At 38.4% G+C, this 51,018-nt stretch overlaps 4 protein-coding genes across 8 annotated transcripts; 3 read left to right on the top strand and 1 right to left on the bottom strand.

The window, feature by feature from the left end:
• Positions 1 to 11,502: 11,502 nt before the first annotated feature.
• LOC135597372 (cysteine synthase) lies at positions 11,503 to 14,430 on the top strand. Its single transcript, XM_065090226.1, has 10 exons — positions 11,503 to 11,841; positions 11,917 to 12,026; positions 12,092 to 12,149; positions 12,264 to 12,527; positions 12,590 to 12,727; positions 12,817 to 12,868; positions 12,969 to 13,048; positions 13,191 to 13,250; positions 13,381 to 13,461; positions 14,038 to 14,430. Exons 1-10 carry the CDS (start codon positions 11,803 to 11,805, stop codon positions 14,128 to 14,130), a joined length of 975 nt encoding a protein of 324 aa, XP_064946298.1. The 5' UTR covers positions 11,503 to 11,802; the 3' UTR covers positions 14,131 to 14,430.
• Positions 14,431 to 14,990: 560 nt separating this feature from the next.
• Positions 14,991 to 17,672, bottom strand: LOC135597371 (COBRA-like protein 7). The gene has a single exon (XM_065090225.1). The coding sequence runs from the start codon at positions 17,438 to 17,440 to the stop codon at positions 15,410 to 15,412; it is 2,031 nt and encodes a 676-aa protein (XP_064946297.1). The 5' UTR covers positions 17,441 to 17,672; the 3' UTR covers positions 14,991 to 15,409.
• Positions 17,673 to 20,655: 2,983 nt separating this feature from the next.
• LOC135597370 (probable histone-arginine methyltransferase CARM1) lies at positions 20,656 to 39,320 on the top strand. The gene is made up of 15 exons (XM_065090224.1): positions 20,656 to 21,043; positions 21,149 to 21,217; positions 23,021 to 23,129; positions 24,953 to 25,096; positions 25,287 to 25,390; positions 25,464 to 25,562; positions 25,671 to 25,740; positions 28,211 to 28,307; positions 30,496 to 30,550; positions 32,706 to 32,789; positions 35,646 to 35,723; positions 36,234 to 36,337; positions 37,726 to 37,898; positions 37,994 to 38,148; positions 38,867 to 39,320. Exons 1-15 carry the CDS (start codon positions 20,846 to 20,848, stop codon positions 38,978 to 38,980), a joined length of 1,653 nt encoding a protein of 550 aa, XP_064946296.1. The 5' UTR covers positions 20,656 to 20,845; the 3' UTR covers positions 38,981 to 39,320.
• Positions 39,321 to 39,906: 586 nt separating this feature from the next.
• Positions 39,907 to 50,480, top strand: LOC103971566 (serine/arginine-rich-splicing factor SR34). 5 transcript variants are annotated; one of them, XR_670702.3, is made up of 15 exons: positions 39,907 to 40,061; positions 40,375 to 40,466; positions 43,503 to 43,568; positions 43,779 to 43,853; positions 43,933 to 44,041; positions 44,134 to 44,180; positions 44,257 to 44,314; positions 47,038 to 47,087; positions 47,288 to 47,344; positions 47,430 to 47,533; positions 47,611 to 47,715; positions 49,257 to 49,345; positions 49,441 to 49,955; positions 50,021 to 50,098; positions 50,186 to 50,480. XR_670702.3 is itself a non-coding variant. In XM_009385624.3 (14 exons), the coding sequence occupies exons 2-14, from the start codon at positions 40,380 to 40,382 to the stop codon at positions 50,198 to 50,200; spliced, it is 885 nt and encodes a 294-aa protein (XP_009383899.1). In that variant the 5' UTR covers positions 39,907 to 40,061; positions 40,375 to 40,379; the 3' UTR covers positions 50,201 to 50,480. The 5 variants fall into 5 exon arrangements, 2 of the variants coding, with proteins under 2 accessions (XP_009383899.1, XP_009383900.2); XR_010481232.1 differs by lacking the exon at positions 50,186 to 50,480 and having other exon boundaries at positions 49,441 to 49,591; positions 49,922 to 49,955; positions 50,021 to 50,096; XR_670701.3 differs by having other exon boundaries at positions 49,257 to 49,955.
• The last annotated feature ends 538 nt before the right edge of the window (positions 50,481 to 51,018 follow it).

The following is a 51,018-nucleotide window of genomic DNA, read 5'->3' as shown; positions in this document are numbered from 1 at the left end:
AAAAAGCAGCATCACGAGAAGCCATAGCTTCTTTAAATGTTTTAGGATCATCTTCCACTTGTAAAACAAGAGGAATTATTTTTAATACTCTCTCATTAGTTCCTTCTACAAGGTAAAAAGAAATACTTTGAGAATTAATCTCATCCGATCTTAATGTTTTTGCTTTTCGTGCACGAGTGCTTCTCCTTAATTCATAAGATTGCTCTCCAACCTCTTGTGAACTTGATTGATGTCCATTCAAAGGAATTTTAGGTTGCTCACTAACCTTTTAAGATTTCTTCACTAGTGACTCTTCACTAGTTGGAGGATGAACATTATTACTAGAAGTCAATAAATGTTCAAAGAACTCCACATCTCGAGATTCTATTATGATATTAGACTCCAAATTAAGAAGTCTATATGCTTTACTATTTGAGGCATTGCCTATAAATGCACATTTGATTCCTCTATGTCCCAATTTTGTCCTTTGAGGATCATTATTCTTACAATATGCAAGACACCCCCACACTTTAAAATAACCAATGTTAGGTTGTCTTCCTTTCCATAACTCATATGGAGAGATCTTATTCTTTTTAGAGGGAATTCTATTTAAGATATAACATACAGCCAATAAAGCTTCTCCCCACAAATTATAAGATAATTTAGCATGTAACAACATAGCATTAATCATCTCTAGATAAGTTCTATTTTTTCTTTCTGCTAATCCATTTTGCTCAGGTGTTCTAGGTGCTGAACATTCATGAATTATGCCATGTTGTTCACAAAACAAGTTATATTCATTAGGAAAGTATTCTCCTCCTCTATCACTTCTTCAAGCTTTAATTTTCTTCCCCAGTTGATTTTCAACTTCTGCTTTATATGCCTTAAAAGCATTAAAAGCATCATTTTTATGTTTCGATAAGTACACATATGTGAATCTAGACATATCATCTATAAAAGTAATAAAATATCTATTACCTCCTCTCGTTAATATGCCATTTAATTCACATATATCATAATGTATTAAATCTAACAAATTAGTATATCTTTCAACACTTTTGAAGGGTTTTTTCATCATCTTTGATTTAACACAAATTTCACATTTATTAAGATCATCAAAATGATAATCTATTAAGCCACACTTAACCATTCTTCTATTCATGCTAATTCCAATATGTGTTAATCTATCATGCCATAATGAATAAGAATCAACAATATAAATAGAAGCAACATCTTTATTAACTTTAGAATCATTATCAACAATAGATAATTTGACCATTTCCTCAGCGGAATAGCATTTTCCAACAAAAGTTCCATTACGGGATAGAATTAACTTCCCAGATTCAAATACAGATTTAATTCTAGGTTTGCCAAGGAGATTCTCACTCACTAAATTTCTACTCATATCCGGTACATGAAGAACATTAGTAAGAGTGCTTTCTTACCTGAAGTGAAAGTGAGTTCCACATTTCCCTTGTCAATCAACTTAGAACGAACTTCATTTCCCATTTGAATATCTTGCCCTTCTGTGACTTCTTTGTAAGTCTTGAAGAGTCCCTTATCATAGCAAACATGGATGGTAGAATAACATGCAGATTTTATAAGAAATAAACTATCAAGATATGGACTTCTATCTTAATATGCTCCCATTATTTTACTAACGAGTCACGCGACACCCTCAGCACGTAAAACGGAAGTCTCCGCAAACTTCTAGTGGGGATCAGGATCCAATCAGCATCTTAGTGTAACCTCGAGGGACTCGACCAATCACACTAAGCCTAAAAGGTAGGCAACTCTTGCCGATCACAACTCCTTATGATTCCCGTCTTGTTCGGCCTCCGAATCACCATGGCCTCGAGGGACTCGACCAACCATGATGCTCGGTTAAGTCAACACCTTCGTTACAAGATGAGTCTGATTTGATGATATACCCTCGAGGGACTCGACCAAGCATACCATGCCCTCAGGTCACCGATGACATCTCTATGTCGTAAGCAAGATAGCGAATCGCGATATAGGTGAGTCTCGAGGGACTCGACCAACTCAACCTACACCGGGAATCGGTTCCTACTTATAACGATGGAAGGCCACGTGGGTCAATCTAATTGCCTCACGTTTACCGACTTAATATTATCGAGAGATGTTTCTATGATTTGGTCTCCTAATATGACATGTCACACATATACATATTTAATATATATCTACATCGCATGCAAATATATATACATATCTAGTATGTGTATAAGCAATCACACCAGATGATCATGGACCACAACCTAATATGATTAGGCCCGAGCCAGTAGGCCTAATCACTCACATCAAGATCTATGTGTGCAACGGTGCATCTCCATGCCCTGTGATCGTCCATCTCGTCCTCGTCGGTTCCGTCGACATCTTGATGCATCTTCATGCATCACGATCGTCCGTCTCGTGGGTCCCGCTATCGCATCCACGCTCCCGTTGTGCCTCCTCATGTGATTACAACTTAATCATAGGCACGCATGCCCGACAATAAACGAGAAATATAATGGAGGCACGCAGACCTCAATAATAATAATCACAAGTACACACATCACACGGTCCATGATCATCCGTCCACACATCATACATCACATGTATAAATAATCATCATCATGTAGGACTACTAGATAATAATAAAAATAATAATCAACTAAATCTTTTAATTAATTAATATTTTCTATATTTACATATAGGTCCTCCAATTTACATATAAATCCTTATTGATAAATTTTCAAAAATGAGGGATATTACACTCTCCCCTCCTTAAAAGAAAATTTAGTCATCTAAATTGATCATAGCTCCGATGAAAAGATGAGGATTATGATATCTTCATTTCCTCCTCCTACTCTTAAATAGTTTCATCAATACAATACAATTACACAATTATCCACGAGTGACCGAAATATTCTCCTTCTTGATCCTCAATAGATGGTAACCCGATATTCGAACAATCTTTGAAAATACCTGTGCACCCTGCAGTTAAACAAACAAGTCGTCACTTTAGAGAATACTCGTTTTTTGATGATCACCTGATTCAACTGTCTATAATCAATACAAAGCCTCAATGTTCCCTCTATCTTTTTAACTAACACCGGAGCACCCCATGATGAAATATTAAGCCAAATAAAATCCTTATTTAATAGTCCTTGTAGTTGTTTTTCTAATTCCACTTACTCAAATGATATCATTGTGTAGAGAGGCTTAGATATTGGGATTATCCCAAGGACCAAATCAAAAGCAAAGTCACGTTTTGGAGGTAATTCGGGCAATTCATCCTGGGATACATTAGGCAAGGAGATAAATCATGTCCAATACTCTCAAAATAAAAGATCGGCTAATCAAGCATGCAAAAAGTGATCATTTGTTATATATCAATCCATACTGGTATGATAGGAAGATAGCCAATTCATACCAAGTATAATATCAAAATTCCTAAATCTCTAGGAGAACTAAATCAACAAAAAGTTCCAAGTTCTCCAATAAAAATCAGACAAGAGGACCAGATTCAAGTTCATTATCAAAGAATCTCTAATGATCGTATTTATACATAGCACATAATGCAGTGGTCTAGGTTGAATACCCAAATGATAAGCAAAATATTACGAATCAAATAGTAGATAGGACCCATGGTCAAACAAATATTTACATTCTTTCATAAATATGCATAATACCTTCGATCACTAATTCAGAAGTTTTAGAATCATATTCAGTGATAGCATACACTCTGACATGGGCTGATGATTTATGAGGCAGTGACTCTTTCTTCTTATTCATGGGGCAGTCTTTTATTTTATGATCCAACTTTCCACAAGCAAAATAGACTCCAGTCACCCGAAAACACAAACTTGTTTCATAATTTAACTTGTAATTCACACGTGATTGAGTCTTTTGTTGTGACTTCCCATTTCAAATCCAAATGTCTTGACCCTCTTGTTATTACTTTCTAATTCATTTCCAATCATATTTTTATTGGTAAACTTGTCCTTATCATTCTTGATTCCTAAAATGCATCAAAGAAAATTTCCACCAATCACTATAGTTCACTAGACCTTAATATATTTTGCACATCAACATATCAAATATTTCAGTGATCCTCAAACCATGCTCTGATACCACCTCTGTCACGCCCCTCAAATAATATCGATGATTTTAAAAATTTTTCAACACAAATCCATCCAGGATCCAAACTAACGTTTGAGGACACTGAAAAACATTCTATCAAATTCACATCTATAAAACCTATGCAGTTTATAATCATATATCACATCACTCGATAATTCACATTTATGGCAACCCAAGCCAACTTGACAAACACGAACAACATTTATAAATCCACAAGCTAAATAAATTATACAATCAGAACTCCACCCATTCACCACAAATGCATATCATCATAAATTAGACTTAACATTCCGAAATTTCAAATAAGAGAGATCTTCTAACACTTTTACATAGTATATCCATTTCGATTCATCGACAACATTTCATTTCATACAAAATATGCTTATACAACAATAACATAATAACCAACAAGACTTGCCCATACTTCTGAATAGCTCTCCACTGCCTCAGCCCAATTCAAACATCTCAAAGAGTGACAAGCTGACCTGAAAGATTTATATAATAACGGAGTGAGCTAAAAACAGCTCAGCAAGTAACAAAGCATATATAGCATGAGAAGGGACAATTTCAAACAAACAAGATATCACAATGCAAGACAGAATCCAAGAGATTCAAGGATATCATCTCATTAGATACAGAATCGCAAATGTCATTTCATTCATAACATATTTGGTTCATAACAAATGAAGCATAGAGTAATTGGAGCATACCAATAGCATATGAAATGTTCCGGAGCATATCAGTGACAAATGAAACATTAGGAGCATAACAATAGCAAATGAAATATTTCGGAGCATATCAAAGGCATATGAAATGTTTCGGAGCATATCAATGACAAATGAAACATTTCGGAATATATCAATGGTATGTGAAGCATTTTGAAGTATATCAATGGCATAGGAAACATTTTGGAGCATATCAATAACGAATGAAACATTTCGGAGCTTATCAATAGCGTATGAAATGTTTCGAAGTATATCAATGACAAAAGGGACATTTCGGAACATATCAATGGCATATAGACCATTTCGGAGCATATCAATAACGAATATGAAACAGAAGCTCAAACGTCGAATTTGACGTTGCATTCATATCATTCGTATCCAAAGCACGTATAGAAACACATAACCAAAGCTCTGGATACCATATCAAACATACAGAATGTGAAGTGAGACCATAACATAATATGGTACATCCATTTCTGAATGACCACCAAACATAATCTAGAGCATCGCAGGCTCTAAGCACATACCCTTTACCATTTCTAGCAAAGGTCCAAATAATCCCACAAACACCAGAGTACAAAAGGGTATTGTGAATAATAAATTGGGACATATCGGAAGCACATGCGGAACAACGAAATGTACATGTGCCTTTATGAAACATTACGATACAAACATGAAGTTTACATAACAGATTTAGGTATCAAAATACATGTAGGACAAGAGCATACAAGAATTCAAAGCAGTAATATAAAGCTCAATTGAATAAGAAAGCTAAAGAATATCAATTTCCAAAGGAATGAAACCAGAATATACGAAATCGACCAAAGCTCGATTTCTGGCAGAATTCAAGAGGCACATTGAACAAATGATTCAAACTATCAATCGTGCTCCAATATACTCAAGAAAGCTATCAAAAGAAAGGTTTATGAGTCTATATTCTGATCAAATAATTTTTGTCCAAATCAGAGGTCAATACATGAAGTTATAATCATAACAAGGTAGAAAGGTCATAATCTCAAAAGTTGCACAGATTCGGATCGATATGTCTAAACAAGAGATATATCAAATGCAAGGCTAGAACAATTCAAAGTTCCTCATATTTAAATCAAATATAGAGATAAAATTACAGTAAGAAAAGATCAGGACACTTGCAATAGGAAAGATTAGAACAATAACAGGAGAAACGATCGGGAAACTTGCCTTTTGAAGGTTTTGGTCCAAAAATTTGAAGAAGGTGTACGCTCGAATCCTTTTTTCTACTTTTCCTCCGTCCCCTCCCTGTTTCGTTTTGTGCACTCGTTTTCTTTCTTTCTTCGCAACTACACCACGTGCCGAATATCGAGACACAATCACCTGCTCTCTCTTACTCTCATTCCTTCTTTTTCTTTCCCAAACGCAACTGCCACAACCACCGCCGCTGCCGCTGCCACAGTCGCAGCCCCTTCCACCGCACTGCCTTCTTCCTCCCCTTCTTTTGCAGACACAGCTGCTGCATACGCAGTCTCTGTCGCTGCGACCGCAATCCCGTCCGCAGCCCTTTTTTCCCCCTTTCCTTTCTTTTCTTTCCCAGCTGCAACTGCCGTAGTCGCAATCGCAGCCATGGCCACAGCCACCACAATCGTAGCCTCTTCTTCCTCCCCTTCTTTTGCAGACATAACTGCTGCATACGCAGTCGCTGCCGCTGCGGCCGTTATCCCGTCCGCAGCCCCTTTTTCCCCCCTTTCCTTTCTTTTCTTTCCCAGCTGCAACTACCGCAGTCACAGTCGCAGCCATGGCCGTAGCCACCACAACCGCAACCTCTTCTTCCTCCCCTGCTCTATTTCCTTTCCTTCTCTTCCAGCTGCAGCTGCCACTGCCACAACTGCCTCCCCTTCTCCTCTTCCTCTCTTCTTCCCTTTTCCTTTCTCTTCTTCTTCCTTTCCTTCTCTTCTTTCCCAGCTGCAGTCGCAGCCTCAGCCACGGCCACAACCTCTTCTTCCTCCCCTGCTCATCTTCCTCTCCTTCTTCTCTTCCAACTGCAGCTGCCATCGCCGCAGCCGCAGCCCCTTCTTCCCCTTCTCTTTTTCTTCTCCTTCCCTTCTTCCTTCCTCTTCCTCTTTCCCTGCCACAGCCGCAGCCGCAGCTACTTCTTTCCCTTCTCCTCTTCCTCTCCTTCCCTTCCTCTCCTTCTCTTCCAGCTGCAGCTGCCACTGCCGCAGCCACAGCTCCTCCTTTCGCTTCTCTTCTTCTCCTCTTCTTCCCTCATCCTCCCCGGCGTCATACACACACCCTCTCTTCTGTTTCCTCTGCAGGAAACAGATGTATCACAACCTCTTCTTCTTCTCTTCCTCTTCTTCTTCTTCTCCTCTTCGAATGCCCCACACCTCTCCTCTGTTTCCACCTGCGAAAACAAAGGTGCTGCAGCCCTAGCTGCTGCCACCTCTCGCTCCTCTCCCTCTTCCCTCTCTTTTCCCTCTTCTTCTCCTTCTTCCTTCTCCTTCCTTTCTTTTCCTTCTCTTCCAGCTGCCACTACCGCAGCCACAGCTCCTCCTTTCCCTTCTCTTCTTCTCCTCTTCTTCCTCCCTCCTCCTCCCTAAGGGTATTGTCATAATTTGGATAGAAGACAGAAACTGGAATTTCTCAAATTCACAGGGGCAAAACTATCTTTTTGCCCAAAACCCTAATTCCCTCTTACTGCTGCCGTCGCTGCCACCCTACTGGCGACGGCCTGTGCGGCAGGGCGAGGGCGCTGCCCTCGCCTGCAGGCGGCGCTGCCGCTATAGGTGCGCAGGCACCGCCGCCCCCGCGGGCGGTTCTACCGGTGGGGCAACGCCCGCAGGCGGTGCTGTCCCGTCGGGCGGCCGCCCCTCTTTGGGGGGGGCGGGGGGGGTTTCGCCCGCGGGAGCAACGGTGGCAAGCGCCGCTGCCCTGCGGCGCCTCACCCCGCGGGAGAAGCGGCCGCAGGCGCCTCTGCCTGCGGGTTGCTAGCCCCGCCGGACGCAAGCCTGCTGCAAGCAGGCCGCCGGCCGGCTGCTGCAGACGCAGCCCCTGTGCTGCCCGCCTTCGGCTGCGTTGCACGTACGCAGATCGAGGGCACCAACTGTTGCTGCCCTTCCTTGTTTTTGCGTCAACGATTTTGACGTCAAAATTCTTCCTAAACATAACACACGTAGTTCAAAACCAATCATTCGTACGAACAACCTGGCTCTGATACCACTATTGGGAAATCTTGAGGCGACATCATATGCGCAGCGGAAGAACAAGAAAACAAAATCCCCGATTCCCAAAGAGATGTTCGTCGTCGTGTGAAGATTGGTGCGCAAAATCCACGAAACTTAAAACTGTGTATAGAGTATATTATGTTACCTAGGGAGATCGTATATCCCTGTTTCCTTACAGATCCTTAGGAGAGGGTGAAGGAGGTCAAGCGTCCTCCTCTCTAGCGGTGATCCACACAATAGGGTTGCGACGACGCTCCTCAAAACTCCAGGCCTGCTCTGAGGTGGAGAGGGAGAGGAGAATATAAAAGGCAAGCAAAGGCTCTAACCTATGAGGCTCTGAATCCCTTCTATTTATAGAGGTCCCCTGTCAAACCCTAATGGGTCCTCCCCTAGTGGGTATTGGATCTGCATCCAATAAGACAAGGGCTCCGTCGGATATATCATATCCGAACCTCTACTCATCGCAATGCCTACCTTATGTGTGTGACCCTCTAGGCCCAATATCGAGCTGGCCGTGAGTTATACCCGTCAGAACTCCTTCTAACTCAGTGAATTATTATCTCTGTAATAATTCACTTGATTCATCGACTACGGACGTAATAGGCCACTACGCCGTAGTCCCCAGACGATACAGGGAAATCCAATCCATTGGACCTGTCTGTCCTCAGTTACCGTGTACCTATAGTCCTTCATCTATCTAATATCCCAGAGACCGTATATCGAGCATGGTGCTGTCAGACCTATACGGTTTCTACTCGAGTCTCGCTCTAATCGGATTCTCCCGGAGAACTCTTTCTCTCTCAACCCGAATGACCCTGCCCAGGGATTTGTCTGAGCAAGAACACATGGGATATTCCTCTCATGACGCCGAGAGTGGATGATCCTCTATCGACACTCAATAGCCCTCGTAAGGTCGACTACCACTCCCAATGACCAGCTGTACTAGATCTGGGACAGTCAAACCTATAAGTTTGGTATCAAAGAGTGGAGCACTCATACAGGACATCCTTGGTGTCTCAAGTCTAAGGACCAGATACACCAATAGGACTACGGAATCGTTGTCTGACAATAAGGCATCATCAACCATCCAACATTCCGTAAGCGAATTAATCAGTGAACTCATTCTCCAATGAGCACCTGTACTGTATCCCTAGTGTCCCTACATGAGCAGCTATGAGACCAACTGCATCCATCATATGGACGGGTATACAACACACCAGTCTGTCCGGTTATCACGATGTCCCTCTTGAGTAACCTATGACCGGGATTATTTAGGATATGTGTTTAAAGGTGAATCGATCTCATTATCGTGATCTCATCACGATCCGATTCCCATTGTGCAAATCCAAGGACATCACAATATATATATATATATATATATATATATATATATATATATATATATATATATATATATATATATATATATATATATATATGCATTTATGCAATAGTTATAAAGTGATATACGCCAAAATATAATAAGCAAAAAGATTCGGTATCAAGTCACACGTGCCATCACTCACATGATTGGCTTGCTGGGCACCTATGACTAGCATTCATCGGTGTCATCGTCGGTTGGATCAGGAATTGGTTGAAGATTTGGATCAAGCACATAGAAGATCTTCAAAGCAGTCAACATGAACTTCATCTTGTCTTGCTAACTGGTAAAATTCGTTCCATCAAAACGATCCAAACGAATAAAATCTTGATTCAATAATTTGATGGTATTTATAGCCTCCATAGTGAATTTGTATAAACTCACAAATTATGTTTTTAGATTGTTGAGAAAAAGATACGACAAAGAAGAAGATAAAAAACACTATAGAAACAAATAACAAACACAAAATCAAGAATACTTTAGGAAAGATATTTAGGCTTGAAACGTATATAAACACTTTCCTAAAAATGATATTTGCACCCTCCTCTCAATAAGATTGCTATAATACAAATAGTTTTAGTGGATATGACAAGCCTTAAAAAGATCTGTATTGAGCAAACAATAAAGAATCTTCATAGAGGAATTAGAGAATGTCTAACTCAATCACTTGGAGAGTAAAGAAGAAGAGCATGAAAGAATTGTATTTGTAATTTACCCTCAAATACCTATTTATAGATAATTTCTCAAAAGACACATTCTTTGAAAATTAACTATTTTCTCAAAAGATATAACCTTTGAAAATTAACTATTTTCTCAAAAGACACCACATTTGAAAAATAACTACCAAAAAATAAAAGAAAACACCTTTTCAAATAAATCTTTTGAAAAAAAATTCTTTTTTTCTTTTTAATTTGAACAATTTATAATAGTCACTCGGTTCGACGTTGATAAGCGACACTCTTGTTGTCACCTTTTGTTGATGGCGGATCGCAAGGGAGTTATATAAGTCAACCGTCCATATACATAAGGCATATGAGAAGAATGTACAAAAGAGCTGTTTATCAATCGTGATCACCCTCAGTCTCCCAAATATAAGAGCCGGATCCCTAGTACTTTAGAACTGAAGGTTCATTATCTAACAAAAAAAATATTAATTTGATCGTCGAAAGGATAAGGGATCAAGTTAAAAAATCTCTCTCAATAACCCGAGGAGATCAGTTTTGGATCTACATCAGCCACCTCGCTCTCAACAATGATATTCTCCTTCCATTGTCACGAGGGTTGGATTGGATGACTCAGTTCTTTTTGTATTAGATCGAGCTGTGACAATCCTAAGTTGACTACAACAACAATAGGAATGATGAATCATCAACAACAACAATACGAGGCAACAACAATAGGAATGATGAATCATTATTCTTTTGATATTATAAAATAATAAGTTTCAATTTTAGTCAGAAGGGGAACACTAAAAAAAAATTCATGTGACAGAACATAGGGAAAGGGAAGACGGCAAGTTACTCAAATCCTATCTTGAACTCTCTCTCGTACACTTTTCTATTCTCTCAATCATTAGAGCTCGCGTAGCTCTTGTTTCTCCCATCAATATCTTTTAACTTGAGAATCAAGAAACAATCATAAAAATCTCTCACATGGATGATTTTTCTGATACTAAAATCGACTCGTTCCTTTCTTTGTCGGACAAACGATCAACATATTATCTCATCAACCTTGAGTCTGTATCAATTGGACGAATGATGAGATCAAATATATACATTAATGCATGTTTAATTTGCTACAATGTATTTATTACAAGTGAAATCTAAAGAGAAATAGAAGTGTTGATTTTTAGTCTGACTCAAAAAGTTGTGCCCGCCGGTAATAACATTGTGAATGATGATGCCAAAAGACAGCTGTTGTCTCCCAATAATATATATTGTCGCCACAAGGAAAAAATGCGTTCCCATACATCCCAGCGCAGCGGATATTTGGTCAACCCGTTGACATTGACCCGCGCTATTTCCCGCCGGCTGCACGCAAACGCCTGCTTCCATCGAGGACGAAGCGGGAACAGCGTTCGCTGTGGGAGCACACGTAGCTGACTCGGCGTGAGGAAAACGCCTGCTTCCGCCGACGACAAAGCGGGAACGGCGTTCGCTGTGGGAGCACACGTAGCTGACTCGGCGTCGGGTTACGGCCCACGTATCTGTCGCATAGAAGTGGCATCATCATACATAGGGATTCCCTGCCATTAAAAGGGACAGGCGGAGGCGGCTCTTATCCATCCCAATCTCCGCCTCTCCTGTCGCGGTTCCCCTTCTCGGCTTCTCCTCGTCTTGTAGAAATTTGGGTGCTTGTTGATCTGATTCGAGCGATGGGCGAAGCTGGAGGCATCGCGAAGGACGTCACCGAAGTAAGCTCTGGGATTCTCTTCCTGCCTTCTCTTGTTGTTGGGTGTTGATTTGATGAATCGCATCGGAACGCATAGTTGATCGGCAAGACTCCGTTGGTCTACCTCAACAAAGTCACCGATGGCTGCGTGGCTCGCGTTGCTGCCAAATTGGAGAGCATGGAGCCCTGCTCCAGTGTCAAGGACAGGTATTAACAAGCTCATCGTCTTTGTGATTATCTCGTTTCCTGTAACCGGCAATCTTTTCGCGCAGAATTGGGTATAGTATGATATCTGATGCAGAGGAGCGTGGGGTTATCCAACCCGGCAAGGTTAGAATCAATCTGAGACATCATTGCCTTTGTCATCTAACCTGCCGAGAGATTGAGACAAAAGCTAACACAATATACCTTCTGTCATTTGCTTTCCATGGTTGTCTTTGTCAGAGCATCCTGATTGAACCTACCAGTGGAAACACCGGAATAGGGCTGGCATTCATGGCGGCTGCCAAGGGCTACAAGCTTGTGCTAACCATGCCAGCCTCCATGAGCCTCGAGAGGAGGATCATTCTCAAAGCTTTTGGTGCCGAGTTAGTCCTCACTGATCCCAGCTCGGGCATGAAGGGAGCTGTCAAGAAGGCAGAAGAGTTGGCCGCCAAGACACCAAATTCTTACATCCTCCAACAGTTTGAGAATCCAGCAAACCCGAAGGTATTCTTCTACAGATTCTGCCCATGTAGGCTGACATTGATGCACATTTCATGCTCTTGCAGATTCATTACGAGACAACTGGACCTGAGATATGGAAAGGAACAGGCGGTAAGATTGATGCTCTGGTGTCTGGTATCGGAACTGGGGGTACGATCACTGGAGCTGGGAGGTATCTCAAAGAGAAAAATCCTGATATCAAGGTCAGTTGCAGTATCAACAGGTTCATGACCACAGGCCACTAAGAGTTCACTAATTTTGGATTGGTATGTTGTGTTCTTCATTGTTCCAGCTATATGGTGTAGAACCAGTTGAGAGCGCGGTTTTATGTGGAGGGAAACCTGGTGATTTATTTATTCTCTTGTTTGTTCTTTTGTACTTTCTTGGTAACCTGCTGAAACTTTGATCCATTTGTGTCTGATAAGAACTGGATTTGTGGCACAGGACCACATAAAATTCAGGGACTTGGAGCTGGCTTTATTCCTGATGTGCTAGATGTGCATCTGATTGATGAAGTTATACAAGTAAGCCTATTTTTTTTTTCTTTCTTTTTTTAGATTTTCTCAGATAGTTAAGTTATATTAGTCAGGCTGGTTGATGACTCACTATGATCACTTGTTAAAAGACAGTTCTAATTTGTGATCATCTACTTGTGTGATTGATTAGGTTTCAAGTGATGAGGCCATTGAGACAGCAAAGCTTCTTGCTCTCAAAGAAGGGCTGCTGGTGAGTCTTGCCAAATGGTTGGTGTTTATGTCAATACTTGTTCTGCTATGAACATGAATTCTGTGTGATGCTTCTTTGTTTGGTCAACCTTTTCAATGCAAATTTGACTCTCATTGTGTGCTCATTGTAGGTTGGAATCTCTTCTGGGGCTGCTGCTGTTGCTGCTGTTAAGCTTGCACAGAGACCAGAGAATGAGGGGAAGCTGATTGTTGTGAGTGTCGAATTCTTTCCTCTCTTTGTGTGTTCTTTGTTCTTGTTTCACCATATACAAGAAAATAAGTCTTGCGCTTTAATTCATTTAAACGATCTGTATCCGCATGACGAATAGCAATTTCTCAATTTTCTTCGCTTCTGGGAGTATTTGAATCAGAAGTTTAGTGATTGCAGCTTTGATGCATTTCCTTTTAGTGCTTTTAGAATTCATTTCATTGTTTCCGCAACTTTGTCTCAATTTATTTCACTGTGGTAAAAAGAAAAAAGGTAATATGATCCTAATAAATGTATTGGCCACTTGTTCCACAGCAAATGCAAGTTTAACATTGGATTGCCATTTTAACATTGTATCCATCTTTCGGCACATCATATCCATCTTTCGGTCGATAAGCATGTGCAATTTTAACATTGGATTGCCATTTGTTGCAGTTCCTTTCCATCTCACTAATATCTTAGATTTCTCAACTTTTGTTTTTTTTCTCTTGATTCCTTCAAATTTATGAGACTTAAAATTTCATCGTCGTCTTCGATCATGAGGATTCAAGTTGCTGATTAACCATCGCTGCTGGTGCAGGTTGTCTTCCCAAGTTTCGGAGAGCGTTATCTTTCCTCTGTGCTTTTCCAATCGATCAAAAAAGAAGCTGAATGCATGGTTGTGGAGCCCTGAGAATTATGTTTTCTTTATGTTGGGAAGTAAAATCTTCGCACGAATAAGTGTTTGATTGCCGAGTGTGGCAATGATGGCTTTCTTGGATTGAAAAACTTGCTATCTCATTGTTCATGTCCTTCGTCTCATACTACAACCATTTCAGCTATCAATTCTCAGGCGGGACCGAGTAGTGTGCCAGCCTGAAGTTGATTTAGATGCATCAAATAAACTGCAGATTCCCTTTAACTAGTTGGATTTGCAAGGCACGTTTGAATCCTACCAAGACATTCATTCAATGGTATTGTTCTTCTGGTTTTAGGTTCCTTCGTTACTCCTCAAAAGTGTCAGTGCTGTAGAACAAATGTTTGCATGTCGATTTCAAATTTGGTGCATAATAGTTGGAGTTATTATGCCAAGAATTTGTAATGCATACCCAATATTTATTGGTCCGATAATTTGATCATGGTAAATCAGATGATACAAATATGAAAATCCAAAAAATGAGATAAGCCGATCAAAAATACATTTGAGTTTTCTTAATAAGCTTTGTAATGTTAGAACGCAAAGCTTGCTGGAGCCCATGTTCGATCGCCATTAGCTCAAAAAGATTAAGTAGTCTTCGTCTACACATAAATAAGCACTAGCTAGCATCAATCCTCAGTAGAAAATATCAGTATAAATCTTAATTCTACCACACTATACATTTTGTTACTTCGCAATTCTTTTTAGCTCTGCCATGGCATGTTGTTGCTCGCTTCTATCGTATTAGATCTTAGAATCATGGCTCCCACTCATCATGTTAAATGCATAAAGAAACTATCATTCGAGCTCAAGATATTACAAGTGGTTAGCATGATCTCACGTTTGCATCAATGACAAGAAGAAAAAAAAATGATCATCTTTTATACTTTCCGGTAAAATCTTTCTTCATATTTCCTTAACACCCGGCTAATATCAGCCAATTCATCACACGCCATCTAATAAAGCTACATAATGAAAATACAAATTACATACAAATTACACTGAAGATCCATACTTCATTTTAACGAAGGAAGATAACATAATCAGAAGAGTAGTAGCATACATGAATGAATCTGCAGAAGCTTAATCTACTCTTCTTGGTTAGCTAAGGAGAAACATCACTGTGAACAAAACTCCAGCTCTTGTATAGGTTTGTATCGATGCCTGTTGATGACAATCCTCTTGACTCAAAAGCACCAAACACGCAGTTTGGTGCGATGCCGTCGTTCATATTTTACTGAAAGAACCAAAGAATGGGCATCGGCAGGTCCCCAAGCTACAGCCCCCAGAGCATGAGAGCCGAAGCAAACAGGAGCAGGGCCAGTCTCAGTACACCAACTCCACCGCTCCTCGACGCCCAATTCGCAGGAATCAGATCTGGTATCGAGCATTCCTCCCCGTTGAAGTACACTTTCGAGGGGTAGCCACCACCCCCGATGATATCGATCCCGGGCGTCTTCGTCTTTGTGAACGAGATCACGGACTGCTGCTTTCCGGGCACCCTGGGATCGGTGTCTGGGTTCGTGCCGTTCACTTCCCCGTTGAGGTAGTTCAGCCCAGGGAGGCCCTGCATGAAGATCGTGTTGTCCCCCATGGCCGTCCCGTTGAATGAGTACATCTGTTCGTATCCCCGATAGGCCGTGTCCATCTTCACGGCCAGGAACCAGTCGGCGAACTGGTCCTCGCGCCAGTTGAACAGCGTCACCCGGGCGCTCCACCCCTTGTCGTAGTTGGTGAGAACGTGCCAGTTGATGCTCACGCCACAGTTGTCGCCGCAGGGCAGCGGGGAAGGAACGCTGTAGTGCTTGATGTCCGCCCAGGCGACGGCCTTGGCGGTCCGGTTGTCGAACGGCACGAGGAGGGCCTCCGGCGGAAGGAGCATCGCCTGCGCCTTGGCGTTGCAGGTCCGGCCACGGTTGCTGGCGGGGCAGCCGCAGGCGCAGGTCTTGCAGGGGATGACAGAGTCGTTGTAGAAGGCGGAGAACGAGACGCAGCACTTGGGGCTGGCGCCCTTGGGGCGAGAGATGTTGCAGACCACCTGCCAGCTGGCGAGCGCGAGGCTGTCCGAAGAGAGACCGCTCGGATCGGGGAAGGCGGTGGGGCTGACGCGGATGGGCTGGCCGCACTGGAAGTCCGGGTTGAGGGTGCCGGAGATGTTCCAGTTGATCGGGGGAAAGAGGACGGAGCGGTTAAGGTCGGGAGGCATCTTGTACACCTGGATCTGGAAGGCGGAGACGGCCTGATCCGGGTCCATCTCCGGCGGCAGGATGGTGCCATTGCGGCAGCAATGGGGGATGCGGCCAAGGTCGGTGTCGTTGTAGCGCCACGGGGTGAGGTCGACGATGGTAGGGTTGCGCTTGCAGCTGAGCACCTTGGAGAAGTCCAGGCTCTGGTAGTACTGGCCCTGCTTGCCGAAGATGCAGTCGGAGGAGTCGACGACGGAGGGGTAGGCGCCTTTCATGGAGGAGATGAACTCGCCGCGCGCCCACTCCCAGGAGAGCTGCCAGTGATCGAGGCGACCGAGGGGGCTGTGGTTCTCGAGGGTGACGAGGGCGAGGTAGCTGCTGCCGTAGGACTGGAGCACGTCGTAGAAGATGGTGAGGTCTCCGGAGCGGCGCGGGAGGAAGCCGGTGGCGTTGGTTACTTCGGGGACGTAGTCGGGATCGGGGACGCAGCAGGTGTCAACGAGGTTCGAATCGTTGTAGGCGGTGGGCCGCGGGCAGCTGTAGGAGGGGTCGTCGAGAGCGAGGAACTGCGGGAGCGGCACGGCGGGGGGCGGCGAGCCGAAGAGGGTACCGACGAGGGTTATCTTGGCCTCGATCTGCGACCGATCGTTGGCAGTCTCGATTGCGGTCTTCAGGTCGGTGTTAGGATAGCCGGAGAAGCCGGTGGCCTTGGCGTCAAGGGTGGTGTTGTAGGGGAAGACGGAGCCGTTGGTGAGGACGCCTCCGCCAACGGAGACGATCAGCTCGCGGTGGCGGAAGGGGATGAGGAGGGTCCATGAGAGGAGGTCGGCGGCGCCGTGGTTGAGGACAGTGGCGGTGGCACTGAAGGCGTAGGGCTGGTCCGCCGGGTCGGAGGTGAATGGGTGGATCTTCTCCCGGCGCTCGAGGACGTAGGAGAGATAGATGCCGTTGCAGAAGGAATCCGGCGAGGGCGCGGGGGCTGGGGACGGGACCGGTACGGAAGCCGGAGCCGGGGGCGTCGCGGCCCCCGCCGCCGGAGTTCTTTGCGACCGGGAGCCGCCCACGGAAAGCGAGATCACAACCAGAAGAAGCGCAAAAGAGAGACGAGAACACCAACCCATCTGTCACACCTCTCTTTCTTTTCCTACTACGGCCACTTCGAGTCACACACGCACCTGCACTCCTGTATCTAAACTTCTCTGCAAGGGAGAAAGAGATGAACGAGGCAGGAGAGAGAGAGGGAAGAAAGGAAGAAGAAGGCTGTGAGAGTCGGAAGGCAGAAGGAAAGCGGAAGGGCGGAGACAGCTGTAGGTGGTGGGGATGGCTTTGTGGAACGGGGGCTCTTTTGCCAACCAGATCTAGTATTAATATAAATGGAAAGAGAAGAGCAGCAGGCAGGCATAGGAACGGGTAGAAGGATTTGGAAACGGGGACGGCAAAAGGGCAAAACTAAGCCTGATAAGATACGTGATTTCTTTTGATTTTGCATTCAATTTTGGAATTCATCTGAATCCTCCGTCTCTTTTATTAACATTTTGGATCCATGGTTAATCATTGGATTCAATATTATATACAATCAAATTCATTAAAATTAATTGATATTTTAGGATTTTATGGTCAGATGAACAGCAGAACTTATCTTCCAATCTGAACACCACTTTAAGCTTCGAAGAAACATATTCAAATTTGTATTCAATAATTTGCACCGAGTAGAGCCGTCCTCCTTCACTCGCAAGTTGGGTGGGTAATCCCAAAATAATAGAAAACCTATGTATCCGTTGAGAAAGACGTGTCCGCGTTGCTTGATTCAAACTTCGGACAGGAAATAACAAGTGCGGTCGTTGTGGGCCCGGATATGCTCACACCCGTTGTCGGTGGGGCCCGTCATCACATGTTACGTTCTTTTTGAATCCACTGGACCATTATTTCTCTAGCTTTGAATTCTTCGCCCGGTTTTCGTACCTGCCCCCACGTTTGTGGGACGGAGGGTCCCAAGCTGCCTCGTGGCAGTATCGACGAAGAGTCGCGGACGTGGGTAGGAAACGTGTGGCTCGTCCCTGAATTGACATCGAAAAGGAGGGCACGTTATCATCTCCATGATTCGCGACGTATACTTAAAAGTCTCCCAACGCGGCAGGCTATATATTCTAATAAGATTGAGAGCGTATGGAGGTTCTAATGAAAAAGATCGATAATTGTGAGTCTGACCGTTGGCTTTGTAGCGTTCATTTCAATATGTGGTCTACCATGATTAATATGAGTGGACATGTGCCATACCCCCTTGATTCAGCTCATAACCAGTAATAGGTGAGATATATCTATAATTTGAAATGTTTTCATGATGAAATTTTGAATAAAAGTTTAAGCATATATCTTTGTAAGTACATCGATAATAGTTATTTTATAGGCTAATTATATATTACATAAAATAAAAAATTTATATTGAGAGTTCTATAGTTTTGAAAGTGAAAAAAAAATCGATTTTTCTTAACAGCTGTATTGATGAAAATTGATAGAAAACACACCACTAATATCACGAATTTAATTGACATGAAAGTGATTGTGTAAAATGATAATTTCAATATCTCTTTTGTTTTCAAGGATGAGTGGCTTGGTCAATATGTTATTAGTCATGGGAGAGCAGCTATATAGGGTTGGAGACCATTCGGCTGAAGATTATCTCCGTGGAGGAGGTGATGACAAGGACGACGAAAGTGAAGGCTTTCATGAAGAGGGGAGACCCACTCGCCTGCCACTTGGACTCTCACTATGTAGTTGAGATGCTTAAGGTGTGGTCATCGTTCTGGTTAGTTCCTAACGTAATGAGAGTAACCGCCATTAGGATGCTCAGAGCATCGTCATCGTCCTGCCTAGTTCTTAGTGTAGCAAGAGTAAACGCCGTGGGATGCTCATGGCATGGTCATCATTATCATTGTCACTAAAGTCATCCTCCTTATAATCACGAGAGCCAACATAAGAGGAAGAGGCCTAGCACTTGCTAACAAAAGCGAGAGAGCTTTTGTAGCAATTTAATGTCATGCATTGCCTTCCACGATAGCACGAGCTAGTCCACTTAGAAGAGGACGAAGGTGTTGAACTCCAGTGCGTAAGGTGGTGAGCCATGGGAGCAACATTGTGTAAGGGGACAAGCAAAGGGAAGTCCAAAGGAGGAGAAATATGGGTTAGCTGTTGATCCAAATCTCGATGCCAAACCAACCATAGTTGACAAGTGCACGGAGGAGGATGACAAGGGTGTTGCAAACGTTGAAGGTAGCGTAAGCAAGTACCGGGAACGAGATGTCACAGTGAGTGCTGGGCTGCATAGCTACGAGGAGGGGCTCGGGAAGGATTACTTTGGTGGTGACGATGATGACAACCATGCCTTGAACATCCCAAAAGTGATCGCTCTTGCTACATCAGGAACCAAGTGGGATGACAATCACACCCTAAGTATCCCAACTATAGTCGCTCTCGCTATACCAGGAGTTAAGCGGGATAACAACCACACCCTAAGCATCTTAGTTGTGGTCGCTTTCGTTATACTACGAGCATAGTGGGATGACAACTACGCCTTGAGCATCCCGATGACATAGTAAGAGACGGACCAAGTGACAGGACAATTAGGCTTGCCCCTCATCATGAGAGCCTTTGCATTCGTTGATCTCGATGTCACCTCGTCCATGGAGGTCATCTTCAATCGGGTGATCCCTAACCCTATTCGATTCATTTTCATGATTGACGACACACTCATCAAGTTGTTCACTATGAGAAATAGAAAAAACATTCAAGTTATCTTTTTGCTTATTACTTTCATACTAATTTAGCACTTGATGTCACATATTATATTTTTCGTTAATGTAATTGATAATATTAGGATAAACAGGATTATTTATTTTATTTTTATAATTTAACTATAGGGATCCTAATGTAAATACTTTTAAGAATAAGGATTACGATGCTAATATAATTCAAATATAGAGGATAATATGTAATTATCTCGTATTTCATCCATATAAAATAACCATGGTATGATCAAAATAAATATAAGAATGAAATTACACTTATAGCTTTAATCTTATGAAATTATGTTTCATTACAAGATTAATATATTAATTATACTATCTCTATTGAGGTATCTGATCAGTTAGTATATTATTATATGAGTAATACGTCTCAAATTCGAATTCATCTGTTATTATATATAAAAAAAATATTTTATTAAAAAATATAATCGGAATACAAATATAAAACCGCTTTGAGACTTATTTGAGAAAACAAACTTTCTTTAATTCATATAGCAATATAAAAAATTATGGTGTCATAATGTAACCTTCCATTAGTACGCCTCTCTTCACGCTGAAAGATCGTTTTGCGTACACGCTTTCGTAGACGGTGCCGCTGCTCTTCCCCCTCCAAAACCCCGATCACTGGCTTCCTAACCAAACCCTAACCTCTGATCCCTCGCTGAGCTCTAACCCTAGCCTTTGAAAGCGGAAGGGAGGTAAGAGGGGGCGAGAGGCGAAGCAATGGAGGATCGTTTAGGGCAGAAGCAAGGCCCGCAGGTGTTTCCCTCCATCACTCTCTCCCACCTCTCGTCCTCTGCTCCCTCCTCCTCCGCCGCTTCCGCCTTCTTCTCCGACGACCGCTCCGGCTGCTCTCGTCTTCGGTTCCACCAGCCGTGCTCGCCCGTCCCTGTTTTTGACCTTGATCTTCAGAAGATTCAGGTTCGATGCCTTTCTGCCTTTCTTTGTTTTATGGTGCTGGGTACTGGAGAATGTGGGTGATGTTTTGTTACCCTTGTCTTTGTCTTCGGATCGTCTGTTGTCCAGATCTTCAAGTTAGGTCTGCTGGAGTTGCTGTGCGTGACCAATGAGACGGGAGACGATGACCCCGAAGAGGTTTTGTTACTTTACTTGAATCATCCACTTGATTTACTGATATTTACAGTTTTACCTTTAAATGATGGTTGATTCTCATTCTCGTTGATGTTTTGTCATAATGTATTTTTCGGTTGCACATAGTTGGTTCAGTAGAATTTATTATTTCGTTTAACAAGTTCCTTCTCCGCGTTACACAGTGTGCTTGTCAAATTTGATAATACCCTTATCATGGAATAGATTATAAGGCCGTAAAAGAGTTTTATGTAAATTTAATTTCTTTTTGGCAGAAATTGCTGTTACAAAAGAGGAAACAATTTGATTGAACAAAAAAGTGAATATGAGGAGATATGTAGAACTTGTTAAAGCTGCTGATGATTCATGTCGACTTGTTTATCAAGGTGTGAAATTGAATAGTCTTAGATGTTGTTAAAACTTATGAATATTTCGGGCCCATTCTTCAAAATTTTGAGCTTTTTGGAATGACTAGAAATCCACTTAAAACCTTTATCATAGTATCAAAGTAGGTCATGAAAACCTTTATCATGGTATCAAAGTAGGTCATGAGTTCAAAGACTGTGTATGTTCATTTTTCTCAGTGTTTAATTAAAAACATACCGATTCTTCATTTGGGCCTGCACCATACACATGGATTTCGTTTACACTTCAACCCTAGACTGGCTTTCATATGAGAGGGAATTCTAAAGTTGGACCCTCTCCTAAAAGCTTAATCTTTTGGGATTCCTGGGTATCTCAATTAAAAACTTTATCAGATGTTCTGCATATGCTAGTCTGATAAGGAATGGGTAATGTACATAAATGATTGTGTTACAACAATAGCTACTGCCAAGAAGTGTTAAAATATTTCAGAATTTCTATAAGATGTAATTGTTAAAATGCTTTTCTACTCAAGAAAGTACAATAGAATCTTATAAGAGTACATAATTTAAACATCGATAAGATTTTATGGGTAAATTTGATTGGATAATGACTCTATAAGAGCTTCTTAAAGGTGAAAAGAGAGAAAATAATAAGTTGTTAAACTAATTTGGTAATTACAGACATCTCTATTTATAGGAATTATGGGATAAAAGCTACTCTCGTAATCTCACAAAGGGTTACTGAAATAGGGATCTGGAGTTTTGAAAATATGGTTTCTAGACGATAAGGTAACCTTGAACGCTTCATGTGCAGATTAGACAATAGGGTAAGTAGGAAGAAGGTCAGTTAAATTTAGACAGTTGGGTGGTTAGGCTGGGTTTCATTTTTTGTAAAACATAACTTGTTGTAACAGGTTATAACTAGTTAATAACTAACTCTAACCAATCATAATTAACTTGTACTCTATTGAAATAAATAAAACGTGAAATACTTAACAAATTGCAACTTGGCTTATTCAAACATGACTAAATCTGAAACTCAATTAGTTCATGAGGTTTAACTATGTCGGGTGGTTTTGTTGAATTCTATGGTCATATGATCCAAATTTAACATAAACTTTCGGATTGGAAATATCAAGTCATGTCCGTTGTTGTTTTTAATCTTTACTTACACTAGTGTGAACAATAACTTTTGAGAAGCTTATTGTAAACTAGACACTGATAGTTTTTCCAAAAATATTTGGCATCTGTGCTAAACTGCATTGCACATATTAGTCTATTTCACTTTGGTTGTGTTACTCTTTTGTTGTATATGCTTTTTAACTGTTAATGGGTTGTGAAAATTATAGCTGTGTGCCTTTTTAGATTGATACAGTCTAACTCTTCCCTGTCTCATAATCAAATCCATTAACTGCATTTGCTTTTTCTAATATTTCTGATGCAGAAATATTTTTCGAGAGTATTTAAGATAGGTTTCAATACAAAGGATGAAACCAAAGCTTTTCATTTGGCCTTTGAACAGTGGAAGCTTGGAGTGGTTGTTGCAAAAACTGGTATCATTTATTTGAAATTGCTACAATGTCTTTATGATACTATTTTAAGATCTTTGCTCTTAGTGGAAAATGCATATATCCTTTTTTTTGTTTGATCTTTTTAAGGTTAAGTAAACTCAAAAAGAGGATATTGGAAGCTAACATTTTTGTGTTTTTTAGTGCTTAAATGAAATTTGATTTCCAAGTGGATGACCTGTGACTTTAGAGGTTATGCAGCAAGCTCTGACATGTGGTATTAATTTTCTTTGGTCTGAAGTCATTGAAAAAGATTTTGAAAAACCGTACTTTGTGTTGCAAATGCAATTTGAGGGTTCTAGACTTAGGGGCCTTTCATGTGTTACTGTTTTTTAATTCGTTACAAAGTTATAATTTGGATGAATTACTAGGCATTACTTGGCTTGGTTTCTTTTACTGAATATTGGCATTGACAATTTCTTGGAGTGACGGATTGCTGTTTTAATCATATGACACTCAGTACACTTACACATCATGTTTGCGTACGTGGCTGTTATTTGCCGATCTGACCATGTACCAGTGTCAAAACATAAAGATTGATACTGGTAAACACCTTGTTATTGCATTTTATGATACCATGCAGCACAAATCGGTATACCACCCAGTACTATACTAACATCATAATGGTCCAAAGGTTAGCAAAACCATTAGCAAAACCAGTATTGGTCCATGATACGGATCCTTGATTCCTTTGTGATGCTATGTTCTTGTTCCAAGTTGTATTGTGACATTTTGTTTGAAAGACACTTTGATCATCTGATGTCTACCTTTTATAAATTCATATGGCTATCAAACATCTTTGTAACCTAAGAAATTGTAAGTCGACATCTCTAATTCATAGCAAATCACAATTTTCAACATATACTTGGACATTGATTTTAGCGTGAGCCATGCAACCAAGGTGTTTGACACATGTCCGTGACACATTTTGGTATTGTTTTTCCATTGTGGTGTACGTACTGTCATGGATGCAGCTAGGTGTTTGACACATCTTTGCATTTTGGTTTTACTTTCTGGGATTATGTTATTTCATCTTCTGTCCATTTGAAAATGTAATGAATTTTGTCAATGTCTAGATCAAAGTTTCTAAAAGTGGAAGTGGTATGCAGTGGTCATGTTGCTGCATATGGTGCATCTGTAGCATGCAGTTGCATTGGTGCATGCGTACACACATATACAGGTTCCATTTTAAGAAATTTACAAAATTAATTTCAGAAAAGTATTAAAATAGTGAATATAAACTTTCTCATGCAATGTAATCACACTATATGGTTAGTTGACAATATATCTTTTCATTCAAGCATGGTAAGGCAAGTTACATGTAGATATACAAATTATAAAAAAGAACTACTAGATTTCTGTTGGATTCACTGTTTTACCACATAACTCATACAAGATAAATGTTTAAATCCTATAATCACAATCTAATGTAATATACACAAGCTTGACAAAACTCTCTAATATTAAGTTAAAGGCTGAAAGTTTCAAATATTTTCTAATAGAAATATGAAAATCTGACCATATTTTGAATCATTAACTGTTATGCGGTCTTACATGGTCTTATGCAGTATGCAGTCTTATGTTGCTGCATATGTCGCTTTATACGACCTCAAATGTTGTATGTAGTTCACTAATTTGAATTCCTGAAAACTGTTGTACTTAACTTTGACAATAAAATTAGGATAATATACATAACAATACTTTTGTCAGTTGTGACAAAATAGTGTTTCTTCATTTTGACTAAGCAAGTCGTTGTTTCATTAAATTGATAGTAACTTGTTTAATCATGGTCCTTTTTTTTCTTTCAGGTGGACCTTTAGAGAATGGATCACTAACAACTCCTAAAAGCAAATTTGATAATAAAATAGATGCCACTTCTGCCAAGATGTACTTCCATTATTATGGACAGCTGCTACATCAGCAAAATATGCTACAAGACTATGTGAGGACAGGTTTGTACAATAAGGATATCTATCAGTCATCATCTGTTGGTCTTGTATTATGTTATTAGGTTATAGAAGGAACAAACTCTTGCTTTTAACACACTAATCAAGTCATCTTACCTCTACTTTTAGTTTTCTCATTTATGAATATTGCCATGAAATCTTTTATTTATATTTTTATACTTCTTTGGTATTTCAGGAACCTATTATGCTGCAGTGATTGAGAACCGTATAGATTTCTCTGGTCGTATTGTGCTTGATGTTGGTGCTGGTAGCGGCATTCTTTCACTGTTTGCTGCTCAGGTATGTTTAAACTTATGGATAAACTTTTTAATTCATTTGAGAACAAAGTAATTATCCTGTTCATTATATTCAGGCAGGTGCCAAACACGTTTATGCTGTAGAAGCATCTGAGATGGCAGAATATGCACGTAGGCTTATTGCTGGAAATCCATCACTTGGACAGCGTATCACGGTTTGATCTTACTAGAGTTAATCACTGAAGTTGACATGTCGGACTTTTCTATAGTAATTAACTTTAGAACTCTACTCATTTTATGATCATCTGGTTCATGATGATCAGGTTATCAAAGGTAAAATTGAGGAAGTGGATCTACCTGAGAAAGCAGATATACTTATTTCTGAGCCAATGGGTGGGTGCTTTTCTCTTTGTTTCTAATGTTGTTATTGACTTTTAGTTTTTCTCTTCCTTGGTGTTATCTGTACTAAAAACCAAGTGGACTGATCCGTAACAATGTGTATCTACCGGTCCAATTTGAAAGTGGGACATGGACCGGCAGATTTTCCCCTGTCTGTTCTGAATCAGGAGTTACTGCTCGATAATCCACCCGAACTGGGCTTTTCTGCTTGGTTTTAATGGATAAAACTGGGGGGTACCAGGTGTTAAGGCTACTGTCTGGCACCTGTATCCTATGTTTTCAAATATTTTACAGCTGACAGCTATTATTTATTTATTTATTTTCTTTTTTCATCTCTGATCCCCCCTTCTCTCTCTCCCTTTCTCTCTTGTCATTTTCCCCTCCCCTCGTCTCTGAGTGTTGCCACCTAGCCTCACTGTTGCCACACCACTTTGATAAGATCCTAGGGTTTTATCATGGAAGAAAGGGGGGAATGATCACTTCGAGGGGATCGGCCTCCTTGATTACTTTGAGGGGATCGGCCTCCTTGATCACTTTGAGGGGATCGACCTCCTAGGGTTTGTCAAAAGACTTAATAATATTTCATTGTCTGTCAAAAGAAACGATTACATCACTATTTATAGAGTTCCACCTAGAGTCCACAAGGACTTGGACTCTTAATAATAAATAAATATTAAATAAATCTCTACCCGATTCTAACTGAACTAAACAGACTCAATAAACATTATTCAAAAGCTTAAAAAATAAAGGGATCCTAAGGAATCCTAACACATTTCTCCTCCACCTCCATTTCCTACTCCTCTTCCTCCCTGTGCCCCTCTTTCCTCCTGTCATTCTCCTTCTCATTTTCCTCCTCCACTTCTCCTCTTCTTCCACCACCTCCTCATGCACCCTTTCTTGTTCCTCCTCTGCCTTCTCCTCCTCTTGTTTTCGTGATGCTGTATCTGTCCCAACTTGTACGATTAAAATTTTGTGGGTGAAAATCTTGAATGTACTCAGAACAAACTTTTTTGATGTGGATGGTGCCCGAATATTGTCTCAAGCTATAGCCCAAACCTTTTGTAGGAATAAGCTGGCTATTACATAAGCAATGTTGGATGATCTAACTATGAATTTATCTATTATCTCAAGCAATGTTATATGCTAAAACATGAACTTTTCGATTTAGTGTAGAGCATGAGGCTTGCAGGATGGAGGGGGATTGAAAGGGAGGTGCAGGAGCACAAATGAGCTGTATCAGTCATTTCAGCTCTAGTATTAGCTTAAGTCAGTCGATGGTAGGCAGATGGTGGCAGCGATTTATTGAGCCCTTTTAAATCAGTTGACACTAGTTGATTTTAGCTATTGGTGAAAATGTCCATGTCCAAGAAATCAGCCAAATATGAGACAGCTTTACTGGATTCTGACTAGTAATGATGGTAATGCAATCATATGTTCAATAAATTAGGAGAGAGCATTATACTTTTGTATTTGAAACAAATGGGAATACATAAAAATGAAATGTGTTTAGGAATTTGGACATTCATGTATTTGGAAGGATAACATAATCTTCTTTATACAAATTTTAATATTCTGGAAAAATCATGGTATGCTATTGTTAGCTAGGATTTCAATACATGTTGTGGATACAGGAAGAGAGATTTATTCCTTATTTGTTTGTTATGAAATTTTGAATGAAAGCTTTAATCATATGTTTGGCTTTAGTATAAGGTGCATTTGGAAGATTAACTTTGCAGCTCTGATCATTTCATGTGATATGGTGTGTGCTGGATGCCCTCATCTGGGACTGAAATTCTACAATCAATCATGCAATATTTTTATTACTAAAACAATTTAACCATCATGAGATCTGCATGAAATAATTACTGGGATTAAAATCTTTAAAATTTACTTAAAATATATTAGTTTAAGTAGAACTATTTAAAAGTGGAGATATAAGTAGATTATATGGTCTGTTTCAAAAAGAAAAAAATCTAAGAAAAAAATATATAAGAGTTTAAGAATTTTTGAATGTGATGTGATGCCTTGATGCAGCATGTACTTGGGCACAACTATTTTCATACTCTGTGGGTGTGCTTTGCTTCATAGAACAATTGCTTTGTGCAGAATTATGATTAAACATTTTTGTTTTCTTATTTTTAATTGATGACTCGGGTAGTTTTTTTGTATTATATTGCTGTTGTGTTTGTGCATTGGGTTTAGGCTTTGCTTTTATTGATATGAATTTAATTATGAAAAAAATTCAATTGATTTGTATAATTGGGTTGATTAAACATGCATATTGGTCAGTTTCTGTGGGATGTTTTGACTTTTCTGCAAAAGGAATTAGCTTCCAACTCATTGAACCATTACATGGAACAAGCCATCAGAAGCTTATCTTCTCTGATGTTAATAATACAAGTTGCTTACAAACAATGACCTTTCTTGGTTTATGTTATCATTGATCTTCTTTAAAAATTTTCAGGCACCCTATTAGTAAATGAAAGGATGTTAGAGACATATGTAATTGCAAGGGATCGATTCCTTATCCCTGATGGGAAGATGTTTCCATCCTTAGGAAGGTACTTAAAACTGTTTATCATTCCTATGCTTATGCAAGGAACTTAAATTTTTAGCAATGCTTGATACATACAGGTTGCTGACCATATTTTCATACCTTATCTAGTGCTGCTTTTTCTAGTGCTGACCTCTTTCCCGACTGGTTGTAATAGTTTGAGAAGAAAATTTACGTACATCAAGGTCTGGTGCATCTAGATTAATTGAGATCTGCCGTAGATTTTAAAAGTTCTTGTTTTTTCAGATTGGGTGGATCAAATCATGGGGTCTTTCTTTTTTTTCCTTTGGTTGCTATTGGACGCTGTGGGGTGAAAGTCTATGTGCAAAATAACTGTAGTCAGTATTATCAGATATGATTTGATGCAAGTCATCGTGGGTATCAGAGAGAAGTGAAAAAGAAAGAATATTTAGGTGGAGATGAGATATCTAGGTCAAAGACTCCAACAAACTTACTCATTAAATCATCTTACTAACTCATAACAAACACTATACAGAAGAGAATCCCTTATTTACAATTTAGAGCATGGTTATCAATTCTGTACCAACCGACCCTCCAGTCACTGGGTCACGGGTTTAACCAGTGGGTCAACTGGTCAGACTGTATGTTTAATTAAATAATATTTTAAAAATATTTACGATAATAAAAACACAAAAAATGGAAAAGCAACCATAGCTACTAAATACTAAAGTAGAAGCGAAATAAAAATTATTATTACTAATAATATAAAAAAATCAGTCATTAAGCATGAGTTGTTAACTAATACAATCAAACTTTTGTTATCAATTTTCAACTAATTATGATGAACATAGCAATATTTTTTATATTTTATTTTATTAAATGAAATAAATTTCTAATTAAATAATCTTTAAAGTATTAAACACAAACATGCATTGTGAAGACACAGATTATGTGGAATGTAATAAATTTAGAGATAAAGAGTAGATTATACATTAGATTCAACAAGATCACAAACAAAACTCAGCTTGAAGAGGGGAGGAGATTATCCATTACATGAAGCAAGATCACAAACAAAATTCAAGTGGAAAAAGAAACATGCATGTGAAAGATTACTCAGATTTGATCACGTCATCCCGGCAGCCACATCAACATCTAGAATTGATCATGTCAGACTTTCGGTTGACTCGAAATGATTTATGCTTTTCTTGCAAAAACATGTCTTTATGCCTGAATTATCATACATGGGATAATACATGGGTCTGAAGGTGTTAACGGGTAAAGATGTAGTCAATCATCACAAGGTGTTGAGATCAAAACCTGCTTTCACCACTTATCCTTTTGCAAAATAAAAAAATAAAAAAATAAAAAATAAAACTCAGTACCTTAAAGTAGAACACTGTACTTCTAAAAAAAATAAACATAAATCAACTTACAGATGTCCAAAACAGTCCTGTGAAATATCTTAAATAATGGATGATGATGCAAATTTTGTTCCTAAAAAATATTACAATATTGAGAAAGCAAAACACCTCAAGGTGTTACACCCGATAACACCAAAGCATTTTTTTATATTCAAAAGAAGGAGCAACTCCTAAAAAGTATTTATTGTTCCCTATGATCTTTCAATCTGATTCAAGACTAAAAACCACGTCGCTGTTAAAGATGGAGGTCTGTACATGATCCAGATGTCAAGAAGCTTCCAAATGACAATCAGACAACAGTAAACACCAAATAAAATAATATGGAGACTTGGGGGAAATTATTGATGATTGGTCATATACATTGGTAAGATGCAATCGAGTATTATTTATAGATTTAGCTCATATTCTGAAGGAGCAAAGTAGACGTGAAATAGTTTAGATCTTTATTATTATGCCAATGTGTCACTTCAGTTTACTTCTATAATTTGCAACGGAAAGTAGTATCAGTTGTTGGTTCTTCTTAGCTTGTTAGCCATTTATAATACAGGTTGAAACTGTGTAGAAAGTAGAAACTTAGTTTAGTGCTCAAACTCATGATATCGCACATAGCTGACCATCTTTAGCAAACTTGGAACATGATTTCTGGAATTTTCTTCTGTTGAAAGAGTCTGTATCACATTGTCTCTCTCAAAAAGTCCATAAAACTACGTTTTTACAAAAAAATGGATATTTGATTTCTTTTTATTTGTTTGTCCCATAATTTTGTTAACATTATCATCTGACTGCTGACCTTTTCGATTCCTGACTTTGCAGGATACACATGGCACCATTTAGCGATGAATATCTTTATGTTGAAATTGCAAATAAGGTACTTGTTGGTTAAATGTATTTTTTTCTGTTCCAATCATGCGGATATTCTATGCTTGCATAGGTGTGTCTGAAGTTATTTTTTATGCTTTTGAAGATATGCTGATTCAGAACCAGTTCCATTCTGTTTATAACTTAATCACAGTGGCTGAGTGATATATCTAGTATACTGTAATTTACTTGCAGCTGAATTTGAATTCTTTCAAAAATTTGTGAACATCTTATTTTGCATGGCTAATCAGATCTGACATGGATATGGTCTTCATAGCTTGTAAATTTTTTTTTCCTGTTGTGCATAACTTTGTTAAGAAATAGGCTTTTCCTGCAATTATCTGTTTGGTGCTTTGTAAATCTATTTACAATATTAAAGTTCAAGTTGCTAGTAGAAAATCTTTGTTTAATTAATGGTGGAAAATTAAGTAGCATAAAACAAGGAAGGCAGCCCATGTAACATAACTGTGGGTTCTGTAAATACGTGCACTTTTGGTTAGTGTAATGCACTAGTATCAACTTCTTTAAAATTGAGTCCTTACTGTGAACAGTCTCAACATGGTGACATTTAAGTTCCAGAATAGATACTGAGATCCTTGTCTGTAGAGATAGGGGTCTTCCAATGTTGCTCTCCGGTCATCAAATGCTAGTTTTTAGTATCATTCTAGTACATAGCTTGCATGAGAACCTCATTGAAAGGAATCGTTTAAGAGTGTCAATTAATGGTTTAAAACGTGCCCTGGTAGGAAGCTACATTGTTCAGGCACACTTAAGCTATGCTAATGGATCTGGACATCATATTGGTTAAATTGGATATGAAATTATTATTATTTTTTGACTCAAGTTCAACATGGAGAAAGCTTGTGCTTAAGCTTTTATCCTTTAATATACTGGTGCAATAGTTTCAGCCTTTCAGGGAAGTTGCTTGTCTATGCAGGCCTTGAAACATTATGCCAGCTCTTTTGAATTCTGGTGATCATGACCCTCTTAAGAGAATATTAATTTGGGGAAATGTTACAAGGCAGTGTTTTTGCTATATGAGTTTTAGACATTTGACACAGATTTTTATCAAATCATCTTGCAAGTCAGGATTCATTTGCAATATACTACCTGGTGATAATCACACTGATTGATGTGTCATACACTTTGTTTCTACAGGCTAACTTGTGACCTGTGTATCGAAGATTATATATTAGGATAACCTGTCTTTCAAGGCTTGTTTGGATAAATTAATTATATTTCAGTACATATCAGTCTTATCAAAAGTGACCCAGATCATAAATTGAGTTTCCTTTTTATCCCTTTGAAATATTTAATATCTCTTTGCCACTTATGCTTCAGTATCATCAATTTTATCTGGTATAATTTCTTTGAAGATCAATTTGTGCTATTCCTGATTGATCCGAGTTTGATGGAGTCTAGTCTGCTTTCTATTTGAGCTTTTTTTGATCTTTGACGCTGCAGCAATAATGTTGAAGAGATCCAGATACATGTTTATAGACAAGATGCTGTTCAAGGTTTTATAGTTAACTTGTATAGTTTCGAGAACCCAATCCAATGCTGGTTTGCCCTTGAGGTGATTTGGGTATTCTGGTACTTGTTTCATATAGCCTGCTTCTTCAGTGGTTAAAGAAGAGGCATTAAAGCCTCTAAAACATTAGTTAACTTGTAAAGTTTCCAACCACCCCGTTTCAATGCTGGTCTGCCCTTGAGGTGATTTGGGTATTCTGGTACTTGTTTCATAAAGTCTGCTTCTTCAGTGATTAAAGATAGAGGCATTAAAGCCTCATATTATCTGACTTGTAAAGTTTCCAACCACCACATTCCAATGCTGGTCTGCCCTTGAGGTGATTTTGGTATTCTGGTACTTGTGTCATAAAGCCGCCTTCTTCATTGATTAAAGAAAGAGGCATTAAAGCCTCTAATACATTAGAGAATGTAGTTGTTTAATTTCTATAACTCGATGAGCTTTCATTTAGTTTGGTTGCTTTTTCATGCATTGGAATTACTCGTGTCATGCATTTTCGGTTACAATTTTTTCGTTGTTTATTTTGAGTATTTGGTCTGTTTTGTTTGGCTTTGTCATTAGTGATATTTTTCATTAAAAAGTGCCATTATGCTCAGCCCTGATATGTACATAACATTCTCTAATTGTGATTATGTAGGCCCTATTTTGGCAGCAGCACAACTATTATGGGGTTGATCTTACTTCTTTATATGGATCTGCTTTCCAGGGATATTTCTCTCAGGTTTATTTTGCTACTTCTTTGTGTAACTTATTTTCTGCTTATATGCATATCCAGGCTTTGTTCTTTTATTGATATGTGTACTGGTCTACATTTATTACATAAAAATAATCGAGTTCTCAGAGCTGACTCAAGGTCTACATGTATTCTAATATTTCTGGATTGTATTTATCTTACATTTTAATTCTTTCTTCTTATACATGGGGGCTTATAGAATGACAGAAAGGAACATAAATAGGAACATTAAAGAATGAATGCAATTTCTTTTTCCTATTGACAATTGAATGCAATTTCTTTTCTAAATATGCATGATTGGTGTGAGGTCACATTCATTCTCCTGGGGTGAGCTTAAAGACTCAGCATGAGCCCAAGATTTTTATTTATTAACTTTCCACTACCCATTATCTTATTTATCCTCTTTAATCATTGCATAAGCAGTAAAGCCCTAGAAATCTATCAGTATCCTTGTTATGCTATACATTGCCTTACACCAATCCACCGAGACCATGACCTGCTGACTGGTCTTTGTTTAATAGAGCAGCAACAGGTTCTACTGTACTCTAGAAGTGGAGCAACCTCAATAACTTAAGGGAATCATTCTCGAAGGGCTGCATTTAGTATCTATCCCTTTAAGTTCTAGTATTTGTTTGAACATGCTCTACTTGTATCCTACATTGCTAAAATTATTTTTATCAAATCAAGTGTGCTTTGATTGAAATCCTCTTCTGTGTTTCTCTCTTCTCCCACTTTCTTTTTTCAATCTTCCTGAACCCTACTACTGCTCTTATTGATTGTCCTATGTTGCCACACTCCAATCAAGATCAAAGGCATGGTGGACAAGGACTACAATAAAGTCAATGCTGGCATAGGCTAAGGAGTTACATACTGAGAGCCAGAGTAGTTGTTGCAATGGGCTGTTGCCAAGAAGGATATATTGGGAATGCCTTATAGATGGGTGCTTGAAAAGATAATATGGGACACTGTTACTGCAAAGGAGTACTAAAGTAAGTTTCTTGAAGACATTACTACAAGAATGTATCCAAAAGATTAGTTGATATCTTTGTTGCTGCAGGAGGGTACTCAAACATTCCTAGACTGATCAGACCTGCATTAGAAGTATGGGAACCTGTACGAATTATAAGGTAATCCATAATATGTATAGCAGGTGGCAATAGAGATGGAGTAGAAATTGTTGGGTTGTCAATTGAGAGCAAGTGCATTGGAAATATGCCACTTTGTAAATATGCCCATATGAACATGGTGTGATGGTTGTGGTTGGGTTAGGTAACAGTTTAGAAGTGTTAAGGGGTGTTGGTTGGTATTGGAGTATGTAAGAAATTGTGTAGTTGATATTGTAAACTGTCATAGAACCAGGAGGAAAATGGTAATGCGTAGTAGATATCCATGAGAGTTTCTGAAGATGATCATGTGAGATGGTCATTGTCGTTAGGAAGGTTAGACTTCAGAGCATGAAGATAATTGAGACCTAACTGGTTTTGGTACCAAATTGATAGGAGATAATCCTCCTATCAGGGGTTTTTCCAATTTGAGGGGAAAAAGATGTCCTGAAGATAAAACATAGAGAAGATGTGATTATTTACTCTAAACTAATCATATTTTATTTCATGAAGAAAAATAACAAATTCTCAAGCATGTTGATGATTACTCTCATGAATATACTTCTAAGAGGTCTTACAGAAAAAAATTCTAAGTTTTTGGTCGTATTTGGTTAAACAAGAACTTAATTATCATCTGAATCTGAATTCTAATAGCTAAGCAATTTGCGTTAAAATACCATAGTTATACTAGGAATTTTGGGCATTGGTGAATTCAAAATCAATTACTTAAATACCTCTGAAAAGAATTAATAAATACAAAATATCCTTTTCTAACTTGATTAGGAGTGGATTAAGAAGTCTCCAGTTGTTTCTTAACATTAAGTTAAATGTTCTTCCGAGGTGCATAGATCTTGAAATATTACTTATGAGCTGTTGCAATTATTACAATAACAAAGTTGTAATATCCCAACTGTTTGTGGTTGGTTACATGGATCTTTTACCCTCTTGTAAAAAAACATATTCTTAGTTAAAATCATATTATGAAGAATAGTAGGTTAAAATGTTTTTTTTAATACTTATGTAGTTGAGGTTTAGAAGAGGTGGAAACAATCTTTGGATATTTTCCTTAGATTTGGTGAGCATTTGGAGTAATTAAATTAATTACAACTCTTCTGCTTTGGCACTCTTTTGTATTGTTAGTGCATCTTGCCAGTTGGTCTTGTTGTCATGAAGCCACCCAAAAAATGATTTGGCTTACAAGATTTCCTTGTTCAATTGTCACATGTTGGAGTTACTAGGACTTGCTTATCCTTAGGTGGGATGCCCAGTTTACTGTATCTTTTAGAGCCATTAGCAATTTTCTTAACACTAGTGCCAATCCTGAAGAGAGTATAATTTGCAAATTGTCATTATCAATTTTTAGTTATGTTGCCCTATTCCAGTTATGATGTGTTTTACCATCTTCTGTTGAGGGCATGCTGGAGTATTTCTGATGCTCTGTTAGGTAGGACTTGCTTTTTCTTAGGTGGGATATCAAATTTACTTATCTTTTAACCATTAAAAATTCTCGACAGTTGCGTTAATCCTAAAAAGAGAACAATAAACAGATTCAATTATTCTTTTGTCCATATTGTCACTTTAATCGATTCCAGTTACAATGTGTTTTACCATCTTTTGTTGAGGGCATTGTACTACTGCTGATGCTATGTTAATTATGTTATAAACTATATAGTTGATGCTTGTTGAATATATAAAATTAATGGAAATATACCTCTAATTGATTTTCTGTTGCATTAAACAGCCTGTGGTTGATGCATTTGATCCGAGGCTACTGATCTCTCAGCCTATTGTGCACACACTAGATTTTACTTGCATGAAGGTAAAAAATTTTGGATGCATATATATTTTCTTGGTTCTTGGCATTATATTTCTTAACATATTTAGCAGTCCTTATATTTGATAATGCGAAATTGAAGTTTTTTAAGATCAGAAAATTTATTTACCTGAAATATCATGTTAATTTCCGTTTCTTAATGTCATATGCCAAATGGTGTTTCATTTTTTCGGTTAAATCAATTCATTTTAATGGTTAACTTATATTGGCTTCTTGAAATCCCAAAAACTAGCTAGTTGTTGGGCACTGTTAATGTCATATGCTAAATGGTGTTTCTTTTTTTTTTTGGTTAAATTGTGTTATTTTGATGGTTAACTTATATGGGCTTCTTGAAATCCCAAAAACTAATTAGGTTTTAGGCACTGTTAATGTCATATTCCAAATGGTGTATTGTTTTTTTGGTTAAATCATATTATTTTAATGGTAAACTTATATTGGCTTCTTGAAATCCCAAAAACTAATTAGTTTTTTTATCCATGACTCTTAATCATCCAGGAAGAGGATCTCTATGAGATTGATATTCCTCTAAATTTTGTTTCGTCTGTTGGTACACGGGTTCATGGCCTCGCTTGCTGGTTTGATGTTTTGTTCAATGGGAGGTAATTATACACGTATATTTCAGTCGCTATCTCTTCTTCAGAGACTTACATTGGCTGCTCTCTTTTTTATTTGTAAACAATGAGTACAATGTATGAAGACTTCACTGATAGATAATATTTGGTACACATTTTTTTCGTGAACATATTGTTTATCTTCATTTCAGGCCATATGATAATATTTTACTGCATTGTTAAGTACTGTTTTTTCACCTTTGCGAATATCTGATGATGCTTTTCAACTGGGCTAAGTCAACTGTATAAAATCCTAGAATAGCATGAACAAAATGTAAATGTTTGCTTAGCCTGCAATTATCAGATCATCGATCATTCTTGACATGAAAAGAAGTTTGAGCAACAGTGATCAAGAAATAAATCACATGTATAATTATAAAGTGAAGAACAGAAGGGGAAGGAGATTGGGTATTAGAGCTAATTTTGGCCAACTGAAAAGGGCCTCTTTATCCATTTTCTTAATTGTGTTGTTGAACCTAATATTTGACGGTGATGAATATAAATTTTGATCTGCTAATAATTGTTTTGAAGAAGTTTAATTGTAGGCAACCATGCCTAATTTTTATTTATGTTTGTTTATTATTTCTAAACCAAGCTATGAACAAAGAAAAAGACAACTCTCTCCTCCCCTCATGCTGATATGGGTGCACTTTCAAGAAAGAGAGGAGAGAGCATTGATCACTTGCAAGAACTATTTTTATTTAAATTCAAGGAACTATGTATAATCAGACACTTGAGTGATTTACAATCTACACCTGCAATCTGAGATTGCAGTTATATTGCTGATATACCTTATTAGATATGGTCCATTATATTCAACCCCTTGGAATAGTAAATCACATGGGTGTTATCTACAAAATGGTCTATCTACTAAAGCCTCGGGATTCTCGAGAATATATCGGTACCTGGCTCGCCAAGGAATCATAAAACAGGGAGTTATAATGACCCTGACAAAATTCTTGATTATAATCATCACAACTCATGAGGAGTCACATCCCCACTGATCCCTTGTTTAAAAAAAAGCCATTATATATATGGAAGTGGACCTGGCCGCCCGGTTTGGCCTGGTTTGTGTACCAGTCGGTTGTCGGATCAGTAAATATTGGCTGAGCCATGGCGAACTGGCCGGTTTAGCAAACCATGGTTCAATCTTCATAACTTTTTTACAGAACTCGCAACATTATCGTTTTTGTTGCCTCCAGTAAGATTTGATGAGAATATTAAATTATTAGTGTGATATATGCAAATTTTTTTCATAAAACTATATTACCGGTAACACATCATCTAACCAACACTTGAGGTTTTTTTTTTTTAGTTGTAGTTGCTAATGATCTTCAGAACATCATCCATGAAATTGATGTTATTTCATCCTGTAGTTCTGTTCAAAGATGGCTTACCACAGCTCCAGGTGCTCCTACAACTCATTGGTACCAGCTACGGTGTGTCCTTGCCCAACCAATATATGTCATGGCCGGGCAAGAGATAACTGGACGGTTTCACCTGGTGTCTCACAATGCTCAGAGCTATACGATTTACTTGACTTTGTCAGGTTGGCCAATATATGTGATTCTTGCAACTTTGTTGTGCTTATCCTAGTAAATATGTATTAGAAATTCTGATATGGTTTCTGCAATATTTCATAAGCTAAAACATGGGGAGCTGGTGCTGATCAAGGTGGAATATTGCAGACTTTTTCCTGTAAACTTGATCTTAAGGAACCATACTATCGGCTGTCTCAACCACTACCTTATATTTTACAGCAGGATCAGCAGTCAAACACAGAGCTTATGCAATCACAGGTAATATACTGAGATTTTATTCATATAGTGAGAAAATGTAATATACTGAGAGTTTATTCATATAGTGTTGCACCAGGCCTTTTGAGCCATTCAAAAGGAATCATGGATTTAAATACCACCCAGAACACTTGTACGGATTGGTATTTATTTATCTGAGTGCCAATCCAATATACTGAGAGAAAATGTAATATACTGAGAGTTTATTCATATAGTGTTGCGCCAGGCCTTTTGAGCCATTCAAAAGGAATCATGGATTTAAATACCACCCAGAACACTTGTACGGATTGGTATTTATTTATCTGAGTGCCAATCCAATCCAATTCGCTCAGTTCGTTCAGATATGAACTATATGAACAGCACTCACCTCCTTATACTGGGGGTCTCGGATGGTAAGCAGCCCACAAATAGTGCCTCTTTTTTCTAAGTTTTTAACAGTTGTCACATAGCGTTTGCTGCCTCCTCACTGTCATGTTGCCACCATCTCCTATTGGTACATATCAACATCCAACTATGTTGCCACCTCCTCACATAGCGTTTGCTGCCTCCTCTTTCACATTTACGTTCTTTTTGTTTCTCCTCTCTTCTTTGGTCCAAACGGTACCGACTCTCATTATGTGAATTTGTACTGATAGTGAAGTGATCACTTTTTCTTCCTTGAAATTAACCTGTCCTCCTGTATTACTTGACAAATTTTTGTGTGAATTTTCTATTGGGACAGGAACTTTCCCCACAAATTCAGGATGGGACTGGTCCCAGCCTAGCAATAATACCGTCACAGATTTCTGAGGCATCAGAGCAACAACACAAACATGGTTCCTGCTCAGGTTCATAAAATGACATTCTTGTTACCAGATTAGCTGCATCAATCCTGACATCACAGGTTGTCTATCTAGCGAGCTGACTACTGAATCAGGGCAGGAAGTCTGCTGCATTCTGCTGAAGCTTACTTGTGCAAATTATAATTAATTTATTAATTCATGCTGATCGGAACAATTCGAAAATTCAAGCTTTTCTGAACTAATGTTCTGGAAATTGATGTGTAGACAACTGGAGCTTTTAATGAGTGGATGGTTTCCTTTTTCATCCAAATGGTTTGCCTTTTTGTAATGTGGCGGTGTTTGGTGTATTATTCTCAATTAATGACGAATTTTTGCTATAGTGCAGCATAATCACGTTGGACAAAATTCTGTGTGTGCCGCCGGATAAGTTGTGTACTTCCAGATATTCTTTTTCTGGATGCAAACGTATTCAACCTATTGTTTTTGCATGTTGCATTGTTATTTTTATATTTATATTTATATTAGGATCTTTCATGTCATTAATATTCATATATATATATATATATATTTATATTAAGATCTTTCATGTCAACAATATCCATGTAAAAAATAAGGTTACTCCGATTTATGTTCGATATTTTTTATATAAGTATATAAATCAGAAATCTAAAAGACACTATCACTAAGAGCTTCTAAATGACATTAGTTTAGATTTGAATTGTAGCTAACAGTCAAGTAATATTTTATCTCAAATATATGCTAAATTTAGTCTTCGAGTTAATGTAAAAATCACTAACTCTGTAAGGGGCATATGCGTATTTTGAAAACATAAAAAATAATTCTATAATATAAATATGATATTCTAAAATATTTTCTTCGTTTCTCTTGCCAGATTGTCCGGCCAATAATAAAGCGGGTAGGGTAAAGAGGACGGAGTTTCGGGATATTTCTTTTTCATCCATACTACCAACTACGTTAGACGGCTACGATATAAGACTCGCATCTTAAAGCGAACAGTTCCCTAGGTAGGGAAACCATCTTCCGACCCTAATCTGTTCCCCACCTCCTTCGGAAGCCTGAAGCCCTCGAAGCCGACCCACCAATCGGAGCCATCTCCTCCAACGCCAAGGAGAGGTTCGAATCTCTCATTTCTTTTGTTCTTTTCTCTTCTCTATCTAGTGCGATTGCTTCCTCTAATCCATCTTCTCGTGTTGTCTGCGTTTTGGTCTTACGGGTAAAATTCCGATAATGTGTTGGTGGTGTTCTGAGGTTTCCATCAATGATTTCATCCGATCTCTTACTGTGTTTATTAGTATATAAATGAATAAAGAGTCTTGTTTTGTTTTTGCTTTTTGTCGATATGAGGGATTTCTTCTTTGTCGTTTGGTTCGATTTTTGATTTTTTTTGCTTCCTTTTGTTAGATTCTTTTTTCTGACTTGGATGCAGGAAATATGAGTAGGCGATACAGTCGAACCATCTACGTCGGCAATCTCCCTGGTGACATTCGCGAAAGGGAGGTCGAAGATTTGTTCAACAAGGTTTGCGAGCTTTTTAGTGATTACATCACCCTTTCTTTTTAAAGAACCTTTTTTTTCCTCCTAGAAATTACTAATACGTTGCTTATACTATACCTAAGGTAACAAGCGGTTCTGTTCAGACCTCTCTTTCTTTTCTAGTAAGCTAGTTTTATTATCAATATATTTCATTTATGGTCTTAATGATACTTTTCTGGAGGGCATGTGGTTGTGCAATGCATCATGTTCATTGCATATGAATCCTGAATATGTCCCCATCATGTTTGACATATCTGGTTGTGTAATGCATCATGTTCATTGCATATGCAAGGAGTAGCTTTTATTATCAGCATCATGTTTATTCCTTAATTAAACATCCATCTATTTTTATTCTAATATGCCACGTAAACAAAAAAAAGGGGGTTGAAAGATTTGAAGTTTTCAAAAAGGTACTTCCATATATTGATTAAAGCATGTTTTTGATTTGCAAGGTAAATTTTAAGCTCATGTAAATCAATGTCTCTAGATCTGAGCTGCAAATTAAAGCTAATCACTGGTACTGCATTTCAAAGCATGTTTAGGTTTCTATTCTATTGTGCAATTTGTTTAAAAATTTGAGGAATCTTTTGTTTGAGGTGTTAAGAATGGATCAAGTGTTTTGACACCAAGTTGTTGGGTTGACAATTAATGTGTCATACATTGCTGAAGCAAAAATTCTTAGCCCATCATAACAAGTCTATCATTGTCATGTGGAACAAAAATTATCTTGTCAGCAATTCACTCATCAAGGGATCTTACATGTCTTTTTGCCAGAATTGATTTTTATCAACTAGATAATGAGTGATCAACCGATCCCCTTCCTGAATAACACAAGCAGGATTGAAACTCGGTGGATTAGGAACCAGAGGGGTTTCACAGACATCAGAGCTTAAGCTTATTTTGCTAGATCCTAGTCAATTTCATGAATCTTGATTGTTTTCTAATTAATTTTTTTTGGATGATCTAAATCCTCCCAGTTTGTGCCAAAGACTTTGTTGACATTAGGTTGATTCTGTCACATCCCTGGTTATTCTGGTGGATGCCAGCTGAATTTATCAGAACATGGTTAATTCTTGACTTTTACTTATTGGTCCCAGGTTAGCTATGTCTTGATAATTTGAATCGCTTTATCTCACTGGTTATGCTCCCAAAGTTCAGCGCCAATTAAGTTTACAATTGATCACCTTGCTATATAAAGATACAACTGTTTTTTCTCCTTCTGGATATGTTAAAATTGAATTTCTACTGTTGCAATTGATAGGTTTTTAAATTAGTCATAGTAAAGTTAATACATGCTGGAGCAAGTCTCAAATGGTTGCATATATTTTTGATTAATAACATCAGAAGGTACTGTTCCTCAGTTTGTTTGATTTTGATTTTTTTGGAATAATGATGGTCTCATTTTGGCAGACAATTGTCAACAATGCATTTTCTTGTGAATTTATTGTTCGGAAATAGATTTTTGTCATGATATGGTCATATTTTTTAAATGATTTTAAACATTTTGCAAGTTCTATATTCCAAGTCCATTAAGGGAATAATAACTACAAGGTGTTTCTTTTTTCTTGCCTCTCATAAACTCTTCTAGCGGATGTTATAGTGATGCATTAAAAGTTAAGTCCTACTAATAATGATGTGATCTTTTAATGCTTGCTTTTTCTTAATTGTATGAAAATTTTAACTTGTTAGTATTTACTGGATTGAGAAGCACAAATGCTGCCACTTAAGGCTAAAAGAAAACTTTGTTTACATATTTTAAATTTTCATTTCCAAATTAGAATGTAAGGTTCCTGGGCTGGTAAATTAAACACTGCAGAATGTCAGGTGATAACTTAGTATATCTTAAAATGATCAGTGAACAAAAACTAAATCCAGAGCACATGAGTCTAAACTAGGGTTTTTAATTTCGAATGTTACCGCCCGTATCGGGCGGTACGTACCGATCCACCAGCAGACCGGTATGCGGACTGTCCACTACCTGGTAGTATCGTCGATTGGGGTTGTTTCCGCCCTATTACCATCCGAAATCGAACGGTGACGGTTGATTTCGACCATTGTCGCCCGCTATCGGGCGGTATTAGCCGAGGGAGAAGGAAGAAGAGGGAGAAGAAAAGGGAGAACCTGAAGATCCGACATCGCTCTCCTTCGATGATCCCGATCTGTCGCCGCCCGCTATCGGGCGGTATTAGCCGAGGGAGAAGGAATAAGAGGGAGAAGAAAAGGGAGAACCTGAAGATCCGACGTCGCTCTCCTTCGACGATCCCGATCTGTCGCCGCCCTCCCTTGCCGGAGGTCGCAGATGAGATGTCGCCTCCTTCTCGTTTGAGGTGACGAGGCCTCGGCGTCGTTGGCGACTTCTCCTAATCCACGTGAGGAGAAAAGTCCTTGGCGTGGGGAGAAGAAACCTCGGCGATGTCACCACTTTTTTTTTAACTTTTATTTTGTAACATTTTATTATATATATATATATATATATATATCTTGAGCGGTCCATCAGAGTGTATCGCTCGGTATACACGTAATGTACCATACCGAGCTGAACTCGATACTCCGGTACGGTATGAAATTACGAACCTTGGACTCTAAACCATTGTATTTTTCAAGTTCTCCTACTTATTTGTGCGTATTATATATCATGTTGTTGCCATCCTTTTTAAAGATTTGAGTAGTGAGTACTCCATATATTTGTCGTTTCTCTTGTTTGTTAAATATTAATTAGTGGATGCTCGGTCACTTTTTTGATGAAAGTGTGACTTTTTTATGTTTCACTAAAAATCTTCAGTTATTCTATCTTGATTTAGTATTGATGGGGCTTATGTACATTCCCTTTCTGAGTTCTTAGAATTTTGATATGGCTTATGAAAAATAGGATTGGGAATTTCTTCTCTAGTTTTGATTGTCTTAAAATCTTCTAAATACTACTTGTTGCAAATGATAGCTGTGAGGAAAAATTATATTTGGGTAATTTGGGTATTTAAAAGCAGGAGATAATGCTCAAGCATTTTCTGATGACTTATGCAGTATGGACCCATCATTGATATTGATTTGAAGATTCCTCCAAGGCCTCCAGGTTATGCATTCATTGAGGTAATGTATTTATGGCTGTCATTTTGAACAACTAATCTCCTTTAGAAAAAGAGTGATTTCTACTTCAAGTGTTCTTGTTGTCAAGTATGCTATTTTTTACTATGCCTTATAGTAAGAGATATTTATGGTCAATTAGCTGGAATTTGGACAAGATAGACAAGCGTATGCCTTGTTAGGTGTTGGATATTAAACGACCCATTCCCTTTGCAGTTTGAAGATCCTCGTGATGCTGATGATGCTATTCGTGGTCGTGATGGGTATAATTTTGATGGTCACAGATTACGGGTATGCATATTGATGCCGACTCATCTATTGTTTCTGATGTTATTTTTAATGATTATCCTGTGCTTATTGTCTGATGCAGGTGGAACTTGCTCATGGTGGAAGAGGCCAATCTTCGTCATTTGATCGTCACAGTAGTTACAGCAGCGGGGGTCGACGTGGTGGAGTTTCTAGACGCTCAGAATATCGTGGTGTGTGCTTGGTAATCTGTAACTTTGCATCATTAAAGTCATGAGTGGTACTAATTTTGGTTCAAAATTTTATTATTTGTGATTTTGTGTAGTCATGGTCACTGGTTTGCCTTCATCTGCTTCCTGGCAAGACTTAAAGGTTTGTTTGCATGATCCTAATCTTTGTTTTAGTTTTTGATAACATTTGAATGAAATTTTGAAAATTTACCTTTAAGGATCATATGCGCCGAGCTGGTGATGTCTGCTTCTCTGAAGTTTTTCGCGATGGTGGTGGTGAGTTGCTCTCAGCTTTATATTCTTTGCTCTTGCATTTTGTCTTGGTTTCTTGTGACTTGTGAGGCATATGAAGTTGCACAGCAGTACATCAGTTGCTCTTTATGCTGCAGGAGTTTCATGTGCAGGATGTGAAGGTTGAACTTTTATATGCTTTCATGTTAACATTGATCCTCCTCAAAATGTGCATTGGTGGAGCCTTGTGTGGTGGGCTTCCCACTATCCTTTATGATATTAGCAACTAATCATAACTAGCATGATTGCGTAGGAATTACGAATTACTATTTTTGGTAATTAAAAAAAGGGTGAAAGAATGTAGAGGATTAGAAACAAGAAATTAAGAATGGCACAGACTTAGAATGCTGTTTCAATCATTGCATTTCAACTGTTGGAACAAGTTGTCATGCTATTTTGGTTTGCATGACCATTGTGCAATTTGAACATTAATGCTCCATTTGGAAATATTTGGCATTTTAGGCGACATCATATTGGCAAATTTGGCAAGGATTCTCACCACTATCTCTAATACCTGCCCTCTGCTAAGGCTTTGATCTTATTTTATATAGGCTAATCTATTAGTGGCAAGGATTCTCACCACTACACTTGGAAGTTACATGTATGATGAGAGAACCTACTCAAGTGTGATGACGTTTAAACAGGATGGATCATGTTACCCTAGCCCACTATTCAGTGCGTGGCAGATGCTGATACTGTATTCCTTGCGCTAGACGAGCTATTTTGGTTAGCTAGCTTTTATGCTTTCTTTAATATTTCATCCCAAATCATCAGTAAATAAAAAAAAATTTCACCGATAAAAGAAATTTGTCCATTTTGGTTCTCTTTTTTTTCATTCCTTTTTCAGACATACCCTTAACCTTACTTAAACATAAAACAGAACTTTTTCTTCTGAACTTTCTTTAGGCTTGCGTCAATCCATTACGAGGTCTGCTTGTAAATGAATTTTCATGATCTGGTTGCACAGAAAAGTTCAAGGCTGGTTTTATTGAAGAAAAGCTATTTTTTCGTTTGCTTGGTTGGTAGAGAACTAGCTTTTTCAAGATTTCCGCTCATTGCTTTTCTGGTCACCTTCTCAAAAGAGAATAACTTTCACTTTTCCACATCCAGGCATGAGTCTCGGAAAAGGAGAAGTTGTCTTCATTTCCTTTTGCTGCACTATTGTTTTTCTTAAAATCGAACAAACTGTATTATCCAATTAGGCTGTTTGTTTCTTTGGGTTCGAGCCATCCATCTCAGTTCCTGGTTTTGTCCATGTTAATTGATCTGGTCATTGTTCAGTGATCTTTCTCCTTATTGACCTGCAGGTTTCTGTCTCCCAAGGTTCTCTTAGATCTCTGAGTAGGATCAGCTCTTCCCTTTTTCCTCTTCCCTTGGCTGTCGCTGACAGAAACCTTTGAGGTTGGTGATGGCATCAGAGCCCTAGAGTTAAGCTGATGCTGGTAGAGAAGAGATGTGGAGAACGGTAAACAAGAAGGAATAAAAGATAGGGAACGGACTCTATCCCATTGGTCAACATGTAGCTTTTACACGACGAACAACAGGAGAACAAGAGTTGAGATAGGAGAGAGGTGATGAAAGGTCCAAAAGGGAAAATAGGATTATAAATGTAATTTATCCTTTGATTTTGTTTCTTTTTATGACCATTTATTTTTTCGTTTGAAGTGCTGATACTGATATATGCATCCTTAATTATCTAATCATCACTTATTCACTGTTGAATGGTCGATTCCCATCACAATCTTGCTTTTCTTTTGCTTTTTTATCTTGGTTTTCAATTATCCTTCCTAGTTCCTTGAATTGAATGGATCTTTCAAATTTGGTGTAGGATCATGATTGCGTTAGCGCATGTCTAATATTCAATTAAACAAAGTTTGATTTGATTGTAAATATCTTTTCTTTAAGCTGTAAGTTGTTAAAGTTGTCTGATATCTGTTTGGGCTTAACTTGACCAAGATGGGTATTCTTGAAAGCAAGGTCTGCTATACCGAAGCGTACCGTGCGTACCGGGCGGTATGTACCGGTCTGACAAGTTACCGGTATGCGGACTGCTTGGTACCGCTACAGTGCTATAGTACTATACTGTAGCATTGCTACAGTATAAAAAGTATAAAATTATTCGGTACACCAGGGTGTACTGCTCGGTACACCCCGATGTACCATCCGGTACACTGGTACCATACCATACCGAGCCCGGGTCAAAATGCCGGTACGGTATAGTACGGCGAACCTTGCTTGAAAGGCTTTCTAATATACAACTGAATTGAAATGATTTACTCACCTTAAAATCTTTATCCATGACACAAGCTATTTGAATTTACTAGGTAATGGGAATGCAATAATTCACTGTTGGCTGAGATAGACAAAGAGTTCTTGGTTGACCCTATGGGCATCACATAATGCTTGCATGATTTGACTTGTAATTCTTTTTTGGGAGTTCGCTCGTTTCTGTTTAGTATGTATTTTGACTAATTATCCACATATTTAACAAATTTCCCATTATGCTCATACTGATTATTTGTTTCTGTATCATTCATTTGGCAATGTCTTTCTTAACCTATTTTGTGTTTGACCAATTTTAAGGTGAAAGTCTTTAACTGTTTACACAAGTACAAGCTGATTGTCATTTCCATATACATTTTCAGCTGTTCACTTGGTTTTTTTTTAAGATGCAAATACCATAATCTAAGTACTCATTGGTGTTGCAGGTACTATCGGAATTGTAGATTACACGAATTATGATGATATGAAATATGCAGTAAGTGCTTTACTAAGTTAATAATTGTTGGCCTTATCATATATCACCTTCTTGTGTTAGTTCTCCAATTTCGGTGATTGATTTGCTTTTATGTGAATATGGCCTTTGGATGCTGATGGTGAATTATTTTGTTTAAAATGTTTAGCATTTGGATTTAAATTGACATCTGAACATTTCCAACAATTTCTCATCCTTTGCAGATAAGGAAGCTTGATGACTCTGAGTTTCGCAATGCATTTTCACGAGCATACATAAGAGTATCGAACATCATCAATAGCTTCTTTTGGTAATTTTTCATGTTAAAAGAACTATTTATAGAAGTTTCCTCTCATTTCTTTGTAGGTGAAGGAATATGATTCAAAGAGAAGCTTGTCTAGGAGCCGAAGTCGTAGTCGTTCTTATTCAAGAAGCCCTACTCCACCCCGCAGTAGAAGCCGGAGCCGAAGGTCTGATAAGTGTTCTAATTGTTATGATTGCGATAAACATGTGATAGACTTTGATACATATTAAATATGTTGAGCAGCAAGTCTCCGAGGGCAAAGCCATCACGCCATTCCTTGTCAAGATCTCGATCAAGATCTGCATCTTCTCATTCAAGATCAGCATCCAAAGGACGTTCTTTGTCAAGGTACAACAAGAAAAAGTCAGTTTCTTGGTAGAATTTGAGTAATTTTTAATTTTTCTTTTCACTTGAATCACATTGAACTGCCCACCTCTCCTCCTCCCCCTCCCTTCTGACCTTTGTCATTAATGCGACACCTAAGTAGTTATTTACATGGTAATACTTTCTTTGTTTGATATAATCATGTGCACACATAAATTTATGTATGTTACATTAAAAAGTTGCCCTTATTCCAGCGTGATGTCTGTTAGTTACTAGATTAGGAATTGTGGAAAAAACTATGATGTTTTTTCCTGTGCAGTGTTCAGATATGTAGAGGAGAGAAGATGAGAAAGTAGAATAAATTCCTTCTATTATGTTTCTCCGATAATTTCATAGATTGGATCAAAGCATTATAATAGTTATCATTTCGTCTGTGATCCATTTACCTTGCAATATATCAAACGATGAGAAATAGAATTTGGTGCCCTTCATTGAGTTTTGAGGCCCCATTCAGGCTTAGGTTTCATACTTTTATGCTGCCCCACAACTAAACACACCCTTGGTATCTTCAGTTAGGTTAGACAATGTGCAACCTCTAGTTTAAGGTATCTGGTCATAAAATTTAGCTATGAAAACATTTGGAGTTGCTAGCATGTTGGACATCATTTGGGAACTTTGAAAACCACCATGATGATCCACTCAATGATAGTTCACATTTTGTTCTCACAATTCACAACAGCGTAATTTCTTCACCTGCAACTGGTTTATATTATTATTTGTGGCAGAACAAGATGGTTTGCCTTCATCCGTTTTCTTGTTTTAGCTCATGGTTGTGGTTCAGTAAGGTTTTCAATTTTCTAATCTAGTCCATCATGTATGTCATCGTTTTGTCTCTCTTGTGGAAATTCTGGAGCTTCTATTTCTTATTTTTCATTACAGTGAGCAATCCTGTGTATGGTTGTCATCCAGGGATGAAAATAGTTTGCTCCTTCCTTCTGCATCGTGAAAATGACCATTGATTTGGTGCTTTCTTGTAGAAAATCACCTCATTTTTCTTTCTGGCAATCATCTTTTTCCGTATTACGCTTGTTAACATTTGTAGGGGAAAAATAAGGTTGGATGTGACTTTAAATTATCTCCATTAGGTAGAGGCGAATCTTGGGTGCTGGAGTGAAATATCTTAAAATATGGTTCATGTTATCTTAAAATATCTCTGATACTTCTGTCTTGGTGATCCTTTACATATTGATATTTGGGTGGTCATGATTCTTGATATTTGCAGTAAGAAATTGTTTGTACCTGTGGCTGTTTGATGTATTAAGTATATGCTTTCATTTCAATGATGATGGCTGCTTCAATGATCACTATCTACTTTCGTAGTTCGGAAGACTGTTTGTACCTCTGTATCTTGTATCTTTTATGTAAAGACGAATATTTACATAACAATATCTTGATATTTGCTATATTGGTTCATCGTTTTTGTGCTTTTGTCCCCTTTTTAGTCGGTGGTCATGACAAGTCTATATCATCTTCCATTTGAAAGTTAACTTTTCTCTTTTTTTTAGATTTGGGCTTAAGCGGGGACCTCTGGATTGCATGTTAGGATCTGAATTGGATATGGTGGCAATGCTTGCAACCTTTTTGGTATTGTGAGGTATGCTGTTTCATAGACGAGCAGTTTATGAAACCTGCAGAAAATCTTGATGTTTACCTTTAATGGCCTTTTCTGATGGGCCTTCTCGGGGACAGAAAGGATTGGTTGCAATGACAAAGCTGGATTACTCTAAGGCAAATGGAAATGGGCGTCACTGGACGAGTCCTAGGGAGAAGTTTTGCCATTCCTTCAACATTTTCCCAGTACTATAAGTTGCATTCAGGGTCCCGGATATAGCTTTCCTGGGTACAATGAACAGCCCTCAAGATAGATTAGGATTTTTGTGGCGTGGGTTTTTCACAGCTTGCCCGATGCAATTTATACTCTGCCAGATCCATGTTTGCAAGTCTATGCTGATCCCACTTGAATTCTCTTTTTTTTCTCAAGATTCAAACACTTGCATATTATACATGGCCATGAGTTTTTTTTAATAAGAATTAAATGCTTTTAAAATATTTTGAGCTCTTTGTTCTGCCTTTCCATATGATTCTCACCTGGGAGAGGCTTCAAGGATTTGGATCAAACTGTTAACCAGCGATGTGGATATTGAACTCAGTTTTCTGGAACTTTTTGCAGATCACAATCGAGATCGAGATCTCCTGTAACCTCCGTAAGTCCTATATTACAGGGTTATTGATCTTTTTAAATTATTCAACTAAATTGTATTGCATGCAGCCCCTACGTGGGAGCAAAAGTCCTAGTAAGCCTAGTCCCAACAGGAGCAGAAGCTTATCGCGATCTCGATCACCTATGGTATGACTCAAAAAAGGATTGCTAATTGCTCTTACCTTTTCGGATGGGTAGTTTTCTTCTTTCTGATGCATTTGTTGCTTCTCACAGGCAAAATCTGAATAGAGCATTCTTTTGCTGCTGAAGATGGTTGATATGGGATGAATTTATGGCTAAAGCATGGAACACAGACTGGCAATTTAGTATTGTCGTTGGGTTGCGATGAATGCCTAGACTTCTGGTTGATCCACCCGGACTTAATCTTGCTGTTGAACTTTGTTAAAGATATTTATGGTCTGTGGTGACCCGATATTAAGACAACAAACATATATAATGTCTGCAGGAACTATCTCTGCTTGGTTTCTATATGTTTAGTAAAGGAGACATTTTAGATGTCTTTCTTGAACCTTTGATGCTGGCTTTGTTTATAGCGTAATCTAGTGCTTGCTGGTTAACGTTAATGTTGTTTTTATACATCACTAACTACAACGTTGATGCATTGAGAAGAAATTAAAAAGCAATTATATATGTAATATAATTTTATTCGCTTTTGGAAATAATGCAGAGGGACTCATTAACACCTCTAGAAATATAACATTTAGAGGAGAGAAGATGAGAAAGTAAAATAAATTCCTTCTATTATGTTTCTCCGATAATTTCAAAGATTGGATCAAAGCATTATAATGTTTATCATTTCGTCTGTGACCCATTTACTTTGCAATATATCAAACGATGAGAAATAGAATTTGGTGCTTCTTCAAGCACCGTTTAAAGAGTACGGGTGGCAGATTGCATGGATGACTGAGACGGTAAACATACGATGTAAATCCAGTACAATCGAGACCACAATATTGGCTTTCGTATCATTACTAAAGCGACGTAGGGTTAATTATAGATTAATTAATGTAGTTAGACCTTTTTATTAATATCCATGTCCTTAGACT

Source organism: Musa acuminata, chromosome BXJ1-11 (genome assembly GCF_036884655.1).
Source record: "Musa acuminata AAA Group cultivar baxijiao chromosome BXJ1-11, Cavendish_Baxijiao_AAA, whole genome shotgun sequence".
NCBI classification, from domain to species: domain Eukaryota; kingdom Viridiplantae; phylum Streptophyta; class Magnoliopsida; order Zingiberales; family Musaceae; genus Musa; species Musa acuminata.
Note: the sequence above shows the minus strand (reverse complement) of the source record. Positions and strands in the feature narration are given on the sequence as shown.

Bases quoted from the DNA above. Each gene is read 5' to 3' on its own strand.
- LOC135597372 (XM_065090226.1), top strand. From the start codon at position 11,803: ATGGGCGAAGCTGGAGGCATCGCGAAGGACGTCACCGAA. The intron at 12,027-12,091 runs GTATTAACAAGC...CTTTTCGCGCAG, and splicing joins TGCTCCAGTGTCAAGGACAG to AATTGGGTATAGTATGATAT. The intron at 12,728-12,816 runs GTCAGTTGCAGT...TCATTGTTCCAG, and splicing joins AGAAAAATCCTGATATCAAG to CTATATGGTGTAGAACCAGT.
- LOC135597371 (XM_065090225.1), bottom strand. From the start codon at position 17,440: ATGGGTTGGTGTTCTCGTCTCTCTTTTGCGCTTCTTCTGGTTGTGATC.
- LOC135597370 (XM_065090224.1), top strand. From the start codon at position 20,846: ATGGAGGATCGTTTAGGGCAGAAGCAAGGCCCGCAGGTGTTTCCCTCC. The intron at 28,308-30,495 runs GTACTTAAAACT...CTGACTTTGCAG, and splicing joins ATGTTTCCATCCTTAGGAAG to GATACACATGGCACCATTTA. The intron at 36,338-37,725 runs GTAATTATACAC...TTCATCCTGTAG, and splicing joins GATGTTTTGTTCAATGGGAG to TTCTGTTCAAAGATGGCTTA.
- LOC103971566 (XM_009385624.3), top strand. From the start codon at position 40,380: ATGAGTAGGCGATACAGTCGAACCATCTACGTCGGCAATCTCCCTGGT. The intron at 43,569-43,778 runs GTAATGTATTTA...TTCCCTTTGCAG, and splicing joins CAGGTTATGCATTCATTGAG to TTTGAAGATCCTCGTGATGC. The intron at 44,042-44,133 runs GTGTGTGCTTGG...GATTTTGTGTAG, and splicing joins TAGACGCTCAGAATATCGTG to TCATGGTCACTGGTTTGCCT.